The 72,089-nt window shown below is 38.4% G+C and overlaps 1 protein-coding gene across 1 annotated transcript; it reads left to right on the forward strand.

Moving 5' to 3' along the window:
* The first annotated feature begins 21,105 nt into the window (after positions 1-21,105).
* LOC145813896 (uncharacterized) lies at positions 21,106-42,245 on the forward strand. Its single transcript, XM_082910187.1, has 4 exons — positions 21,106-21,303; positions 39,137-39,433; positions 39,521-40,103; positions 40,213-42,245. Exons 1-4 carry the CDS (start codon positions 21,106-21,108, stop codon positions 41,133-41,135), a joined length of 2,001 nt encoding a protein of 666 aa, XP_082766313.1. The 3' UTR covers positions 41,136-42,245.
* The last annotated feature ends 29,844 nt before the right edge of the window (positions 42,246-72,089 follow it).

Here is a 72,089-nt window from a genome sequence, read left to right on the forward strand (position 1 = left end):
CTTCACTAAGACGATCTGGAATAATCCAAAGGTCTAATGGTCAGGTTCAGTGAAACGCCGATGTAGCCCTTGGGGGCAGTAAGTTTAGAGGTGCAGGCTGGCACCAAGAAGGTAAAAACTGAGTTCACAGTAATTGACGCTCTCTCCCCTTACAATGCTATTTTGGAAAGGCCATGGCTACATGCAATAGGGGCTGTTCCCTCAACATTGCACCAGCTATTGCGATTCTTAACAAAGCATGGAATTGAAGAGGTCAGAGGGGATCAAGTGCAGGCGAAGAATTACTTCATGGCAGCAATGAAATCTACCTGCAACATACGAGAAGCAGAAGCAGCAGAGATCGAGGATGAAGGCATGGAAGTCATGGATGACGTCAGCAAAGAGCCAGCCAAGAAAAGTAAGGAAGCCCTGAAGAAAATCCTTGTCCAGCAATGGAATGAAGAGCGCTTATTCCTTCTCGACTAGGGCTTGGCCGAGGTAGAAGAAAAAGAGCTAGAGGCGTTCTTGAGAGCAAACATTGAGGTGTTTGTCTGGACGGCATACGAGATGTCTGGCATTGACCCCGAGGTCACTTGCCATAGACTGAATGTGGACAGGTCGGCCAAACCTGTCATCCAATGAGCAAGAAGGCCGACGTTGATACATGTTAAGGCAGTAGAAGAGGAAGTGGATAAATTTCTGGAGGCCAAAACCATACGAGAGATAAACTACCCAACATGGCTGTCAAACACGGTCGTCGTGAAGAAAAAAAATGGGAAGTGGAGGGTCTGTGTGGACTTCACCAGCTTAAACAAGGCTTGTCCTAAAGATAGTTTTCCACTCCCCAAAATTGACCAATTGGTGGATGCCACTTCAAGGCGTGGAAGGATGAGCTTCCTGGATGCTTACAAAGGGTACCATCAAATTGCTATGTACCCTCCAGATGAGGAAAAGACTGCATTCATCACCCCAAAAGGGCTGTATTGCTACAAAATAATGCCTTTCGGGCTGAAAAATACATGAGCAACTTACCAGAGACTGGTAACCAAGATGTTCAGGCATCTAATAGGCAGAACAGTGGAGGTATACATAGATGACATGGTCGTGAAGACTAAGGAACCTGAGGATCATCTGGAAGACTTAAAGGCAGTTTTTGACATCTTTAGAATATATCGACTCCGACTCAATGCCTCGAAATGCGCATTTGGAGTAGAGTCTGGTAAGTTCTTAGGATACTTGGTTACCAGAAGGGGCATTGAGGCTAGCCCCAATCAGATCAAGGCCATTCTGGAGTTAGAAAGCCCAACGTCGGCAAAACAAGTATAGATGCTGACTGAAAAGGCTGCAGCCCTAAACAGATTCATAAGCAAAAGTTCTGACAAATGTAAACCTTTCTTCAGCTTAGTGAAGAAAGCCACAGACTTTTTATGGGCCGAAGAGTGCAAAGTCGCCTTAGACGACTTGAAGAAGTATTTAACCACAGCTCCAGTTCTCTCAAATTCAGTACCAGGAGAGGAGTTGTTCTTATACTTGACAGTTTCAAAGCATACAGTGAGTGCAGTAGTAATCAGAGAAGAAAATGGGGAGTAAAGGGCAGTTTACTACGTGAGTAAAACCCTAGCTGATTTAGAAACCAGATACCTGCCCTTAGAGAAACTAACACTAGCTCTAGTAATGGCTTCCAAGAAGCTGAATCATTACTTTCAAGCCCACAAAATTGTGGTGTTAACTGAGCATCCCTTAAAGTCCCTGTTACAACAGGGAGATTTAATAGGCAGAATAGCCAGATAGGCAGTAGTGTTGGGCCAATATGACCTAGAATTCAGACCCATAACAGCAATCAAAGGCCAAGTTTTGGCCAACTTCGTGGTCGAGTTCGCACCAGGCGCCATCACACATCGGGCTCTATTGAGCCGAGATATGCAATGTCCAAGTGAATAAAGAGACACCCAACTGGGGATAGTAGAACAAAGGAAGGAAAAGAAACTTAGGCCATGTAGTATTTACATCGGTGACTCCTTCCAGCTATTTGTTGATGGGAGTTCAAACTGATAAGGAGGGGGGCAAGAGTAGTGCTATTATCGTCAAATGGGCAGATACTGGAACAATTCATTCGTTTGAGGTTTAAAGCCTCAAACAATGAAGCAAAATATGAAGCACTGATCGCAGGATTAAAGTTGGCAGTAGCAATGGAAGCTGACGAGGTAATAGTCTTCTGTGACTCCCAGCTTATGGTCAACCAGGCAACAGGCGAATACGCAGCCCGAGATGAAAGGATGTCGGTCTATGTAAAGAAGGTGCGCAGACTGGTAGCCTTATTCCAGAATTGCCGACTACAGCAGATTAGCCGAGATGACAACAGCCATGCTGATGCTTTGGCCAACCTGGCTAGTACAATGAAACATGGCGAGGCAAGGACGATAATGGTGGACTACTTGTCAGGTCCAAGCATAGAACCATTGAATACAGAGCATAAGGCAATGTGTGTAGAGATGGGACCAAGTTGGATTGATGTGATAATAGTATTCCTTAGAGAGAAAAAAACTGCCAGATGATCATAAAGAAGCACACAAGATCAGACTAAAGTCGGCAAGATTCAGTCTGACAGCAGAAAAGCATCTCTACAGAAGATCTTTTACTGGACTCCTTTTGAGGTGTGTGCATCCCTCTCAAGTTAAAGATTTCTTGTATGAGATACATGAAGGAGTATGTGACAGCCACACTAGGGGCAGGTCACTTGCTCATAGGGCCATTACTCAGGAGTACTAGTGGCCCTATATGCAAAAAGATGCTGAAGCTTATGTCAAAAAATGTGAGAAGTGTTAGAGGTTTGCACTTTTGATACACCAACCAGCAGTAGATCTGAACCCAGTGTTTAGCCCTTGGCCATTTGCCCAATGGGGCATGGACCTTGTTGGACAGCTGCCTTAGGCAATTGGACAAAGGAAGTACCTGCTAGTGACAACAGATTACTTCACCAAGTGGATTGAAACTGAACCCCTTACAAAGATTCGAGACATTGATGTAAAGAACTTCATATGAAAGAACATCATCACCAGGTTTGGGATCCCAAAAGCAATAATAGCAGACAATGGTACACAGTTTGACAGTAAGCTAATCAAGAGCTTCTGTGTAAAGTACAAGATCAAAAATTACTATTCCACTCCAAGTTTCCCTCAAAGCAATGGACAAACAGAAGCATCCAACAAAGTTATCTTGGATGGGATCAAAAAGAGACTAGACACAGCAAAGGGAAAATGGGTAGATGAGTTGCCCAGTGTACTCTGCGCATATCGGACTACGTCGAGAAAATCAGCTGGAGAATCCCCATTTGCCATGGCTTATGGCATAGAGGCTGTAAACCCATTGGAGGTCGACATCCCAGGGGTCAGAACCTAGGGAGTGGAAAATGGGACTAATGAGGCATTCTTGGCCCGAAAATTGGATCTGTTGGAAGAAAGAAGGGAGAAAGCAGCAATCCAGCTAGGGGCATACCAGCAGCAACTTGCCAAGGCTTACAATAAAAATGTCAACCCATGAGAGTTTCAAGTTAGGGACCTCGTCCTGAGAAAGGTCGTCGGCACAAGAAGGATCCCAGAGAGGGCGAGCTTGGCCCAAACTGGAAGAGACCTTATAGAATCATCTCGGTCTTGGGCAATGGGACATATTGGCTTGAAGACAGTGAAGGCAAAGAGTTGCCAAAACCCTGGAATACTTGCAATATGAAGTTTTTCTATCATTAGATTTTTTATTTTTTAAGTTTCTTGTTATTAGCCGAAATAATAATAAAGTCTTAGCTTGATTTTTAAAACTTGTTTGGCGATGTTTCTGATTGAAACATAACGAATAACTTAGACTTATTATATGGCAGAATTGAATTATACTTGCATATAATAGAGTTGAACTAAGTTGGCGATGTTTCTAATTGAAACATGATGAATAACTTAGACTTATTATATGGCAGAATTGAATTGTACTTGCATATAATAGAGTTGAACTAAGTTGGCAACGTTTCTGATTGAAACATGATGAATAACTTAGACTTATTATATGGCAGAGTTGAATTATACTTGCATATAATATAGTTGAACTAAGTTGAATTAACCTAGACTTGCCATATCGGCAGAGTCAGACACAGATTGAAACTACGTTAGATTAACAAAGAGACTAAGGTTGGTAACCTCGGCCAATCTTTGTTTGAATCTGACCTCGGCGACGAGGTCAAAGCCACATGCTTAATGAGAACCCAAGTGGAACTTAAGTTCACATTAGGGGCCCGAGGACTGGAGAATAATGCTTGAGAGTTGGAATTTACAAGCTAAGGTTGGTTTAACACTTGTTGAAATTTAAAAAAATTTACAAGTTGAAGTTAAGCCAAGATTATGTTGAAGGAAGTATCTATGTACATACTGAGATTACCATGTTGCCAAGACTTGGAAGATATTTGAAGATAGAAGTCTTGCTAAGTAAAAGTAAAGTGGCAGGTTTAATACAGCACTTGTGAAAATATTTTTTACAATGTTTTCAAGTGTTAGGCCAAGGTCGAGATAAGCAAAATTGGAAGTTTTTCCCAAGGTATATTAATCCGAGAAAACCATACAATAAAGGGATAAACTAAAGACATGGAAAATGTTCTAAGTATAGAAGCAGTAAAACATACAAACATGCAAACACTTGAAAGAAGAAGTTGTCTTGCATTCAAAGATGAAAAAGGGCACTTCGGCCTACAAAGGGATTACTTGTTCGGATTACAAAAGTGGCACGTCGGCCAAATTAAAGCTAACATTGTTTCAAAAGTGAGAAAAAAGTACAAGGTACAAGAAACAAAGAAAAAGACTATAACAAGACTACTCGACAGGCTGGGTCTCGGTCCCAAAAGACAACTGGGGAATCTCCTCGGCAGCCTTCTCAGCCTCAAGCTCGACGTCGATCTCTCGTAGAGTCTAATCAATGCTCTTCTTGGTGATTGGCGTCTCAGATGTTGTCTTCTTGGGGGAGGCGTCTTTTGAGACTTCGTCTTCCTCATCCTGAGTCAAAAGACGAAGTCTCAAAAGACTTGATCTCAGCCTCTTTTGTGGCCAAGGTAGCAATGAGCTCGACTTGGGCTTGGGCTTGGGATTCAACGGTCTTTGCTTCAGCCTCTTTTTTCTCGGCCTCAAGGACCTTAACAATGGCCTCAGTCGCGCCTGCCCTTTCTTCGGCCTTATATTGGGCTTGTTTTGCTACCTTGGCCTGATCCATCAGTGTCTTCATCTTGGCCTCGGCTTTGTTGATTGCCTTAAGCAAACTAGCAGCCTTCTTGGTCTTGTTGACCAACTCCTTCTTTATGTCAAAAGCTTGCATCGCGAAGGAGTGGGCGTGCTGGATCGCCTAGAAGAAATGGGCAAAACAAAAGTTAGTGAAATTCTTTAAGTATGAGAAAACAGAGAATGAAAAAGTACCAAGTGTTGGGGGCTTACTTGAATGGAGTGCTGCAACATTAGAGCGAAGTTTTCATATTCACTGACCTCGACGTTGCGTTCGAGGTCTTTTGGAATGAGCAAGGCAGTGGAAAGGGCTCCACCGACTTCAAGGTCAGTCGCACTATCGCCGACCCTGACTAGCTTGTCCTTAATAGTGATTAGAGGGGCCCAGGGGGCATCAGATTTCATGGACCCCTAGGTCGTGGCTGACTCTGACCTCAGCTTCTTTGACTGGGTAGATTCAGAGGGAGCAGCCTCGGCGGGCCTCTTTTTGGCGGCAGAGGCATTTTTTTCCGCCTCAACTATCTTGGATATCGACAAAGTATCCTCAGAATCAATCTGAGTTACCGTTGCCTTAGCTTGGGCTTTCTTCAATCTTTTTGGTTTTGGCTTTGGCTGAGACTGGATGGTGAAGGTTGTACGGTGACAGTGTTGGAGATGTCAGCTAGAAGGTCGTCTGCTACAGCCTTCTTACAACCCATGTTGACTGTGGCTACAGCTCGACATCATCGTTTGCGTTAAGAATGTGGGATTAGCTGTGGAGCCGAGGTTGATGGTTGTTCTGCTGGATCGGAGGTTGATCCCTGATCTGGCCGAGGTGATGAAGTTGTAGCAGGAGTTGTTGCTAAAAGAGGAGACTTGCTTTTTCTCGAGACGTCAGGTAGTACCGACTTATAAGTTGGGATGTAGTTAAGGAGCATTCCGCTGCTCAACTGGTAGACCCAACAACTTCTTAAAATCCTTGCTGAGATAGAAGTTTTTGCGAAAGTCCTTTGGAGGCTGAGGAATGACTGCGAAAATAAAACATACAGACGTTAGAACATATAAAAATATCAAAGTAAGAAAGACTTGAGAAGCAAGTAAAAGTAAACACTTGGCTCTTCCCATCTCCCTCTCTGAACAATGTACAGCTTAGAGGGAAGAGATGAAGGTCATCATCTGGAAGGAACTCCCAGTTGCCCGAGACGATGAAGTAATCGTCCCCAGTGCCCTTGTTGGAATTAAGGAGGTCGGCGATGAGTTTATATTGTGTGGACCTCGGCTTAAGGTAATAGACGTAGCCTTTTTTCTGACTTAAGGCCACACATGGTGTAGCAATACTGGATGTCGGCTAGAGTTACCCTAGCATTTTCTCGGCTAGCTAAGGCAATGATACCGTTGGTGACTCTATAAGAGTTAATAACTAGTTGCGTTGGGTTGAGTTTATAATAATGAAGGACTTCTCGGAAAATGATATCGAGAGGGAGCCTAAGTCCACATTCTACGAAGGCTACGACTGGAAAAGGCATAAAGTCGTCCTTGGGCATAATAGAGTCTTCCTCCCCAGCCAACCTGAGGTAGACATCGGCAGGGATAGCGAACTCCTGCCTGAAGTATTCTAGCTTAATTGGGATGTCTACCTTCCACCTCCACATACCCATGATGTCAGCTTAAAGGGAAAGTGTTGGATTGCAAAAGGAAGTGGTTTGTTAGGGTTTAAAAGACCTCGACAAAACCTAAACGAATGCTGAGGCAAGGGTTTTTTAGGATCTAAAGGGGATTTGTTTCAATTTTTCCTAAAGTTTTCAAGTTCTAGAAAAAGTCCTAAACCTAAGGCTACGGAAATAAGAATTAAGGGCAAGAATTTAGAAAAAGACACAGAAAACAGAAACAAGAACAATGATTCAGAATCAAGAATAGTGATGAACTATCAAGAACACTGTGACAAAGTGTGTACAAGGGTGCGAGGCCAAAAACAGTGGCAAAATGAACAAGTGTGTGAGTACGTGTGGATACCCAGAAACAAATGAAACAGAACATGTTTAAGCATACAAAGGGTGAAATTTGAAACATAGACAAAAACAGGAGCATATGGATGTATTCATCATGGCAAAGAAGCAGAGGCAACAGAGTATGAAACTAAAAAGGGGAAAAACAGTGACTTACCACAGAAAATGACGCTGATATGAGATTCGCCGGAGTTTGACGGTGGAAATAGGTAGAGCAGAACGGAAAGAGCTTCACCGGAAGAGGTGAACGGAGTAGTTGCAGAGCTTCAGAGCTTGAAACAATGGAGGATTTGGGAGTAGAATGAGAGAGAACTTGCACGAAGATGGTGGTGAAGAAATGAAAAGACGGAGAGAGAGGGATGATTTTGATCAAACACGCAAAATGGCGGCAAAATGGCAATTAGTGTGCCTAGGACGACGTGCTTGTTAGACGACGTACGCAAATGCGATGCGACTTAATGGCGCGTGTTAGGTACGGCTCAGTAGGCGAAAGACGTGTGGCAAAAACGGTTGAAATACTGTGCGTGACAGCTCATACGCGTGTTGAAACTCTTAGAGTTCTTGATTTAAATAGAGCAGGACCTCGGCTAGGGGGACGATCTCGGCTGAGAAACTTAAACAAACTTGGTTATTGGTTCTAAAGCATTGATGAAAACAGACCAAGTCTTGGTCGTATTGAGTCGACAAATGAAGACCTCAGTAATAAAGGACAAAGCGAGCTTAGCCGATGTGCTAAATGGGAGAAACGATATAGGTTCTATCACCTCAGGATGCCGAGGTAATAGAACCTAGGGGGCAGTTGTGGAGACATAATTTTTGAATGACAACACGTGACCAAGGTGGCACCGAAGTACCAGCCGAGGTGTCACGTGTTCTGGTCATGACGCCGAGATAATCTCGGCTAGGTCAAGGTTATCTGGGAAGATACTAGAATCCGGGATAAGCGGATAAGGGACAAGAGTCCTAGAATGAGAGAGGACTTCAGTTTGGATAAAGATAATACTTTTAGAGAGTTTATCCCCATCTAACTCGGAGTCCAGGATTAGCATTAAGCCAGAGTCCATTGAAGCTAGGCGTCTATTGGGATTAAGTCAGTATTAGCTATAAAAGAGAGGCACTCTCGTGAGTCTAAGGTACGCTTTTTGTATTCTGAATAGTGAGTTAAGCACTTTTGCTATCTTTGAGAGATAACTGACTTGATCGTCAGAGTGCCCTCGAGTGGACGAACCACCGCCGGAATCTCTTCTTTCTGAGACAGGTCGTTTGGGCTTAATCTATTCTGCCGGTGTTCTCCAGCTGAGTACCTGTTTGGTAGTGTGGTCGGAAATCAACACCCACAATTTCAATCAAAGTGTTTTACTTCTTTCTAGATGAATTTAAAAATAAATATCCACTACTATTATAAAAGTATGAAAAGTTTGTCATATTTTTTATTTTTTAAAATTTTAATTTTATCTTTTCAAATCTACTACTATATTTTATAAAAGTTATGAAAAATCTTATATAATCCAACTATCTCTTTTTTTTAGAGTTGAATATTTAAAAATGATATATTTGCTTCCAAGAGTCTTATATAAATATAGACAAATTGTCTCCTTTCTTATAAAAATAAAAATAAAAATTTTAAAAAAGAAGTTGTCTCTCTATTTATTGATAATGATTGAAGAACAAAAAAATTACTCTTTTTTTTTTTATTTCTTGTATCGGCTTTTATACTGATATACATAATCATTATAAGAAAAAACACTTTCTGTGACCAACAATTTGGTCGCGAAAAGTACCATATTTGGTCGCTAAAATCTTTTCGCGACCAAAATATATTGGTCGCGAGTTGGTCGCTAAAGCCTCGTCACATATAGTTTTCTGCGACCAAAAAAGCCTTTGGTCGCAAACAGTGACCATTCGCGACCAACTTTTTTGGTTGCGGAAAGTCCAATTCATGTTAGCCAAAAGTAAACTTTTAGCGACCAAAGATAAGTTGGTCACCAAAAGTCAGCGCCTTGACCAAAAAAAAAATAATTCTTTTGGACTTAAACTCCTGACCAAAGAGTCACCATGCACCCAATCCACTCTGCCAATAACATGCTTCTTGTTCATATTTGGCAAAAAATATATATAACCCATAAAAATTGGGTTATATATTATTTTATAAAACTTTTAATGCCTAAAAAGAAAAATAGCATGTAATTACAGTAGTATCATTTTTTTAAAAATTTATCCCGCCATAACTTTCCGCGACCAACTTTTTTTTTTGGTCGCCAAAGGATAATCTTCCTCGACCAAAAAAGCCTTTGGTCGCCAATAGTATACTTTCCGTGACCAACTTTTTTTTTTGCCGCGAAAAGGTGATCTTCTGCGACCAAAAAAGCCTTTGGTCGCCAATAGTATACTTTTCGCGACCAACTTTTTTTTTTGGTCGCCAAAGGGTAATCTTCCGCAACCAAAAAAGCCTTTGGTAGCCAATAGTATACTTTTTGCGACCAATTTTTTTTTTTTTTGGTCGCCAAAGAATATACTTTCTGTGACCAACTTTTTTTTTGGTCGCCAAAAGATGTTTTTTCGCGATCAAAAAATTGTGGTCACCAAAAGTTAAATTTTAGTTGCAGAAAGTGGACTATTTGCGACAAAAAAAAAAAAAATAGGTGGTCACCAAAAGTATTTTTTCTTGTAGTGAATATTTACAATTATCCATCGTAAATTAAATCACTGTAAATAATTTTGGTTGAATATTAAATTTGTATATATTCGTTCGAATCTAAACAGAAGAAAACACATATGTTTTTAAAGTGTGAAAAGTCTACCATGTTTTTTACTTTTTTAAAATCTCAATTTTACCCTTTCAATATACAAGCCATGAATAGTCCTATATAAACCAACTATCTCTTTATTTTTGGAGTTGAACACTCAAAAATAATATATTTACTTCTAATAGTCCTATATAAATATAAACAAACTGTCTCCCTTCTTATAAAAATAAAAAAGACGAAAAAGAAGCCATCTCTGTATTTTTTACATTGATGATGATTAAAGAACAAAAAAAAAATTACTATTTTTTATTTCCTATGTCGGCTTCTATACTGAAAACATAATATTTATAATTTTCCATCATGGATTAAATCATTGTGAATAATTTTGATTGAATCTTAAAATTATATGCATTCGTTCAAATCTAAATAGAGGAAAGCACGAGCATTTTTAAAATAGGAATTTGTGTTGCATCTCAAAAATTCGCAGGTTATCTTCGTACACATTCTTTTTATTTAAATTGTATTTTATGAATTGTAATATTTATATAGTACTTTAATAACCAAGGTATGATATCAAAATTCTAAACAATAACCACTTTCGTTGGTTTTATTTTTTAAATCTATTTTTTAGTTTTTGACTTTTCACATTTTCTCAACTTTGGTGATTAAAAATAATGAAATGTCATCTTATTTTATATTTAAATTATACTTTTACATGGAAATCTAATATCTAATAATATAAATATAATTAAAAAGTAAAATATTAGTAAAAAAAATTTATGAATTCAAACATTTACTGATTTTTATTATTATATTTTTTTGTTATTATTATTATTATTATTATTATTTATTAATAATTTTTTTTCAAAAATAATACGCAACAAATTATTTCTTAAGCCTATTTAGATTAAATGAATCTAAATGTAACAGTAAAATTAAAAAATAAAAGTAAAATTATTTCTTAAGCCTATTTAGATTAAATGAATCTAAATGTAACAGTAAAATTAAAAAATAAAAGTATTAAATTAAGTGAAATTAAAAAGAAAATAAAATGATTATTAAAAAAAAGAGTCAAAGACAAAAAAAAAAAAAAGAAAATTCAAAAATTCAAAACAAAAGTTTGAAAAAGTAAACCAAACCAAATACTATAAACTTCTCTTTTTTAAAAATCTTTCTTTACTAATCTCTAATTTTACACAAATTCATTTCAATTTTATGTGAATTTAATAATCTAATTAAAAATGGTGCATACACACAAAAATGTAACACTAAAATGCTTGGTAGGGCTTATTTTTATTGCAAGATTTAACTTAATTTAAGCTATTTTGATTTGTTTGGTTTAGCTTAACAATACAACTTATAGCTTTTTATAAGTCAAAAATCAACTTATTGTTTGAGTAGGGGAGGAGAAGCTTAATTTATAAGTCAAAAATCAGCTTATGTTCACAGCTATAAGGTATAAACTGTTAAGGTATAAGCTATAATCACTTTCTCACAGCTCTACCAAACGGGGCCTATGAATAATTAACTTCTTATTATTATCTGTATTATATTATTGTAAAAGATTTCACAAATTATTTTTGTGATATTTTATATATGTCAATGTCTACTTATATAAATAAATAAATAAATATATATATATATATATATATGTTACTGTATTCATATATTGTCAATTTGTAATGTTATATTACCATCATATACTTTAATTTTTTAACATATGTTGTTGTAGTAATATAATTATATTTGTTAGGAAAAAATTGTGAAATTGTGTACTGTTCTCCTATCAACTTATGTTCAATACATATATGCATACATGTTATACAAACAAGTATCTACAACAAACAGTTTCAATAACAAGTTAAGACTTTGCAAAACATCTGCATCACGATAATAATTGTAATTTTTATATTTTTTTTTCACGACAATTGTATAACAATTATATACTAATGACTAATGTCATATTTTTCATCATGCAAGATATTCGTGGCACAGGAAACGAGACTCAACAACTCTTGATGTATAAAAATATATTGCATATTGATATTAGGGTAAACTACCAATAGGTCCTACTTTTGAGACTTATTACCCATTAAGTCCTATTGATAAATTTATTAAGTGATAAAGATAAATTTATCAGTCTTTTATTTTTATGAATAAATTTATAGTGATAATTTTATCAGCCTCTTTTTTTTTATGAATAAATTTATAGTGATAAATTTATCAGTCTCTTATTTTTATAGTGTTAAATTTATTAGTTAGGACTTGTAGGTAAATAAGTCTAGTTAATAGGATTGATTGGTAAGTACCCCTTGATATTAATGCATTTTTACACCAATAGTATGCAAATAACATGTAACTGTAGATTCAATGGATTTGTATTATGTGATGAACTAAAATTGTGCAATTGTGCAATTATACAATTATACAATTACTTTCATACATTCAATTGAATTACAGATACGAATTATGAAAAATTAAAGTAAAAAGTTGATATAAAAAGATTTGTGTAATACTATATATTTAAAGGACTTATTTATTGTTTATTATTTAAGATAAAATTGTGATCTCAACAATCTAATTATATATTATGGGGATATATTTTCTGAGTACCAACACGTGGCTAAGGTGATGCCGGCATGTCAGTCGAAGTGCCACGTGTCCTGGTCATGACGCCGAGGTTATCTTGGCGAGGCCGAGGTTACCTCCGATGATATCGGAATCCGAGATAAGCGGATAAGGCACAAGAGTCCTAGAAAGGAGGAAGACTACGGTTAAGAAAAGATAAGACTCTTAGGTCATGTTTGATTCACAAGATTAATAGTGAAGTATTAATAATCCTATTAAATTAGTGTGGTATTCACTATCCAATTGGATTAATATCCATTGGATTAATAATCTCACCCCTATCCCATTACTAATTATCCTACAAATTTGTTGGATTAATTATCCATTGGATTAATAATCCTAAACCAAAATGTTAAAACAAACATAGGATAATTGGGCCCACGGATTAATAATCCCAATCCCATGCTCTAATCCACCCAATCAAACATGACGTTAGGGAGTTTATCTCAATCCTACTGGGAGTCCAAGATTAATAGTAATCCTAAAGTCCATTAAAGCTAGGCTCCTGTTGGGACAAGGATTGAGTTAGCTATAAAAGAGAGGCACCCCCATGGGTCTAAGGTACGCAATTTAGATTCTAAATAGTAAGATTAACACTATTGATTATCTTTGAGAGATATACTGACTTGATCGTCGAAGTACCCATGGGTGGACGAACCACTGCCGGAATCTTCTCTTTCTATTACAGGTCAGCTAGGTGTCATCTATTCTGCCAGTTCTTTCCAGCTGATTACTGAGTTGGGCAGTGTGATCGGAAAATCACTCACACAATTTGGCGCCGTCTGTGGGAAAGAAAGGAGAATAAATGGCTAGTAACAGACAGAAGGAAAAGATTGGGGACGACACTCCTGCTGGGAGTGGGAGACCTATTGACCTTGATGTCGAAGGAGACGAATGCAACGCAGAAACTCGTGACCAGAATCACAGCAAGAAAGACGTCGGCCAGGATGGCGGCGTACCAAAAAAGCCAAATCGAAGGGGATACTACAATGAGGATGACCGCCAGGTATGGAAGGATAGATGCCTACGAAGGGAAAAAGAGGTAAAGGAGATGGCAAACAAATTGGCAAACCTGCAGTCGGTCGTCAATTTCATGATGCAAAACAACGTCATGCAGCCACCGTTCCTACTGCAGGACACACCGATTCCAGCGGCCAATGCCTAGAAGGGAGGGCAGAAAACAATCCCCGTAGCCCCTCAGCACAACGGAAGCGAAAAATACTCTCACCGACCCTCTAGGGAGGTCGGACGAAGAGAGTCAAGAAGAGAAAAATCACGGAGGACGCATTGCACAAATGAGGTAGACCCTAAAGGACATCGGAATGTTCAAGGGCAAGCGCTGTGCTTCGACACAACTCACGGAGAAGGGTCGAAGAAGACTCACCACGAAGCTGAAAGTAGTGCACCAAAAAGACTGAAAGCAAGAGATAGCCGAGCTCCTGGGCGGACAAATGAGGACTTAAGAGATTACCTCAAGAGGAAGCAACAGAATGCCTACGCCGAGGTAACCTCCCCAAATAAGCCGAGGACACCATTCTCGGTGGAATTGGACAAGTTTGAGTCGCCGAAGAGATTCAGTATGCCGAGGTTCCAAATATACGATGGTAAGTCAGACCCCAACTTCCATGTTGGATTATATTTGAACTTAATGGCATTGTATAGTGGGAACGAGCCATTGCTCTGCAAAGTGTTCCCCTCATCCTTCGGGGAGATTGCATCAGATTGGTTCCACAAACTACCAAAGGGAAGCGTGAAGACTTGGGAAGGCATGGTCGAGATGTTTGTGGCCAGGTTCGTGACAAACAAGCTGCAGCCATTAAGGGTGGACGCATTGATGGCTCTGAAGATCAGCAAGGATGAAGGCCTTAGGGCCTATTCAAAAAGATACTATGAGGTATTCAACCGAATACCAGAATGTAATCAAAAGGTGGCGGTCGTATCTTTCAAGAACGACCTGAAAGACAACTGTTCACTTCGAAAGTCTTTGGCAAAAATATTGCCAAAAAGCATGGAAGAGCTCATGGCAAAAATCGAGAAGTATGCTAGAGCTGAAGAAGACACGTCGGGGACTAAGGAGATAAAACAAGAGAAAGGAAACGGCTCGCCGAAGCGAGGCCGAGGTAACAATGGATCAAGCAAACAAGAAACAGAACTAAGGGCTGCACAGGCAGTGACAACTGTGTTCCGAATCCTAATTCACAAAGTCCTGGAACAAATTCGGAATCAACCCTATTTCAGAGCACCAGCAAGGGCTCTAGGAGAATTTATGGGAAGAAACCTTGGTAGACGTTGTGCTTACCACAATGAAGATGGGCATATGACTCAGGGCTGCAGAACCCTGAAAACACACTTGGAAGACCTGGTGAGACAAGGCCATCTGAGAGACCTTGTTGATGGGGCCAAGACGAGGGAAGAACAAGCAAGATTGCCTCAGGCACTAGCAGCTCCGCCTCCCCCAGCACCACAACCTCAAGTAGGAGGACCTCGGGTAGTTAATGTGATTCACTCAAAGGTCAACGAGAACGAAATTAGGGGGGGGAGACCCAGAAGGTGAAGCACCTGCAACATGTCTACCAAGTCGGGGAGAAGAGACATCGGGCAGAGGAGTGTCAGGGACCAGTAGTGTCCTTTTCAGAAGCCGACCTTGAGATGGTACAGCATCCATATAATGATGCCTTGGTAGTATCCCTCCAGGTTGGGGAATGTTAAGTAAAGCGCATCTTGATTGACCAAGGCAACTCTTGTGACATCATGTACGTCCGATGTTACAAGGAGCTCGACCTTCACCCAGACGACATGGAGCAATCCAATAGCCCAATGATCGGGTTCAATGGAACGCCGACATGGCCACTGGGAACAACCAGCTTAGAGGTTCAGGCAGGCACCAGAAAGATAACAACAGAGTTCACCATAATCGACACACCCTCCCCTTACAACATTATCTTGAGAAGGCCATGGTTGCATGCAATGGGGGCTATTCCCTCAACACTGCATCAACTATTGCGGTTCCCAACAGAGCATGGGATTGAAGAGGTCAGAGGAGATCAGCTACAGGCAAAAAATTGCTCCATGGCAGCAATAAAATCCACCTACAACATTCGAGAACCAGAAAAGGCAGAGATCGAAGACGAGAACGTGGAGGTCCTAGAAGATGTCGGCAAAGAGCCAGCCGAGAAGAGTGAAGAAGCACTGAAGAAAATCCTCGTCCAGGAAGGGGATGAAGAACGCTTCTTTCTTCTCAACTCGGGCTTAGCCGAAGAAGAGAAAAAAGAATTGGAAGCTTTTTTTAGAGCAAACATTGAGGTGTTCGCGTGGACGCCTTACGAAATGCCAGGCATTGACCCTGAGGTCACTTGCCATAAGCTGAACGTTAACAGGTTTGCCAAACCTATAATTCAACGAGCAAGAAGACCGACGTTGGTACACGTCGAAGCAATGGAAGGAGAAGTAGACAGACTTCTCGAGACTAGGGCCATTCGAGAGGTAAATTACCCGACATGGCTATCGAACACAGTAGTGGTGAAGAAGAAGAATGGTAAATGGAGAGTCTGTGTAGACTTTACCAGTTTAAACAAAGCATGTCCCAAAGACAGCTTTCCTCTACCCAAGATTGACTAGCTGGTAGACGTCACTTCGGGGCATGGGAGGATGAGCTTCCTGGATGCATACAGGAGGTACCATCAGATAGCAATGTACCCTCCAGATGAAGAGAAGATTGCGTTTATCACCCCCAAAGGACTGTACTGCTACAGAATGATGCCTTTCAGGCTGAAAAACGCAGGAGCAACTTACCAAAGATTGGTAACCAAGATGTTCAAACACCTGATTGGCAGAACGGTAGAAGTATACATTGATGACATGGTCGTGAAGACCAAGGAACCTAAAGGTTATCTGGCCGACCTGAAAGTCGTCTTTGACATCCTTAAGACATATCGGCTCCGACTCAATGCAACAAAGTGTGCATTTGGAGTAGGATCTGGTAAGTTTTAGGGATACCTGATGACTAGAAGGGGCATAGAGGCCAGCCCAGATCAGATCAAGGCCATCCTGGATTTGAAGAGCCCGACGTCGGCAAAACAGGTGCAAATGCTAACTGGAAGGGTCGCAGCCCTGAATAGGTTCATCAACAGAAGTTCAGACAAATGCAAACCTTTCTTCAACTTAGTGAAGAAAACCACGGACTTCCTATGGACCGAGGAGTGCGAAGCCGCTTTGGCCGACCTGAAGAAGTACTTGACCACAGCTCCAGTTCTTTCAAATCCAGAACCTGGGGAGGAGCTGTTCCTGTACTTAGCGGTTTCAGAACACGCAGTAAGCGCAGTGGTAATCTGAGAAGAAAAAGGGGAGCAAATGGCTGTTTACTATGTAAGCAAAACCTTGGCCGATGCAGAAACAAGGTATCTACCCTTAGAAAAATTGGCACTGGCTTTGGTAATGGCTTCAAAGAAGCTAAACCATTACTTCCAGGCCCATAAAATTGTGGTGCTAACTAAACACCCCTTGAAGTCCTTGCTGCAACAAGGAGACTTAATAGGAAGAATAGCCAGATGGGCAGTTGCCCTGGGCCAGTATGACTTGGAGTATAGATCCAGAACAGCAACCAAAGGCCAAGTTCTGGCCGACTTCGTGGCCGAGTTCACGCCAGAATCCATCGTACATCGGGCTCCGTTGAGCCAAGATGAACGATGTCCAAACAAACAAGGAGAAGCCCAGGTAAAGGCAAAAGAACAAAAGAAAGAAGAAAAAATCAGACCCTGCAGCATTTAGATCGGCGACTCCTTTCGACTGTTCATTGATGGGAGTTCCAACCAATAGGGAGCAGGGGCAGGAGTAGTTTTGATATCTCCAGATGGGCAGTTAATAGAACAATCGATTCGTTTAGGGTTCAAGGCCTCAAACAATGAAGTAGAATACGAAGTACTCATTGCAGGGCTGAAGCTGGCAGCAGTAGTGCAAGCAAATGAGGTAATAGTTTTTTGTGATTCACAACTGATAGTTAACTAGACAACAGGCGAGTTTGCAGCCCTAGATGAACAAATTTCGGCCTACGCAAAGGAGGTCATCATGTTGTCAGTCTTGTTTAAAAACTGCCGACTACTTCAGGTAAGCCGAGATGATAACAGCCACGCCGATGCGTTGGCCAACCTAGCTAGTGCGGTACAACCTGGAAAAACAACGACCATAATGGTTGATTACTTGTCGAGCCCGAGCATCGAACCACTGACCATAGAGCGCGAAGCGATGTGTGTAGACATGGGACCAAGCTGGATGGATGCAATTGTTACATTCCTGAAAGAAGGAAAGCTGCCAAACGACCACAAGGAGGCACACAAGATCAGATTGAAGTCGGCAAGATTCTGTCTGACAACAAAGGGACACCTCTATAGAAGATCATTCACTGGACCCCTTTTGAGGTGTGTACATCCTTCACAAGTTGAAGATTTTTTACATGAAATTCATGAAGGAATTTGTGGAAGCCACTCTGGAGGCAGATCACTTGCCCGTAAGGCCATTACCCAGGGGTATTGATGGCCCTACATGCAGAAAGACGCAGAAGCCTATGTGAAGAAGTGTGAAAAATGTCAAAGATTTGCACCTCTAATACACCAGCCAGCAGCAGACCTGAATCCAGTATCCAGTCCCTGGCCGTTTGTCCAATGAGGCATGGATCTCGTTGGGAAATTGCCCCAAGCAACTGGTCAAAGAAAATACCTGCTGGTGGCAATAGACTACTTCACCAAGTGGATAGAAGCTAAACCCCTTGCCAAAATCTGAGATGTTGATGTAAAGAACTTCATATGGAAGAACATCATCACCAGATTTGGAATTCCAAGAGCAATAGTTGCCGACAACGGAACGCAATTCGACAGCAAACTGATTAAGAACTTCTGTGCAAAGTTCAGGATCAAGAACTACTTTTCAACCCCAAGCCTTCCCCAAAGCAATAGACAAGCAGAAGCATCCAACAAAGTTATCTTGGATGGGATAAAGAAAAGGCTGCAGGCAGCGAAGGGAAAGTGGGTGGATGAACTACCAAATGTGCTCTGGGCATATCGAACTACGCCGAGAAGATCAACGGGGGAATCCCCCTTTACCATGGCCTATGGCACAGAAGCTGTCATTCCGCTGGAGGTCGGCAACCCTGGGATCAGAACCCAGGGAGTAGAGAACGGGACTAATGATGTACTCTTAACCCGAGATCTGGACCTACTAGAAGAAAGAAGAGAGAGAGCTACAATTCAGCTGGCAACATACCAGCAGTAACTTGCCAGAGCTTACAATAAAAAAGTTAACCCAAGGGAGTTCCAAGTTGGCGACCTAGTCTTGAGAAAAGTTGTCGGCAACAAGAAATATCCTAGGGAGGGCAAGCTTGGCCCAAACTAGGAAGGACCTTACAGAATCACTTCGGTATTGGGCAATAGGGCATATCGGCTTAAAGATAATGAGGACAAAGAATTGCCAAGGCCTTGGAACACTTGTAATCTGAAATTCTTTTATCATTAGATTTTCCTTGTTTCTTGCCGACATAATGAATAAAATTTCAGTAGAATTCTTCTACATTTCTTAGATACTTGCCGATATTTCTTGAATACATGGATAATGAGAACCCAAGTGGAACTGAGATTCACATTGAGGGGCAGAGAGACGATATGATGTTTAACACTTGTTGAAACTCGACATTATGTTTAACACTTGTTGAAACTTGAAAAAAGTTTACAAGTTGAAGTTAAACCGATATGATATTTAACACTTGTTGAAACTTAAGAAAAGTTTACAAGTTGAAGTTAAACCGATATGATGTTTAACACTTGTTGAAACTTGAGAAAAGTTTACAAGTTAAAGTTAAACCGATATGATGTTTAAACACTTGTTGAAACTTGAGAAAAGTTTACAAGTTAGAGTTAAACCGAGATGATGATACTTATTGAAACTTGAGAAAAGTTTACCAGATTAAAATTAAACCAAGTTTGTATGACCGAGGTGTGTCGCCCCAAGAAGGTTACACAAAGATTGAAGTGTATACTAAAGATATATTATAAGTATAGAATCATGCAATAGCAGTAAACAGACGACAAAGAAACAAGCATTCAGGGAAGGAAAGTTGTATTAATATTCAAAGAAGGCACGTCGGCCAAAAGTTTACAATTGTTCCCAAAAGAAGAAAAGCAAAAATACAAAAGACGGAAGAAAATGACATCAAAATTAAGAGTCTTCAGCAGCAGGTTGGGTTTGGACCTCGAAAGACTGCTGAGAAGACATCTCGGCAACCTTCTCGGTCACAAGTTCAGCATCAATTTCTTTAAGGGTTTCGTCTAGGCTCTTGTCGGCAGGAGGAACGTCTGATGACGCTTTCTCTGGAGTAGCATCCTTGGGGACTTCCTCATCCTCCTCATCCTGATTCAAATCTAGGACTTGCTCATTTTGAGGAGAATACTTGGTCCTAACAACATCTTTTGACTTCCTCACCAGAACCTCCTCCTCGGACTCAGAGTCGTCGTCAGCGGTTTGGCTTGGAGTTGGGGGGAACGGCAGAGGAAGGACATCGGCATTCCTGAGGGAGGAGTCCTTGGGGACATCAAGCCTTTTTAGCAAGGTCATCCAACCAAGGGTGAAACCCTTGTTGCATGCCTTCTTCACTTGCTTTTCATAATCCGCCGTGACATCGACCACCCCTTCGTTGTAGCCCTTCTCGGCGGCCTTGACCTCGGCCTCTTTGGTGGCCAGGGCGTCTTGAAGTTCCCTTTGGGCCTCAACCATCTTGTCATCGGCCTCTTTCAGCTGGGCTTGGAGAACTTTGTTTATCGCCTCAGTAGCACCTACCTTCTCTTCGGCGTCATGTTGAGCCTTGATAGCATCCTCAGCCTGATCTTCCAAGGTCTTTATCTTTGACTACAAGTTCTTATTTGTCTTTTGAAGAGAGGAGACCTCCCTTTTCTTCTCGGCCAACTTCTCCCGATTCTCAAAGGATTGTATTGAAAAGAAATGGGCATGCTGGATGGCCTGAAAGTAAACAGAACAGAAGTTGTTAAAAAAAAATTACAAGTATGGAAAAAACAAAACGAAAGTAGAAGTTGCCAGATAAAGATACTTGAACGGAACGTTGAAGCATCAGAGCGTAATTTTCATACTCGCTCAACTCGACGTTTCGGTCAAGATCACCGGGGAGAAGCAGAGCAGTACTGAGGGCTACGCCGACGTTGATGTCCTCAGCGCTATCGTTGGCCATGACTGGCTTATCTTCCAAGGTAATTTTGGAGGCCCACGGGGAATCATGTTTTTTAGACCCCGAGGTCGTTACAGAAGATGACCTCGGCTTCTTTGATTTTGGGGATTCGGATGACTGGGCCTCAGAACGCCTCTTCCCAGCAGCGGATTGGGACTTGTCACTCTCATGCAAATTGGAAATCGGCAAGGTGTCCTCAGTGTCGACCTGAGTCACATTTGCCTTTGGTTGAGCCTTTTTTATTCTTTTTTGTTTTGGTAGAGGCTAGGTTTGCGTTGGCTGAGCATCAACAGATGATGGGATGCTGGCCAGAAGATCTTTTGCAACAGCTCTTTGGCGGCCCATCTCAGCGGGAAAAGTGGTTCGTCGCCGGCGTTGTCGTTGGGATATCGGGATCAAGTATGGAGCCGAGGTTGATGGCTGCTCAGCTAGATCAGAGGTTGATCCTTGGTCTGCGCGAGATGTGGACGCCACTTCTGGAGTTGTGGCAGAAGGTGGAGAAAGGCTTTTCTTCTTCTTTTTTGGGACGTCGAGGAGAGCTGACTTATAAGTGGAGATAAAGTTGAGAAGCAGAGGGGCCTTCCGCTTGTAAACTAGTAAATTCAGTAGTTTCTTTAAGTCTTTGCTAGGAAAAAAAGACTGATGAAAGCCCTTTGGTGGCTGAGGAAGAACCGCAAAGAAGGAAAAAGCATAGTCATTAGAACAAAATGTTAAAAACTTTATACAAGAAAGCAAGAAAATTTGTGAAGGGTGACCCTTACCAGCTCCTTCCCCGAAAATTATTCGACTAAGGGGATAAAGATGGAGGTCATCGTTTGGCTGAAACTCCCAGTTTCGCGAGACGATGAAGTAATCATCCCCTGCTGCCTTGTTGGAGTCAGGGAGGTCGGCAATGATTTTGTATTCAGTGGACCTTGGCTTGAGGTAATAGATGTGGCCTTTTTCCGATTTCAGGTGATACATGGTTTAACAGTACTGAAAATCGGCAAGATTAATCTTAGCACTCTCTTGTTTGGTAAAGCTATGGTACCGTTAATAACTCGGTAAAAGTTGATGGCAAGTTGCATTGGGTTCAACTTATAGAAATGAAGGATTTGACCGAAAAAAAGGTCAAGTGGAAACCTAAGTCCACACTCAATAAACGCAACCACTGGGAAAGGCATAAGGTTTTCATCGGGCATGATAGAGTCATCCTCCCCAGCCAACCTCAGATGAACGTCGGTCGGGATTTCGAACTCCTGCCTAAAGTACCCTAATTTTTCTGGGGTGTTTACCCTATGTTTCCACATACCCATGATATCGGCTTAAATGAAGGTATCAGATCTCAGGAAGAAGTATTTTGAGAAGGTTTAAAGGATCTCGGCTAAAAACCTAAAAGTGTACTATGGTAAGGGTTTGTATGGATCTACAAGGAGTTCGTCTCAGTTTTTTCTAGCAATTTGTGGGTTTTACAAACAAGTCCCAAACCTAAAGCTATGGAGATGAAGATTGAAGGAACGAATTTGGAAAATAGAAAAACAGGGATCCGTTTCCGAAACAAGAATGGTGATGAAGACATCAAGAAATCAAGACAAAAAGATTGCACAAGTGTATTAGGCCAAAAACAATGGCAGAAAGCAACAGGCATGTGAACAGTGCGAGTGTTCAAGACATGGACAAAGAAAAAAATTATGAAATAAACATGTTTAGATACATGATTCGCAAATCAAATATTCGAGTAAAACAGCAATGGCGACTAAATGATGAAACAGAATTTCATGGAACACAACAAGAACTAAAAACCAGGAAGAGTGGTGACTTACCAGAGAAAAGAAGCCGATGCTTGAGATCGCCGAAGTTAGAAGAACGGCGGTAGCAAAATAGATTGGCAAGAACTTCGACGGAAGAAATTGATGGAGCAAGTTGCAGAGCTTCAGAGCTTGGAAAAATGGAAGATTAGAGGAAGTTAGAGAGAGAAAGAGTTTTGAATAAAGACAATGTAAAGTGAAAAAAACGAAAGGGGGAAACAAGTTTTGTCAAAAACTTGAAACGGCGGCAAAAGAGGGCAATTAATGCGCCTGGAACAGCGAATGTGTCGGACGGTGCATATAGGCGCGAAACGACTTATAAGCGCGTACGGAGTACGATCTAGTAATGAGAAAACACGTGGCTAAACGGTTGAGTTGTTATGTACGACAGCTCATACGCGTAAAGGAGCTCTTGGAATTCTTGATCTTTAAGAAGACATATCGGCCTACGATGATGATCTCGGATTAAGCCAATGTACTAGCATGAGGTACTGATATAGGTTACATCACCTCAGAATGCCAAGGTAATAGAACCTAGGGGGCAGTTGTGAGGATATATTTTCTAAGTACCAACACGTGGCTAAGGTGACGTCGACGTGTCAGCCGAGGTGCCACGTGTCCTGGTCATGACACCGAGGTTATCTTGGCGAGGCCAAGGTTGTAACGCCCTCATAATAATAACATTTAAACCCAACAATTTAGACGTGCATTAGTATAAGAGATAAATATTCTTCTATTCATCAGAGTAGTTCTTTACAAAAGTATTACATGTTAACAACAAAAGCAAATGCCCTACGGGCTTACAGCTTTCCAAGTTAACACTTGGTTACAAAAAGAAGAGTGCTAACTCAATACATATTAAGCCCTTGGCTTGAATTTACATGTAATACATCAAAAGCAAATAAAGAGCAGTCAGTCTGCCTCTAGCCTCTCAAGCTATGTCCTTGGAGGTGGCATGCTACCTGTACTTGAAAATGATGTCCCATAAAGGGTGAGCCACAGCCCAGTAGAAATACACGAAACCAGCCATGAACAATGACTAAAATGCTAGCAGTTGATAGATGGTCAACACAGATACATCCACATATATCACATTTCGATTTCGTGACATTAAGTTCGTGTTACATTTCATTTCTCATATCTTTTCCAACTTTGAATTTGAAAACAAGGCTCAACACCTAGCCAAATAACTTAATGAGATTTAGACTCATCTTACAAACACTTTCAAAATTTCTGAGGGATACACATTTTAATGTTGTATCAATAACACTTAAACCATTCCTACACTTTGCGAAAGATACACATTTCGGTGCTGTATCAACATAATATAGAATCACTTCTATGCTTTACAATTGATAACGATATACATTTTAGTGCTATATCAAATCAATTCAAACACTCCCATAATCAACACTTGATACACATTGTAGTGTTGTATCAATGTCACACAAAACCCGGTTTAGAGGTCCATCCCCTATCTTCCCCTAAACCGTGGAGTACATCCCCTATCTCCTCCCACACAACACATGTATATAAACATGGGTTATATACATTCAATCAGTACATAGAATTAATGTATTATTCCAGTTGCTATATTCAATAGCATACTCAATCGATTAATTTTAGTTTGCCTAATCATCATGTAGTGTCTATAACAATCAAGACTATTCTCCACCGATAGCCCAAAGCAGTTATTTCTATACTGAAAATAAATGCACCAAATGGATATATAATCAATATTTCAACGAGGTGGGCTATGAACGAATCAAACTACACCCTTTAATCCCATACACATCCAATTCCAACATTCTCGATTAAATTCTTCTCTCCTTCAAATTAATTATCCCAATTAATTTATCAATGTAATTAGAGTATTTCTCATAATTAACATCACAAACCCAAGGTTCCATTTTTACTAATAAACCAATATTGATCTCATTTCTCAATGCCAAACATGCATACAAGTTCATATAAACAAAACCCTAACTTTTGTAAAATTACACAAAGGCCCAAACTTTCTCAAAATTACCCACTAACCCCCAACTCATCAAAATGCTAGAATTCAAAGACAAAACTCATGAGAAGGAGTAGGATATCCCTACCTCGAAATTAGAGCTCAAATGGGAAAGGAGAAAAAAGTGAAAATGCTCCAAACACCACGATTCTCAAATCAAAACGAAGCCCCTGACGATCAACACACTTTTTACAAAGACCGGAGGATAGAGAGACACACTAACTAGATCAAACCCTAGAGAGAAGGGAGTTTCTAGAGAGAGGAGCTCTCAAAATAGCTTTTTAGAAAGTAAGAGAGAGAGAGAGAGAGAAAATGTAAAAAGTGATTTTAAAATGCTCAGCTGTCAACTGATATATGACATTCCCGCTCGAGCGGAGAACACAACGCTCGAGTGTCAAGAACAAAAACTAGGTACGCTTGAGCGCAAGAAGTCCCGCTCGAGCGCCAAGACACAAGAATAAAGTACATCCGCTCGAGCGCGAAAACCAGTCCGCTCGAGCGTAGATTTCCCCTTCCCAGAACTTACACCAAAAAGTAATACCCGCTCGAGCGCCAAAGCACCCGCTCGAGCGTAAAGAAACCCGCTCGAGCGTAAAAATCACACCTGCAGAAGTTTTGCAGGGACACGAAAAACTAGGAGCGTGCAATCTCAGCTCGAGCGCAACAAGGCCCGCTCGAGCGGAACGACCAAAAACCTGGCAACAAGATTTCAAACCAAGGTTCAACCCACCTGTTCGAAACATGCCCAACACATCCTAAAACTCAAACAAATGGAATTAAAGGACGACAACAAGATAGATACAACTACTAACTCCACGGAACTGAGCCTGGAGTACAACAGAACAGTAAAGGGACAACCGGGATCGCTATAAAGGTTACCTCCGAAGATATCGGAATCCGAGATAAGCGGATAAGGGACAAGAGTCCTAGAAAGGGGGAAGACTACGGTTAGGAAAGGATAAGACTCTTAGGGAGTTTATCCCAATCCTACTGAGAGTCCAAGATTAATAGTAATCCTAAAGTCCATTAGAGCTAGGCTCCTGTTGGGACAAGGATTGAGTTAGCTATAAAAGAGAAGCACCCCCATGGGTCTAAAGTACGCAATTTAGATTCTGAATAGTGAAATTAACACTATTGTTTATCTTTGAGAGATATACTAACTTGATCGTCGGAGTACCCCCGGGTGGACGAACCACCGCCGGAATCTTCTCTTTCTGTTGCAGGTCAACTAGGTGTCATCTATTCTGCCAGTTCTCTCCAGCTGATTACTGAGTTGGGCAGTGTGATCGGAAAATCGCTTACACATATATTAATGTTTTTGTTTATAAAAGTTTTCATTTATTATTTAAATTCTTCAGCCGGGTATGTATTCATTTATTGTTTAGTTGTATTTTGGATACAGATTAATTTACTCATATAAGTCTCCATACTTTGTATACATATCACATATAAATTTAAGAGACACGCATATTTACAATACTAACAGCTGATGAAAAATTGCATACTAAGTGCAATACATGTGCTCAACCACTAGTATAAAATAAAATAAAAAAATTACTAAAGACAAAAAAAAAAATGCATAAAAGAAATTAAAAAATAGAGAACTTTATTCAAATTTTTCAGAAGTATTTTTTTTATTTTGTACATTTTTTTTTAAATGAATTTTTTTGAAGATTTCTTCACAAATATATACTTTTTAAGTAAATCTACACTAGCTATATCTAAAAAGTTGATTAAAAATGTAGTTCATATTTTATTTTATTTTATTTTTTAAATTACTTAGACAGCAAAAAAAAAAAACATAAAACAATTTTACAGACTAAACCAAAATTGGATTTGCATTAAATGGGGAAAAATTTTTGGGTACCAGAGGTGCAACTGAAGGAGACCCACAAGCCAAACGAACAATCTGAATTTAGATTCAAAAGTATTTAGGGGGTGTTTGGTGGAGTTTTTTGAGTCAATTTATGACTTTTGACTTTTAAAAAGTTATTTTAGATTGTTTGGTTAAACTTATTTCAAATAGCTTCTGATTTTAATAACTTATTTTAAGTCAAAAAAACTTATTCTAAGAAGCTGTTCACCCCTTGTTTCTGATTATCAGTTTCTGTTGTGGACATGTTAATTTACAGTTATATTCTTAGATTTTTTTATTTTTTATTTTTTTAAAACTAGAAAAAGACTCATATGGACTATAAAATATTATTATTATTTTTTATGAGAAATATAGACAAATAGTGAATAAATAAAGAAAAAAAAAAGTTAATTGAAAAAGAACAAACACTACTCAGCAATTTAAATCTATAATCCAACTGGTATACCAAACAGATTAACAGCTTCTGATTAAAGTCATAATCTATAATCTGTTAAGTTATAATCTATAATTTACTTTAACAGTTATACCAAACAGGACCTTAGTACTTAGATGCTATAATTTAAATTTGATTAAGGTACGTAGATCTAAAATTTATCAATTGGAATTAAATTTTGTGAGAAATTTAGTCAAAACCTTTCTATTGGACCTTTATTTAGTGAAAATGACAGTTTAATTTTTTTTTTTTCATAAACCTCCTAAGGAGAAAATACATCATTAAGTAAAGACAAAATAAAATATCATATATTTTTTTCCTTTCTTGGACAATATTATCAGAATAGCATGTTACTGTGAGACAGTGTAATATGTTACTGTCAAATAGAGTAACATGTTACTGCTACTATTTACATCAATTTCAACAGTAATGATTTTTTTTTTAAAGAATTTTATAGTCAACATAACTTTTATTTGATAGACTTTCATAAGAGAATTCTAAAAATATTAAATTTATTAAAACTAATATCTATATCAAAAGTTATATTATTTTAAAATTTAATATTTTGATAATAGTGATATTAGTTAGAACTTTTAAGAAAAAATTTTATACTTACTCTTAATGTATTAAAATTTTATTAGGATGAGATTTTAACTAAATCTCGCAAACTTTGTTAAGTTTCGGACAGGAGTACCCTATTATCAACTTGAACTTTATTATTAATATATATAATAAGGCCTAGTTTGGGAAGACTAAATAAGTGTACTTTCTGACTTTTTATGAAATATGGGTTGAGCTTGAGTTGATTTTTTTTTTATTGTTCATTTAAATCATACTCCAATATAATTAGTTCTATTACTTGATAGATATCAAATAATTTTGGATAAAATATAAATACATTTTTTGAGATTTATTTAAAATATAAATTATCTCTTGTGATTTTAAAAATTACATCCTGCCTTTTGAAATTTCTAATTTTATAACAATTGACCTCTTTTATAATAAATCACTAAGTCAATTAACAATTTTTAATTATATCAGAAATATATTTTAATTAATAATTCAATTAATTTTATTTTTGTATAATAGATCAATTAGAAATTTTAATTTTTTAATTAATTTTGTTATATAAAAATTCTTACAATAATGAGATATTTATAATTTTTTAACTACAAAATTGTATTTTAAATAAATCTTAAAAAATATATTTATAATTTACCCAATAATTTTTTAGAAAATTCTACTTACCCTACCAAATAAACTCCTTACATCTATTTTCTTTTTATACCATTCATAAACATTTGAAATTTTATTTTCTCATTACATTTATTATAATGCCAAATTTACCTTTTATCTTCTCAGATACAAACCCTACCCTTATCTCAATCATCATCTTAGGCACCACTAGCGAATCCCGCCTCACCGCCCTTTTCTCTCACGTCGACCCAACCATGCCCTTCATCTCCTCTCCAATTGCGCTTCTCAATCACACAACAATCGCAAACTAATGCCGCTTATCTTTCCCACGAATGCGAGTGAGACAGAGAGAGAGAGAGATCTGGTCTAGATCTCTGCAAATCTGGAAGAAGAAGAAGAAGAAGAGGAAAGAAAAAGCAAAAGCGAGAGAGAGAGAGAGTGGGCAGCAACAAATCTGGTGCAGATATGTATATATAAAAAGAAGAAGAAAAATAATAAGAGAATAAGAAGATAGCGATGTAAGAGGGTGGATGAGCTAAGTTGTGATGGCGAGAGTGGGCAGCGACAAGGCTATTTGCAACGAAGCGATGGTGCTATTTGCAATCGGACGGCAAAGGGCAGAGCTAAGTTGCGATGGCGAGTTGGGAAAGAAACTGGTTCATGATGGAGGTAGGGTTGGGTTGCGATGGTGGAGTGAGTTGTGGGTGGGTAGAGTAGGAAACGTTGTCGTTGGTGGAGAAGTCCCCGAAGATGGAAGTTGAGGTTGCCAGAGACGAAAGCTGGGATCACCGGCAGCAGTAAAGTGGTGGTTGCCGGGAGAGATGATAGTAAAAAAGTGGGTGGGTTAAAAATTAGGATTAGGATAAGGCTTTTGAGGGATTGTTTGTTAATTTTAAACAAGGACAAAACTGTAATAAAAAATTTAACAGTGATTAGGACCGTCTCATATTCTCGGGAGCATCTATTTACACACACCAAATACCCTTTTTGCACATCTTTTTCACTATACACACCAAAAAAATTAATTCTTAATTAATCTACTCACTACACACACAGTTTATTCCACATCTGCCCTCACACACACACACCCCCCAACCCCAAACCCAGCTCTCTCCCAACGGTGCAAATACACACACCCATTGAAGCTTAAGCTACATCTTCAACCTTGAGGATACATACACCCATTGAAGCTTAAGCTACATCTTCAACCTTGAGGATACACACACCCATTGAAGCTTACCGTGTGCAAATACACACACACAGCTTTCATCCCCAAATACACATACAGAGCTTTCATCTTCAACCTCTGTCAGTAACAATAAATCACAAACCTACTGTTGAAATAAATCACAAATGAATTAATCAAAACGTAGAGTTTTGTTTTTATCATTTTGAAAACGGACGAAGGCCCACGGAGTGTAAACAAATCGTTCGGAACTGGTTTGCCGAAATTAATTCATTTGTTCGGAAGTAGGATTCCGAAATTGGTGATTTATTTCAACAGTAAGTTTCCGAAACTTTTTGATTATTTCGGCAGTCAACTTCCGAATATATTAAATTCAAACAACAATCAAGTTCCGAAATTAATTTTTTGTTTCGGATTTCAACTTTCGAACAGTATATATACTTTTGGTTTTAAACTTCCGAACAGTGTTTTTCTTTTTTTTCTTTTTTTTTTCTCCCTTCTTATGTATATTCTTTTTACATTTGTGGTAATCTCTTATTGAGTGATAAATAATTTGAGAAAATGTATTAAAATTTTAATTATTGTAACATAATTTATACCTATATGAATCAATCACTACGTATTGTATTTGATATTATTTTCAAATGTAATGACATTGCATGTTTTGTATAACATCACAAATTTTTAATGGCATTATAAAGATTAATTTGCAATTCGAAACTGTAAATTTGGTATACAGTTTGCAAAAAAAAATTTTTACTTCATTCGGAAGTAGTTGTCCGAATTTATTTTCAACTTTCGGAAGTTGAATGTTGTAAAAGTTAACTTTGTTCGGACAACAACTTCCGAAATTAAATAATTGGTTCGGACAACAACTTCCGAAATTTATTTGTTTGTTCGGACAACAACTTCCGAAAATAAATAATTATTTCGGTAGTAGATTTCCGAACCAAATAACACAATTCGGCTCTAGTTATCCAAACGACGCTGAAAAAAAAAAAAAAAAAAAAAAAAAAAAAAAAAAAAGAAACTCACATTTCCTTCGCTATGTTTCTCATAAACACTTATTTGCTGATTTTTATAAGATAAATCCTCCATATCAATGATGAATGAGGAAGAAGCTATGAATAAGGAAGGTTGAAGCTTCAGTTTCAACGTGAAGTTTGGATGTATGCATTGAGATGAACGTGAAGTCAGGATGTGTGCATTGAGATGAATTTGGTTGATGTCTAAAATAGTAATTTCATTTAGGGATAAAATTGTAATAAAATTAAATATCATTAAGTGTGTGTATAGAGGGGATTAGGTGTGTGTATATAGAAGCTCCCCATATTCTCACTCCCATCACCTCCACACACGTGGAGGTTCGTGAGTGAGAGAGAAGGAAAAAAAAATTAATAATTTTTTTGCTTAGGATGAGTTATAATAATTTTTCTTCCGTTATGTTTGTTTGGGGGATTTTAAAAAGAATTTGAAAAAAAAAAGAACAATATATGTGAAATATGATTTAAATATATTTATATTTTATTTAATTTTGTATTTTTTTTTTCTTTTTAAATCCCTTTAAAAAAATTTCAACCAAACATAGCGTTAAGATGTGAAAAAAAAAAAATACATTAGCCCCTATAAATTTAATATAAATTATATAATTATATTGAGTTAATTTAATATTTTAATTTATATAAATTTTATTTTCATCTGTAATTTATGAGTGTCATAAATTTATTTCTCCGTTTGCATAGTAGTTGCATTAAATAAAATTTTAAGTATATTTATAAAATAAAATAAAAAATTAAAAAGTCTAAAAAAATTGAAAAATATTAAACAGGTGTTTGACGAAAAGTAGAAGGGTAGTCCGTTGAAAAAATGAAAAAAATGACCAATCAGTGGCGTCCACGTCGTAGATGCAACCAGCTAGCTGGGTCACGTTCTCGTATCACACTTGTCGTTGTTGGCATCACACGCAGATTCACGTGACTTAGTGGGTCGGTCACGTCCCAATAATTAATGTAACAACAGAGGCTGTCTGGAAATACACTACTTTAATGAATGATGTTACATATATTAATTAATATATTAATATTAATTATAATTTTATTATTAAATCTATTTATTATATAAATTATAAATATTAAAAATATTTATATTTATATCTATATCTATACTATATATTAAGTAAAAGAGGGTTTTTAAACTCAATTTTTGTGGGAGTTTCAATCTCTCAATTTAAATTGTTTGATTTTTTGATTTTAAAAAAAAAAACTTTAACATTTATTAACTTCTCCCAACCCCCAAATCTTACTCTCATAATAACACTTTAATGCATTAAGAACAAGTATAAAAAAAATTCTTTAAAATTCAACACATGAATTACTTGAAAAGTCCCAACACATATGATTATTATTCATTATAATAATACTTTAATGCATTAAAAACAAGTATAAAAAAAATTTCTCAAAAAGTTCAACACATACGATTATTATCAAAATATTAAACTTTAATATAATATAATAAAAAAAAGACATTGAATTTCTTGAAAAGTTCAACACATATGATTATTATCAAAATATTAAACTTTAATATAATATAAAAAAGAAAAAAAAAAGACATTTAAAAAAAAACATTTAAAAATCGCAATTCACATATATTGATAATTATATACTATATATCTATACTATATATTAAGCAAAATGAGATTTTTAACCCCAAATCTTGTGAGAGCTCCAATCTCCCAATCTAAATTTCTTAATTTTTTGATTTAAAAAAAAAAAAAACCTTAGCATTTATTAACTTCTTCCAACCCCCAAGTCTTACTCTCATAATAACACTTTAATGCATTAAGAACAACCATAAAAAAAATTCTTCGAAATCCAACACATGAATTCCTTAAAAAGTCCCGACACATATGATTATTATCCCTCATAATAATACTTTAATGTATTAAGAACAAATATAAAAAAAAATTCTTGAAAAGTTCAACACATATGATTATTATCAAAATATTAAACTTTAATATAATATAATAAAAAAAAAGACATTGAATTCCTTGAAAAGTCCAACACATATAATTATTATCAAAATATTAAACTTTAATATAATATAAAAAAAGAAAAAAAGCAGACATTTAAAAAAAAAAGACATTTAAAAATCACAATTCACATATATTGATAATTATATACTATATATTAAACAAAAGGGGGTTTTTAACCCCAAACCTTGTGGGAGCTCCAAACTCCCAATCTAAATTTCCTGATTTTTTTATTTAAAAAAAAAAATCTTAGCATTTATTAACTTCTTCCAACCCCCAAATCTTATCCTCATAATAACACTATAATGCACTAAGAGCAAGCATAAAAAAAATTCTTCGAAATCCAACGCATATGAATTCCTTGAAAAGTCTTAACACATATGATTATTATCCCTCATAATAACACTTTAACGCATTAAGAATAAGCATAAAAAAAATTTCTTAAAAAGTTCAACACGTATGATTATTATCAAAATATTAAACTTTAATATAATATAATAAAAAAAAAGATATTTAATTCCTTGAAAAATTATTTAAAAATCGCAATTCACATATATAGATAATTGTAAATATATTAAGAAAAATGGAGTTTCTAAACCCCAAGCCTTGTAGGAGTTCTAATCTCTCAATCTTAATTTTTTTAATTTTTGATTTAAAAAAAAAACTCAGCATTTATTGATTTGGTCAAAATCTCCTGATCAACATTTATTAACTTTTTTCAATCCACATGTCTGCATTTATTGATTTGGTCAAAATTCTTGATTAGCATTTAAAATTTCCTTATACAAATAATTATAAATACAGCCTGTGCATAATTACTGCAGTAGCCTTTTTAATTTTTCCTGTACACTGTGGTTAGTGATAAGATTGTTAAATTATTTTTATAAAAAATCTTAAAAAACAAAATTTATATATTAAAATAAAATTAAAACAAATATAAATATCTATAATTATCCTGTGCATAGCACGAGTGATAGGCTAGTCTATACTATATATTAAGCAAAATGGAGTTTTTAACCCCAAGCCTTGTGGGAGCTTCAATCTCCCAATCTAAATTTCCTGATTTTTTGATTTAAAAAAAAAAAAATCTTAGCATTTATTTACTTCTCCCAAGTCCCAAGTCTTACCTTCATAATAACACTTTAATGCATTAAGAACAAGTATAAAAAAAAAATCTTTGAAATCCAACACATATGAATTCCTTGAAAAGTCCCAACACATATGATTATTATTCCTCAGAATAACACTTTAATCCATTAAGAACAAGCATAAAAAAAATTTCTTGAAAAATCCACCACATATAATTATTATCAAAATATTAAATTTTAATACAATATAATAAAAAAAAACGTTTAATTCCTAGAAAAGACCAACACATATGATTATTATCAAAATATTAAACTTTAATATAATATAAAAAAGAAAAAAAAAGACATTTAAAAATCACAATTCACATATATAGATAATTGTAAATACAATCCGTGCTGTAGGAGAGGGTTCAAGAAAGGAGTTGGAAAATTCGAAGATCTTCAAAGATCCTTGAAGAATAACTTCGAATTCTCTAGAATATGATGAGAGGCTTAGATTCTTCAATAATCTCAACTTAGGAACACAACAACAAAGGAGATGATGGAGATAAGAGATTGGGTGAAGAAGAAGGCAAAATGGCTAGAGAATAGAATAATGGCAAGGCTCTCCCATTGATCTCCCACTTTCACTCTCAAGGTTGATAATGGAGAAGGGAAATTAGTTCTTTCCCAAGAGTTAAAAATCTCCAAAATCCATTGCCTTGTAAAGCTATGGGTGGGTGCTATTTATAGGCACCTCATGATATAGGATGGAGCCCATGTGCAAGGCACATGGGGGATATTCTCTCTAACCACCTTGTCCGAGGAGGTGACCTCTCCGAGGAGGTGACTTCTCCGAGGAGGTGACTTCTCCGAGGATGAGAAAACCCCGAAGAGGAGATCACTCCCTCGGCGAACCCTTCTTCTTAGCCACACCTAACCAATGATCCCCAATCATCCCAAAGGGTCAGGGGTAGTCCCAGAGGACGTCCTGCCGCAAAAATATTGCCGAGTCTCATGGACCCCCCGGGGTCGTGCCACCTCGACCCGGGTATAGGCTAGTTTAACCGAAGAGTGAATTTGTCTCCACTCACCGTCCTCGGGATCGGGTCCTTTGTTCGAACTCCATTACGCCCATGGTTCTGGTGCGTAGATCCCGGAAAGCTCCGAGCCCGCAAGTGTTCTGGGACTCATTAACGGAGCGACTTCTAGATTGCGTCTGAATCCGTTCGAAGCCAAGTATTTCGAACCTCTAGGTTCGTGGATCCGAACCCTTTCGAGTCCGAGTGCCTCGGATCTCTAGGCTTGCCTAATACCCTTTCGAGTCCGGGCCTGAGTAAGTCTCTAGGTTCGTGGATCCGAACCCTTTCGAGGCTTAGAGCGATTCAATCCGTTTGATGGCGATAAATCTGGGCCCACCGATTCTTGGACTTGCGATAAATTCGGGCCCACTAATCTTGGGCTATTGGGCCTAAATAATTTAGTGGGCTCAAATTAGCCCCTCTTACATTTGCCCCTTGCGTGTATGAGAAATTTTAAATTTCTCAGACATGCATACGGTCATTTCTTCGACCCTGTTTCGCATCACGTTCCCCAAAAAAAAAACATTTTGTCATGACAGAGCCTACGGATAAAGTTGATGACGCACTTCATTTTTTTTTTTTTTTTTTTTTTTTTTTTTTTTTTTTTTTTTTTTTTTTTTTAAGAACATCTCAATATATATATATATATATATATATTTCATTCCAAGCAAAAAAATAAAGCACACCGACCCTCATTTTTTATTTTAGAAGGATAAGGCCCATTATTTATTTTTATATATATACATATATATCCTTACGAGGACCATAAATTTTTTTGACCTAGTCTCTTTTTATCAAACCCTATACTCAGCCGCCTCTCTCTAACAGAGGCAGATTCATATTCAGACTTCATCTTCTTCAAGAAACTCTGCTTCGCCGTTTGCTCATTGCCGACTGCCTCCTTTTTTCATTAAACCAGGGGCTGCTGCAATTTGTACACTAATTTTCATCATAGCTTCAAGCAACACCGCCGACCTAGCCCCGCTCCGACTGCCGCAGACGTCGCGGCCTAGCCATCGTCGCGACCTAAGCTGCTGCTCACCGTTGGTGTTCTATTTCGGTTCATCGACGCAGCTTGCACACCGAAGCTCGATTTCGACGACCAGCGCCGACACCGACTCGTCTGCGACGCCACTGCTGCTGCTACGGTTGGCCAGATCCGACACCAGCTCCGCCGTGGTATCACGATTGTTGCTTGCTTGCTTGCGGCTCAGTTCCGACTATCGCGAACATCACAGCCCAAGACAGCACCGACGCCGCTGCTACTGCCGGCTTCGACTGCCCAGCTTCATCGCCAATTCACAATCAGCCTTTCTGCAACATCACTGCTCCTCCACTGTCCAACGTTCTTCCTCATCTTTGCTTTTAGTAGGCATTTCAAATATATATATATATATATATATATGGCTCATGATGTATATATATTATATATTTTTATTTCATTATATTTTTTTTTAGACTCCTCTTGAATGGGACCAACACAGTTTTTTTTTTTTTTCTTTGTGAACAAAGCAGAGCTGCTGCCGTTTGCATTGAACTTCCTCGTGGCTTCAAGCGACGCCGCCAATCTGCCCCAACGCCGTGACACAGCCACTGTTTTGTTTCAGCGTCACGACTGCCGCAGTCGTGTAATCCAGGCTGTTGCTCGCCCTTGGTGCTTCACTTCAGCTTAGTGAGCTTAGAGGTTCAAGCACGCCGAACCTTGGTTTCGCTCCCATAATCGCTGAAATCCGCCTCTATTTGCATATCGATTGTTGTCTTCAACCCTCCGAGTGCCGCTGTCAGCCTCTCTCTGCTCCACCTCCGATCACTGTTGACTTCAACGGTTCCAACACAGACCACACACGTTCGCCCTCTCAACGCAACGTGTGTGGTCTAGCTCAGCCTAGCTCAATCTTGTTGATCTTGATCGACGCCGACTCAGCTACATCTTCAACACTGCCTCCGTCCTCAACTCTCCAACGCCGACTACGCACGTTGCCCTTTCAACGCGACGTGTGAGTGGGCCTGCCTAGTACTGCTTGGCGTCGGCCTCAGGTGTGTCTGGCTTACGTTTTGTAGTCTTGTCACTACTTCCAGCCGTGCTCTTCTTCCATTGGCGTGAATCTGTGAGTAACTCTTTCAATTGTTTTATATATATATATATATATATATATATATTTGTGTGGTGGCAGCTCTTGTAATAAATAAATGAATAAATTCACTTTCCTTCTTATTGATGGATCTTTGTGCTCAAGAAATAGATATATAAACCCATGCATTGCTATATTAAATAAAATGAATCCATGCTTGAACTTCCATGTTCTGATACATTAAATAAAAATAATATCGGTGATTTGAAATCCCAATGTGAATCTTGAATTTGTTTGGGCTTTGCAATTTTTGAAATAAGTTGTGGGATTTATTTAAACGATTTTTCTGACTTGAAATTTGCCAAAGAAATTCTGGACTATTGCATAACTTGAACCATTGCTGCTGAATTTTTTTGCCCTCGTAATAGAATATCTGCCACCTGAATTGAGCAAATAATATTGACTTGGGAAGAACATTCTTGTAGCTTGCACGTCAATCCATCAAATCTTGCTACTGATAAGCAATGTAATATACTTCGGATCTCGGGCCTGAAATTTACTATTGAACTTCACTGTGTCCAAATTTTGAGCCCCGTATAAATTGGACCTTTAATATGGAACATAGTGACTTTAAGAAATTGACCCAATTGAACTTCATCATGAAGCGACCTCTGACATTGCACCTCTTATTGATGATAGAAGGCGAAAATCTATATGTTGATGATGCACCCATTGGTATTAAAATTTGTTGAGCTTGAAGAATATCCGAGAAAATGAATTGTTGATGACGTCCGAAGTTGAATTTGTTGATAAACCCATCATGTTGCATGTCACAATATTCTGAATTTTAATACGGTCAACTCTTTAATATTTATACAGGTTATTTCAGCCATATGTCTTCTCGAAAGAAACCCGCTGTCCCGGGGTCATCGGAACCGGCTCTCATGAAAGAGAGGGATGTACCTCCGGCATCTGAGTGGAGGAAATCTCCTTATTTTGGTCGGAAGGACCCCTTCTGGCGGGCGGCTACCTCCACCACTTCTCTTCTATCTCCGAAGGCGGCTCCATTATGTCTCACTGAGGACACTGACTCTGGACATGAGGCCCTCATTTCTCCTTCCTCGGTGCTACGCTTTCGGATTGAGCAGGGGGACTTTCCATACTGTTATCCTCAGTTCAAGGCCTTCTCAAACCCTCCTTTCGGTTGGCAAGAGTGGGTCGATGATGTCCTCTCGGACAAGAGCCTCTGTCAACGACTTCAAGAGGCCCGGCTATTGATCCCGGTGAAAATATCTAGATCTCTATCCATCCGTCGCAACAATGCTAGCCTGGAAGCCATGGCTCTTCGGTGGAGCACCGAGACACACACCTTTATACTTGGCCAGCACGAGATGGGGCCCACCCTTGAGGATGTGTTCATGTTGCTGCGCCTGGAAGTGACCGGCCCTGATGCCTTCGACCCTGAGCAGACACCCCCCGAAGATGATTCTTTGATCCAATCTCTGAAGCTAAATCTTCAAACTTGTGGTCGGTGGAGTTCTGTTTTTGATGGTTCAGCGAGGAGGACTAGTCGAGTAAGGACGGACCGTGCCTCCTATACTGCATGGATCCGTCACTTCTTCAAGGATCTTCAGCCCTTGGCCAGAGATGCTGATCCTGACTCTCGGGAGTATGAAGCCGGTCCGATGTATGGCTCCAGGCTCTATTTCTTGGGATTTCTGGCTTGCTTCCTTTCATTCTTCATTCTTCCGAGCACACCTCCGGATTCCCTCAATCCTTTCGTCTTCCCCTTGGCAGTCAGGCTCTTTAGAGGAGATCGGATCCCTTTGGCTCCCCTATTTCTTGGGAATCTCTATTATCGGCTGGATCTACTACATCGAGATATGGTTCGCTCCGTGGGTCGATATGAGCCTGTCTCCTTCATTCACAGCCAGTTCCTACTTTGTTTCTTCTTCGAGAGGTTCCCAAAATTTGCCCCTGCTCCAACTGTATTCGAGGCGGAGGTTCTTCGGGAGATAGTGGATAAAGATGGCATCCCCGTGCTCGATACTGATGGGTCTCGGACATTTGAGAAAGCGAAGTCTTGCCAGCCATTGATTACACGTTGGTCACGTATCATTTCCACCTTATCCTTGAATACTCTGGTGGATGATCCCCGACGCTTTGTGGCACGGCCGTATGTATGCCCACCTGTAGGTGTGGCCACACCGCTTATCTATCATGGTTCCTCCCGCTCGGTGTCCTTTCCTTTGCCGAAGAACATCCCTGCACCCCTTGTTGATATGCTGATTATGATCCGTCCGAGTTCATTACCGGTGTGGCATGAGGAAGGCGTTGATAGTGCCGTTTATAGGCCTGACCGTGTAGCATGTCAATTCGGGTTTGATCAATGTGCCCCGGGGCCAGCACCTCATTTATTATCATTTTCAGAGAGCTACGGGCGCTTCAGTCGCCGGCTTGTACACACCATGCTTCCCATATCCGGCTCTTTGACGATGCCAGGCTTGAGCCGAGTAGGGGGTTTCACCCCCTCTTTCAGGCGGTATTGGCAGAAGAATATCGATGCGTTTATTGCATTTGTCCAGAGCAGACCGACCGTATGTTTGCCTCCGCCGATTTATAAGAAGGATTCTTCTCTTCGGCTACCCGAGAGCCGAAAATCTGACCACATGTACGAGAGTTTCTTCACCTCATCTGCTCCAACTGACCCTTCTGCTCGGGCATCTGCTTCTAGCTTGGCAATTACTTCTCCGGAGCCAGTCCCTTTGGCAATTACTTCTCCGGAGCCAGTTCCTCGGACGACCCGCCTTAAGAAGATGGCTCACAAGAGGACTTCTGATGCCAGTCCTTCCGCTTCTCGCCTTTCCAAAAGGCTTCATGAGGTACCCGAAATTTTTGATTTGAAGCTACTTTCCTTTTTGCGACTATACCTTCTAAAATGAAAACTTTTATTTGTCCATGTTGTGTAGGATCCTGCGGTTGTTGACGTTCTCAGTACCGGGGCTCCTGGCCATGCTGCCTCCCCCAGGCCGGACTCAGACTTGGACGACACCCTTCCTTTGTCTGCAAGACTTGTGAAGATGCGCACCTCTCGTATAGCAGTTATAGATGATGACGATGATGAGGCTGAGTCCTCCGATCATTTTTGTGACCTTATTCCACGCATGCGTCGTCACTGCCCTACCGTAGTTGAGGAGGAGCGCTATCTTGGTGACGAGGTTATTGGGGCTCACCGTTCTGATGTTGAGATTACTGGAGGGACTGATGCCACAGAAATTGATGCCGTAGGCCATGCTTCTAGAAGCAATGTAGAGACGAGGTGCGCCTCTGGGAATGGTGTGGAGGTGGATGTGCTAGAAATCTCTGAGACTCGCTCTGGCACTTATGGTAATTCTCATCCTCCGGTCCTCCTTCCTTCTTCAGGGATGACTGCTACTGTTCAGGCTTTGTCAGACATTGAGATCGATCAGGTGCTCTCTATACGGCCAAGTGACCTTGCTGATGCTAGGAGTCCTTCAGTTGCTCCGGCTTTGCATATTGATTCTCCCTCTGGTAATCTTTCTTTCTGAAGTTTGTCATTTACTTCTATCTGTGAGAAATCTTTACTCAAATGGCTTTCCTGTTCCCTACCTCTAATAAGGCTTTCTTATCTTTTCTTCAGTGTTAGCTGCTAACGGGGTCTTGCCTTCACCTACCTCAGACTCTGCTCCAGTGTTAGCTGCTACCGGGGTCCTGCCTTCACCTGCCTCGGACTCTGCTCCAGTGTTAGCTGCTACCGGGGTCCTGCCTTCACCTGCCTCGGGCTCTTCTCCGACTCTCTTTGTAACTCCTCACGGTTCTCCTTCTCAAGGGGGGACACCTGCCTTTGAGACGACTGCCAGAGGTTCCTCATCGCCAGTGCCTTCAAATATTTTGGATCTGAATCTTAGTGATTTCCACATTGATAGTGATGCTTTTGGTCTTTCCCCTTATCGTTCGGCATTCTCAGGCTCGGGACCTCTGCCGGGAGTTACCCCTCCGGGTGGTTCATCTAACCCGATAGACATTGGGGAGATTCCTGAGACTAGCAGCTTTCCGGCCCCAATTCATCCTTCAGCTTCTGGCAAAGTATCATTTCTCCATTATTGGGTAGCTCCTGAGTTTGCTTCAGTTCTACAGCTTGTGCATTCAAGTTACCCGGAGACCTTTGCTTCATTTGCTTGCCAGTGTCCACTCATTCAGACTGCTCTTCTCGAGTCTTTTGCCACTATCTTATATAGCTTGGACAGGCAACGGTTGTGTGACCTTAATGGGAAAGTAGTCGAGACTGCGTATCAGGGGATCTCTGACATGGAGCGTCACCAAGTGGACTTATCATGGCTTCGGAAGCGCCTGGATATAGCTTCGAACGCCAGTCATCAGCTGGAACTTATGTCTGTGCTTGCCTCTTATCGCACCTCTATAGATGAGATAAAGGTAACTCTTCGTGAACTTGAGTCGGGTTATGCTCGGGCCTTGGAGACTTTAGAGGCACACTCTACTATTTGTCCTCCAGATGTAGATATGACGGGCAGCTTCTTCGAGGGTGTCTTTAGGAAAGATTGAGTTTTTTTTTTTATCATTACTTTCTTGCCCCTTTCGATAAAAATGTTTTATCTAGGACAATGCAATGAAATGACAAAATTTTTGTTGTTTGGATATTTTCGCATTGTTTTCTCATTCTACTTGATAAAATATTTATTTCGAATGATACAATGGAAAGAACAATCATATGCACATGTTTATAAAAGCTGAAATATTCTCATTAGTTCTTCAACTTTCTTGGCAAAAGTATAATAGATTCACTGCAAGTGATGGGATAAAACATACACCATAGAGAAAACCAGCTTCTTCATAGCGTAAGGGAAATACGACTTTTAGACAAAGTAAGAAAATGAAAATGAATTTCAACATAGATGAGTCCAACTATGGGTAGTAATGCTTGATAAACTTTGCATTGAGCGGTCCAGTTCGGAAGCCATCTTCAACCCTTACAAGCTTGTAGTACCCACTTGAGCTGGCCTGAACCACCTTGTAGGGCCCTTCCCATTTTGGAGAAAACTTGGGCAAAGATTGTCCTCGCATGATTGGGTCTACAATCTTCCATACTAGATCACCTTCTTCAAACTTCCTTGGTATCACAGTCTGGTTATAGGCTCGGGCGATAGACTCATGATACCTTTCCATGACTTTTGCAGCTCTGTCATGCTTTTCCTCTAACGCTTCCAATCTGGTGGTTCGAGGCTCCAATACCATCCCCGAGGCGAGAGCCATTCGAGCAGATGGCGTTTCCAACTCTATAGGTAACACTGCCTCGGACCCATACACAAGGGAGTAAGGAGTTGCTTGAGTTGGCTTTCTCTTTGAAGTGCGATACGCCCATAGGGCTACTATCAACTGTTCGGACCAAGTCCCCCCAAACTCATCCATCATCTTGCTCAGAATCCTTATCAGTGTCTTGTTTGTGGCTTCCGCCTGCCCGTTCCCTTTTGGATAGTAGGGTGTGGATTTGTGATGCTTCACTTGGTAAGTCTCTAGGAGGCTCTTCACATATTTGTTTATGAAGGGAGTGCCGTTATCCGAAAGGATGGTGTTTGGTACCCCAAATCGGCAAATGATATTCTCCTTGATGAAGTTCGCGACTGCAGGCCCCGTAGCGTTCTTCAGAGGAATTGCTTCGACCCACTTTGTACTCAATTCTGTGGCTGCGAGAATCCACTTGTACCCCTTAGAAGATGTGGAGATGGGCCCTATCAGATCAAAAGCCCAAGTATGGAACGGCCATGGCGTTCGGATACTATGCAGGTCTACAGCTGGAGCATGGATCAAATTTCCGTGTTTCTGACAAGTCTGGCACCTCTTCACGTGATGGGATGCATCTGACTCCATGGTCGGCCAGTAATACCCAAGGTGTATAAGTTGTTCGAACAGCCGAGCCCCTCCTTGATGTTCAATCTCGTGGGCTCTTCCGAGGACTAGATCTGACTCCTCCTTGGAGAGACACCTCAGGGGAGTGCCCTCAATACTTCTTCTGTAAAGCTTGTCCTGATCAAGAAAGTACCGCCTCGCTCTCCTCTTGAGGTGTGCAATGTCCCTCGGGCTCTCAGGTAGTGTTCCCTCTTTGAGATAGTCAATGTAGACTTGCCTCCAGTCAAGGGTATCAATTTCAAAGCAACTCTCATCCTCCCGGATGTATGACTGACACTTGGGGCATTCCTTCTGTAATTGATTCGAGTCCTTCTCCATCTCGGGCCAATAATAACCTTGTCTTTGGATTCTTCTGTACAGACTGATATCCCCATCTCCGCAAGACTTTTCGTGGATCTGTTGTAGTCGGAAGCTCGCTTCTTGTTGGCCAACACACCGGGCTAGGAATCCGGTACCTCCTCGGAAGTAAAGTTCACCTTGAATAATTGTGAATTGGGCAAGCTTGGCCATAGTCAGTTTTCCAACTTTGCTTCTGAGTTGCTCAAGGACTTCTCCTCTCCAGTTCTCCGGAAGGCCTTTGTCTTCGGGTATTGTTGAAGGTTCTGTTCTCTTCTTGATAACAATTGTTGCCTCTTCTTCTGGAATGTCAACTCTTGCCCCTAATGTTGCGAGGGCATCTGAAAACTTGTTGTCGGAGCGAGGCACATGCTCTATTTCGACCTTCTGAAATTTGTCAAGAAGCCTTTGGACTGTTGTTCGATATGTGGCCAAGGCAGGCTCCTTTAAGACGAACTGTCCTGAAACTTGCTTCACTATCAGCTTTGAGTCCCCCCGGATCCGAATCTTCTTGATACTGTGCTTCTCAGCTGCTATCAAGCCTAAAATAAGAGCCTCATACTCGGCTTCGTTATTCGAACAATGGAAATCCAGTTTATAAGACAAATATAACTTTTCCCCACTTTTGCTTGTAAGGACTATCCCGGTTCCTCCCTTCCCTCCGGCTGCTGCTCCGTCAAAGCTCAATGTCCAGAAGCTTTCCTCGGAAGCCATAGCTGCGTGCACCTCTCCTCTTAATTCTTCATTCACTGGTTCATAGTCACCACTTGGAAATTGGGCAAGGAGATCAGCTAAGGCTTGGCTTTTGATCGCCTTGGGGGCTACACATGTGATCTCGAATTCACCCAATGCTAACAACCATCTTGCCACCTTCCCGGTTAGAGCAGGCTTGCTGAGGAGGTATCGGATTGGATCACTTCTAGTAACAATCTGAATCTGATGTGCTAGGAAGTAATGTTTGAGCTTTTGGGCAGTGAATACCAAAGCTAAACAATGTCTCTCTACTGGAGTATATCGGACTTCTGCTCCTCGAATCTTCCGACTGATGTAATACACCGGGCGTTCTACTCCATCTACATCTTGGACCAATAATGCCCCTATGGACTTGGGGGTTGAAGTTAGGTACAACATTAGAGGCACCCCAGGCTGCGGGGCTATCATGGTCTGAGGCGAGGTCAAGGCCGCCTTGATTCTCTCAAAGGCCTTTTGGTGCTCTTGGTTCCACTCGAACTTGGCATCTCCTTTTAACAAAGAGCCGAAAGGCGCAGAGATCTCTGCCAGTGCTGGGATAAACCTCCGAATATAAGACACCTTCCCGAGGAACTTCTTTAACTCCTTCTGAGAATGCGGGGGAGGCATTGCTCTGATAGATTTGACCTTGTCTTCATCTGCCTCGATACCATGCCTATGTACAAGAAACCCGAGGAACTTCCCGGCCGTCACCCCGAAAGCACATTTGAGAGGATTCATCCTCATTTTGAATTTCTGGCACCTCTTGAATACCTTCTCAAGGTCTCGGAGATGGTCTTCTTCTTTCTTGGATTTCACCACTAGATCATCAACATAATCTTCCATCTCATGATGGATCATGTCATGAAAGATTGCAGTCATAGCCCTTTGGTAAGTTGCACCGGCATTCTTGAGTCCGAAAGGCATGACTGTATAGAAGAAGTTTCCGAGAGGTGTTCTAAAAGCAGTCTTTTCTGCGTCCTCTTCAGCCATCTTAATCTGATTGTATCCACTGAATCCATCCATGAATGAGAACATCTGGTGTCCTGAGGTAGTATCCACGAGGGTGTCGATGTGAGGAAGAGGGAATTCATCCTTTGGGCAAGATTTGTTCAAATCTCGAAAGTCTACACATACTCTGATTTGGTCATTCTTCTTCTTTACTGGCACGATGTTTGCTAACCACGTGGGGTACTGTATTGGCCGGATGAAACCAGCCTGTTGAAGTTTTTCAATTTCCTCCTTAATCTTCTCTTCGAGATCTGGATGATATTTTCGAGCAGCTTGCTTAATTGGCTTGGAGTTTGGGAACACATCAAGATAGTGGGAGACTAGGTCAGGATCTAGTCCAGGCATTTCCTTATATGACCAAGCAAACACATCTGAGTATCGGCTTATCAACTTTAACAACTGTTCCCGCTTTTCTGGGCTAAGGCTCGAACTTACGAATACCGGCCTCGGTGCATCTTGTCCATCACTCAGATCTATTTCGATAAGTTGTTCAGGCTGAGGCTTCGGCCCATCTTGCATACATTCTGGAGCCACTTCAGGCTTTATTACTATATCATTGTCAGGAGGCTCTTCTTTTGACTCGGAGTTGGTGACTGAAGAAACCGACTCCCCGCACCTTCATAAATAATACACCATCTTGCCTCCTTCTCGAACTTTCATCACCTTCCGAGGAATAGGCGGACTTTCTGGTCTAGACATCGCCCGCTTACTTGATTCTGTCATCGGCTCCTTGTCATCTTTGATATCCTCCCAACGAGGAATTTTGACCCCTCGAGGCTTAGAGGTGGTGGGAACTTCTTCGACAGCCAGTTCGGTGAAGTAGATGGCATCAGAATAATGAGCTTCATGGATCTCGAAAGGCCTTTCTGTAGCCTGAATTGTCACCGTCTTCTTTCCCCATTTAGCCTTAACACACTGATGATAACTCGATGGTACAGCCCCATATCTATGCATCCAGGTCCTCCCTAGAATGATGTGATAATTTGCCTCAGAATCGATAATATGGAACTTGGTGGCCGAGCGAATCTCTCCAACGGCTAAATCAACAGTTACGCATCCGATAGTAACTCTCCTTTCTCCACCGAAGCCAGTGATGACTATCGGCTGCTTCACAATGCGTTCTTCAGAGATTCCGGCTTTTTCTAGAGTAGCGCGAGTCATAATGTTGATAGAGGCTCCACTATCTAGAAAGGCCCTTTTGAACTCAACCCCGTTAATAAAAACAGTCACATAAAGCGGGCGATTGTGAGAAAAAGGATACTTCCGATCAGCCTCGGAGAAAGTAATGGCACTAGATTGCTCTTTTGCCTTCCTCGGGATAGACCCCTCAGTCGACATGCATTCCTCATGGTGTGCCTCGGCTATATTAATGATAGACTTGGTGATTTCCGTTCTTGCCTCCCTGGAAAGTCCAAGCTGGTCAAAGAACTGCTTGAACTTTACACAGTCTTGCAGGGTTTTGGCATAGTGATCCGGATCTTTTTCCACTCTTGGAGGCTCGTAGTTAACCATCTCCTCGGTCTCCTCAAAATAAGATGCCACATAAACATGGTGTCCTCCTCTTCCATAGTATTCTTCTCCTCCTTCTGGATCAAAGGGAGCACTTCCATAGTAAACTTGCTCACCCTCTGGCTCGAGGATGTCGTCCAGATAACAGTCATCGTCATCGAGATTAGCGATAGCCTCGATCATTGGGCCTTCATAAGCTATCATAGCAACATTCTTGCCCTTGTCTCGGTGTTGAGGATATGGTTGTTCTCGGATGTCTTGAGTCCCTCGCTTTTTGAACCTCAATTCGTCTGCCTCGACTTTATCTCTGAAGATTTTCCTGAGAGTCCAACACTTCTCTGTTGGATGTTTCAATGTACGATGGTAGACACAAAATTCAGGGCTCTCACGGTCCTTTTTTGATGGCATTTCTTCAACATAAGGCAATTTTAGCTCTCCGTCAGCCACCCATTCTTTAACTAGAGCTTTCACTTCCTCGATTCCACATGGATAAGAAACATTCCCCTTTTCACCATTATATTGCTTTCTTTTCTGGCCTCTATGACCTCCTCCTTGTGAATTTCGGGTATCCGGGGCAGAGGCAGCAGCAACGATAGGTCCACGAGATGACTTGAAACTAGTCTTGTAACTGGCTTTAAATCCGGACTCCTGAGCCTGAGGAATACTAATGTTCCGAGCTGCTTCTATTAATGCCGAGAAGGTGGGTAGCTTGTTGTCACGACCCAAACCCAGCCCTATGGGTTTAGCACCGTAACCGGCCAGTAATCCGAGATTACCGAAGGCCTGCAGAACAGTAATACAGTGAAACAGAGTACAGGGCCTGGCGGAAGCCAATACAGTAATTAAACAATGTCCAATGAGCTGTGACAGTCAGTATGCCGAAAAGATTTTTCATGCATTCATACATAAACAGTACAGAACAGTATGTACAATATTGACATCCATTCAACTAGGGACTCAACCCTACAGAACAGTACAGAAAACATTCCGTCTGTACAAAACAGTACGGTCTAAACAAAACAGTAAAACAGTACAGAAGGGGGAAAAACAGACAAAACACCCCCAAGCCATAGCATGGCAACTCGGAACCTCACAGTGAGGCACAAAGGCTGGCTTGACAAAACTGGAGTAACCCTGACGCCTCTAGCTGCGGTCTGGTGCCTGAACACCTACATATATATATGAGCAGTGAGCTAAAGCCCAGTGAATAACATAAAGCGTAAAGAGGTTTAGAATGAATGTCCTTACAGTAGTGAAAACAGTTCAATTCAATCAGTATTTCAGTCGTTCAGTACAGTAAACAGTCATATGTGGTACATCCATTAGCATAACAGTAACAGTAGGTCTTGAAAGACCGAACAGTAATGATGGCCATCAGTCAGTAAACAGTAGTGGTTCCACAAGGAAACCGACAGAGATCTCTGTGACAGTAACAGTAACAGTAAACCGTAGATACTAAGGATGCCACAGTACAGTTCAGAAATAAAGGACATACATTCATTCAGTAAATAATACCAGTTCAGTAAACAGTTCAGTTCAGTATTCAGAAGATAATCAGTTGAACATATCTTTACACAATTGTTACTCACAGAGTTCTGGGCTACAGTATGCTAGAGCGTGTCTCCCCAGTCGCCAACCCTACACAGTTCACAGGTTGAACACACTAAGCTACACAGTTGGGAAAACTCATAACTTAATCCCTAATTTGCCTTGGTGTGTTCTACAATGATATCCTCATCAAGGTGCCTTAAACTAGGCCTAAGAATGCCTAGGATGGGATGAGGATGCAAAAATGCACTTAGAAAACATTTCGCAAAGTTTGCTGAAAATAGGAGCCTCGCTCGAGCGAGACCTTCTACGCTCGAGCGTAAGTCCGAAATCAAAGGCTTCGCTCGAGCGAGGAATCCTTCGCTCGAGCGGTCTGCAAAACAGTAAAAGTACTGGATGCTGAAATTCTACGCGCGATGGTCGCTCGATGGTCGCTCGAGCGGAGCCCTGGACAAAGGTGCTCGCTCGAGCGGGGAATCCTTCGCTCGAGCGAGGAAGCCAAATCTGGAATTTCCAGATTTGCCTCCCAAGCTCAAACCAAGCATTCAACCACTCCAAACTCGACCTCTTAGGCCCAAATTCTGGAAAACACCACTAAATTCAATGTATAACAAGTTTCAAAGCTCAATTTATGAATTCAAGCCCCAAAGGTGAGTCAATTAAAGCCTCATCAAACCCATTTTCAAAAATAGGAAGAACATGCAAACATGCAAGGATTTGAACCAAATCAAAGCTTCAAAGCTTGTTCAAATGTGCTCATTCTTTTCAAAACAAGATGAAAACATGGTCTACTCTTGCAACATGGACATGCATGTAACCATTTACCATGAATTCAACTCAAAACTCATTAATTCAACCATGCATGCAAGAAATGAGCTTCAATTCACCATTAATGACCCAAAACATGACTTAGTTCTACAATGAAGCATGAACCATGCAAGAACTAGTTCAATAGCATCAATAAGAAGATAAGATCCTTACCTAGAGCTTGAATTAGAAGACTAGGAGCTCAAGTATGCAATCTATACTTCAATTCCTTCAATTCACCAAGCAAAATCAACAAGAACACTTCCCTCCCTCCCTAACTCTCTCTATGGTCGGCAATAAGGAGGGGAAATGGCTGAGGAAATGTTTTGATTCAATGTGTGCAAGGTTCTAGCATCACTAGGTAGTGTGCCACTAAGGGTGGCAATATGGTAAATAAACCGAACTCTTTAATTAGCTTATTTAATCTAATTTTAATCATACCTAATCAATTTTCAGATAAATATTCCATAAAATCACATTAATTATGAGGGTCACGGAACATCAATCGGTTTCTAATTCGGCCGCCGATAAGGCCTTCAATTAGCAGTTTAAACATATCAACATGAACAGATAATCAGACAATCAAACAGATAGAATGAAATTAACTAACATATACTCAGTCAATTCAGTTCCAGTTTCAGTCAGTCAGTTCAGTACTTTTAATCAGTTCAATTATCGGTCAGTTATCAGTCATTATCAGTTCCGTTTAACAGTAACTGGTGATCAATCGGTCAATAATCAGTAAACAGTATGAGGGTTGTTACAGTCTCCCCTCCTTAAAAAGAGTTTAGTCCTCTAAACTCGAGTTACCTTCATTCTGGAAGAAAACAGGATTCAGTGGAAATAGTTCCGGATATCGTTTGGCCATGTCATCTTCCCTTTCCCAAGTGGCATACACGCCACCATGGTTCTGCCAGTCAACTTTCACTAACGGGATCTCTTTGTTTCTCAGTTTCTTGATCCGTCGGTTTACAATCTGTATAGGCCGTTCCTCGTAAGTGTAGTCATCACTCAACACTACGTGGGTAGGCTCTATTACATGGAAGGGATCCCGAAGGTAATCTCTTAACATAGAAATGTGGAAGACGTTATGCATGTGCTCCATTTCAGGAGGAAGCGCAACTTGATACGCCACCGGATTGATTTTCTCAATAATCTCGTATGGTCCGACGTATCTCGGTGCTAGCTTGCCTTTGACTCCGAAACGAGTCTGGCCTTTCATTGGTGTCACTTTCACAAAAACGTGATCACCCACTTCATACTCTCTGTCCCGTCTTCTGACGTCTGCATAACTTTTCTGTCTACTCTGTGCAGTTTTCAATCTTTGCTGTATCAGTTTCACTTTTTCAGTTGTTTCATATACAATCTCGGGCCCAAGCAAAGGCCCATCTCCAACTTCTGCCCAGCAAATTGGAGATCTACATTTTCTGCCATACAATGCCTCAAAAGGCGCCATACCAATACTCGAATGGTAACTGTTGTTGTAGGCGAATTCAGCTAAGGGCAAGTGACTTTCCCAGTTTCCCTGAAAATCAAGGACACACATTCTCAGTAAATCCTCCAGAGTTTGGATGGTCCTTTCTGTTTGGCCATCTGTCTGAGGATGATAGGCACTACTCAGTCTCAGTTCAGTACCCAGTGCAGTTTGTAGGCTTTGCCAAAACCTCGATGTAAACTTCGAATCCCTGTCAGAAACAATAGACACAGGCACTCCATGCAGTCTAACAATTTCATCAATATAGATAACGGCCAATTTGTCCGCATTATAGATTGTCTTGACAGGTAAGAAGTGAGCAGATTTGGTTAGTCTATCAACGATAACCCAAATTGAATCCATACCTTTTCTGGAGCGAGGTAATCCAACGATAAAATCCATCGTGATATGCTCCCATTTCCACTCTGGTATGGGTAGAGGTTGCAATAGTCCGGCAGGTCGCTGATGTTCAGCTTTGACCTGTTGGCAATAAAGACATTTGGATACAAAATCAGCAATTTCTTTCTTCATTCCCGGCCACCAGAAATTCTGTTTCAGATCTTGGTACATTTTCGTATTCCCCGGGTGGATAGACAATTTCGAATTGTGGCCTTCTTGCAGAACTTTTCTTTTCAGTTCAGTATCATTTGGTACACACAGTCTTTCTTGAAATTTCAGTACGTTGTTCTCAAATTTGAATCCCGGTCTCGGTTTAGATTCTCTTTCCTCGATGATCTTCTTCAAGAAGTCATCCAGTTGCTGTTTCTCTTTAATCTCTTCAATCAGCGCCGGTTGAGCAGAAATAGCAGCTAAGGTTCCACCTTGTTCTCTCAAAACAATTTCAACTTCAGATTTTTCAAGGTCACAAAGCAACTCTTTCTGTCCTGTAAGCAAATAGGCTAAGTTTCCAATCGATTTCCGGCTCAATGCATCGGCAACGGTATTGGCTTTTCCTGGGTGGTACAATATCTGTAGGTCATAGTCTTTAATCAGTTCTAGCCATCTCCGCTGTCTCATATTCAGTTCTTTCTGTGTGAAGAAATACTTTAAACTCTTGTGGTCGGTGTATACTTCACATGTCACCCCGTAGAGATAGTGACGCCAGATTTTCAGGGCAAATACTACTGCAGCAAGTTCCAGATCATGGGTCGGGTAATTCTTTTCATGTGGTCTCAGTTGTCGGGAAGCATAAGCTATAACCTTCCCATTCTGCATTAAAACACATCCCAAACCCTTATGAGAAGCATCACTAAATACAGTATAACCATCCGTACCTGAGGGTAAAGTCAAAACTGGTGCAGTCACAAGTCGAGTTTTCAACTCCTGGAAAGCAGATTCTCTTTGGTCGGTCCAGTCAAATGATGTCCCCTTTTGAGTTAACTGAGTCAATGGTAGGGCAATTTTGGAGAAATCTTTGACAAATCTTCTGTAATATCCAGCCAATCCCAAAAAGCTTCGGACTTCAGTCACATTTGTTGGTCTAGGCCAGTTCACTACAGCTTCAATTTTCTGCGGATCAACAGAAATTCCATCTTTGCTAACAACATGCCCCAAAAACATAACATGGTCAAGCCAAAATTCACATTTAGACAGCTTAGCATACAGTTTCTGTTCTCTTAAGGTTTGTAGGGCAAGTCTCAGATGATGTTCATGCTGTTCTATGCTTTTGGAGTAAATCAATATGTCATCGATAAATACAACAATAAAGTCATCAAGGTACGGTTTAAAAATTCTGTTCATGAGGTCCATAAAAGCAGCTGGTGCGTTCGTGACTCCAAAAGGCATAACTAGAAATTCATAATGTCCATACCTTGTTCTAAAAGCAGTTTTATCAATGTCTTCCGGTTTAACCTTCAGTTGATGATACCCCGATCTGAGATCAATCTTAGAAAACACTTGTGCACCCTGTAACTGATCAAATAAATCATCAATGCGTGGCAAAGGGTATTTGTTCTTTACAGTTACCTTATTCAGTTCACGGTAGTCGATGCACAGTCTCAGTGAGCCATCTTTCTTCTTGACAAACAAAACAGGAGCACCCCATGGCGAAGTGCTAGGTCTGATAAACTTTTTGTCTAACAGTTCTTGCAGTTGCACTTTCAGTTCTTTCAGTTCAGTTGGAGCCATTCGGTAGGGAGCTTTAGAAACTGGTTGTGTTCCGGAAATCACATCAACGGTAAATTCAATCTCCCTATCAGTCAAATCTCCTGGAAGATTATCTGGAAAAACATCTGGAAATTCCCTGACTATAGGAATACAATTCACATCAGTTTTAACACTATCATCAGTAGACACAGTCAGTACAGAACACAGATATCCTTTACACCCCTTTCTAATTAATTTAACAGCTTTTACTGACGAAATCAAATACGGAGGAGGTACTACTCCACTCCCATTAAACACAAATTCAGGCAAACCAGGTGGACGGAAAACAACTTGCTTGGTCACACAGTCAATAGTGGCATGGTATTTTTGTAACCAATCCATCCCCAATATTACGTCAAAATGATCAATGTTCAATGGCAGTAAATCAATAAACAGATGCATATCCCCAACAATAATTTCACATGCGGGGTACATATAAGCACATGTCATGGATCCCCCTACGGGTGATGATACGGCTAGCAGATAGTTCATGGGTTCTAAGGGTCTATCCAATTTCCGTGAAAAAGCATATGATACATAAGAATGCGTAGACCCCGAATCAATCAGTACATATGCATTTTGAGTACAGATAGAGAGAATACCTGACACAACGGTCTCGGTATTCTGCACATCTCCCGGTACTAGTGCGAACACTCGGCCTTGCCTCATAGGCTCTTTCCCGGTAGCTTTAGGGTTAGGCTTTGATGGAGCATTTGATGCTGCTGCGCTTGGTGCAGCTTTACCACTGGCTTGTGGAGCAGAGGGGCAGTCTTTAACCATGTGGCCCACCTTGCCACACCTGTAACAGGCTCCAGATATTCTGTAACAGACCCCCTTGTGCTTCTTGCCACACTCAGGACAGGGTGGTATGTAACCACTCCCTTGGCTGGGGCTAGTTGTCAACCCCGTATTCTGTTTCTTGTTGGCTGGGTTGTGCTTGCCTTTCTTAAATTTGAAACTCTGCCTTTTTCCATGCCATTCAGTTGTTGGTGTTTCAGATTGTTTCACCGCTGCAATGTTTGACTCGGCCATCAATGCCCGGTCAAGAACACCCACAAAAGTCGGTAATTTCAAAACATTTATCCGGTCAAGTATTGCCACATTAAGGCCACCTTCAAATTTTCTGGCCTTCTTATACTCAGTATCCACCATATGCGGTGCATATCTAGCAAGCTCAGTAAATTTCGTCTCATATTCCGCAACAGTCATTGTGCCCTGCTTCAGCTGTTCAAATTCAGTCACTTTTCTATCCCTAACACACTGAGGGAAGTACTTTTCAAAGAAGGACTCCCTGAACTGAGCCCAAGTTATAACAGTGTTTGTTTCACGGATCAACATCCACCACCTTCTAGCCTCTTCTTGTAGGGTGAAGGTAGCTAACAATACTTTGTTTGCTTCCGAGCACGGAAACACTTCAAATAATTTCTCTGTTTCCAGAACCCAAGCTTCAGCTTTTAGCGGTTCAAGGCCTCCCTGAAAGGATGGCGGTTTCATTTTGCTGAACTTCTGGGTCAAAGCAATTATGTCCCCATCATTCGCATTCGCATTAAGTTCCGGCTGTACCGAAGGAGGAGGAGGTTGTTGGTTCTGTTGTTGTTCAAGTCTAGCAGTTATCAGTTCTATCATTCTTTCCATTCTTTCCATTCTTGCCTCGGTAGACGAGGATTCAGGTTCATTTGCATTGTCCATTTCACTATAAGCAGTTATAACAGTTTTAAACATAAGCAGTCATTTGCTTACCAGTTTAACACATTAGCAGATATTCAGTCGTAACGTAATCACACACTTAACATGCTCATGAGATGCCCTAATTACTTTCTAGGACACCCTATAGCTCATTTGGACACGTGTGTGCGGTATAACTCGTGGTTAAGTATCGCTCTGATACCACTCTGTCACGACCCAAACCCGGCCCTATGGGTTTAGCACCGTAACCGGCCAGTAATCCGAGATTACCGAAGGCCTGCAGAATAGTAATACAGTGAAACAGAGTACAGGGCCTGGCGGAAGCCAATACAGTAATTAAACAATGTCCAATGAGCTGTGACAGTCAGTATGCCGAAAAGATTTTTCATGCATTCATACATAAACAGTACAGAACAGTATGTACAATATTGACATCCATTCAACTAGGGACTCAACCCTACAGAACAGTACAGAAAACATTCCGTCTGTACAAAACAGTACGGTCTAAACAAAACAGTAAAACAGTACAGAAGGGGGAAAAACAGACAAAACACCCCCAAGCCATAGCATGGCAACTCGGAACCTCACAGTGAGGCACAAAGGCTGGCTTGACAAAACTGGAGTAACCCTGACGCCTCTAGCTGCGGTCTGGTGCCTGAACACCTACATATATATATGAGCAGTGAGCTAAAGCCCAGTGAATAACATAAAGCGTAAAGAGGTTTAGAATGAATGTCCTTACAGTAGTGAAAACAGTTCAATTCAATCAGTATTTCAGTCGTTCAGTACAGTAAACAGTCATATGTGGTACATCCATTAGCATAACAGTAACAGTAGGTCTTGAAAGACCGAACAGTAATGATGGCCATCAGTCAGTAAACAGTAGTGGTTCCACAAGGAAACCGACAGAGATCTCTGTGACAGTAACAGTAACAGTAAACCGTAGATACTAAGGATGCCACAGTACAGTTCAGAAATAAAGGACATACATTCATTCAGTAAATAATACCAGTTCAGTAAACAGTTCAGTTCAGTATTCAGAAGATAATCAGTTGAACATATCTTTACACAATTGTTACTCACAGAGTTCTGGGCTACAGTATGCTAGAGCGTGTCTCCCCAGTCGCCAACCCTACACAGTTCACAGGTTGAACACACTAAGCTACACAGTTGGGAAAACTCATAACTTAATCCCTAATTTGCCTTGGTGTGTTTTACAATGATATCCTCATCAAGGTGCCTTAAACTAGGCCTAAGAATGCCTAGGATGGGATGAGGATGCAAAAATGCACTTAGAAAACATTTCGCAAAGTTTGCTGAAAATAGGAGCCTCGCTCGAGCGAGACCTTCTACGCTCGAGCGTAAGTCCGAAATCAAAGGCTTCGCTCGAGCGAGGAATCCTTCGCTCGAGCGGTCTGCAAAACAGTAAAAGTACTGGATGCTGAAATTCTACGCGCGATGGTCGCTCGATGGTCGCTCGAGCGGAGCCCTGGACAAAGGTGCTCGCTCGAGCGGGGAATCCTTCGCTCGAGCGAGGAAGCCAAATCTGGAATTTCCAGATTTGCCTCCCAAGCTCAAACCAAGCATTCAACCACTCCAAACTCGACCTCTTAGGCCCAAATTCTGGAAAACACCACTAAATTCAATGTATAACAAGTTTCAAAGCTCAATTTATGAATTCAAGCCCCAAAGGTGAGTCAATTAAAGCCTCATCAAACCCATTTTCAAAAATAGGAAGAACATGCAAACATGCAAGGATTTGAACCAAATCAAAGCTTCAAAGCTTGTTCAAATGTGCTCATTCTTTTCAAAACAAGATGAAAACATGGTCTACTCTTGCAACATGGACATGCATGTAACCATTTACCATGAATTCAACTCAAAACTCATTAATTCAACCATGCATGCAAGAAATGAGCTTCAATTCACCATTAATGACCCAAAACATGACTTAGTTCTACAATGAAGCCTGAACCATGCAAGAACTAGTTCAATAGCATCAATAAGAAGATAAGATCCTTACCTAGAGCTTGAATTAGAAGACTAGGAGCTCAAGTATGCAATCTATACTTCAATTCCTTCAATTCACCAAGCAAAATCAACAAGAACACTTCCCTCCCTCCCTAACTCTCTCTATGGTCGGCAATAAGGAGGGGAAATGGCTGAGGAAATGTTTTGATTCAATGTGTGCAAGGTTCTAGCATCACTAGGTAGTGTGCCACTAAGGGTGGCAATATGGTAAATAAACCGAACTCTTTAATTAGCTTATTTAATCTAATTTTAATCATACCTAATCAATTTTCAGATAAATATTCCATAAAATCACATTAATTATGAGGGTCACGGAACATCAATCGGTTTCTAATTCGGCCGCCGATAAGGCCTTCAATTAGCAGTTTAAACATATCAACATGAACAGATAATCAGACAATCAAACAGATAGAATGAAATTAACTAACATATACTCAGTCAATTCAGTTCCAGTTTCAGTCAGTCAGTTCAGTACTTTTAATCAGTTCAATTATCGGTCAGTTATCAGTCATTATCAGTTCCGTTTAACAGTAACTGGTGATCAATCGGTCAATAATCAGTAAACAGTATGAGGGTTGTTACACTTGTGGTTAACTAGAAACATTTTGTACCTGCTCAATGCCCCTTCTAGACAAATTTGAACCAGATAACTCTCCTCAACTGCTTCATGACAATCCACGGCCTTGTCCTGAAACCTTTTGACGTAGTCAAGGATGTCTTCACTTTCTTGTTGCTTCTCTTTACACAATGTAAGTGTGGTCACCTTCTCCGCCACTTGAAAGAACTTGGAGTGGAATTTGTTAACCATTTCCTCCCAACTTCGGACAGAGTTTGGGGCCAAATTAACATACCAACTATATGCTCGGTCGGTGAGGGACTTAGAGAATTCTCTCAGTCGGAGGACGTGGTTTGAACCATGAATACCTAGAGTCTCGATGAATCGCACAACATGTTCTCGGGCATTTCCTTGTTTGCCGTCGAACTTGATGAACTTCGGCACTGTATATCCCTCAGGGTATGGATAGCTCAGCATCTCAATGGGGTAAGGCGGCTTGACGTCTGGATCAGGCAAAGAGGGTAAGGTCCTCTTGCCCCGTTCGAGATCGAACATGGCCTGCACATCGGCGAGAGTGAGAAACTGTTGAGGGAGAGAGTTTGATGGTGGTATTCCCGGGACTTGGCTTATGTACCCGAAGACTGAGCTAGGGGCGTCTTGGCCATTCTGGTGCTGCGAATTCATCATTGGTGAGGACATTTGACGATACTGGCCATCAGCGCCTATAGACAAGCCAGTTGGTGATGGGATATTGAATTGAGGCCCGTAAAGTCCACCGTACGGCGCCGCTATACCGGGTTGTGCTTGCAGATTTGTTGTCGGCACCAAAGGAGGCCCGCTTGGTGCTTGGGTAACATTTACTGGTGGCGTGACAAGATTAGGTACGGGCAGAGCTCCCTTTTGCGCCATCACGCTCCTTATGTTTTCCTGGACACCAACAGTCGCCGGAGCACCATTCATTACACTAGAAACTCCCCTAGTCACCATTGGATCTTGGCTTGGCACGCCATGGAGCCCGGGCATGGGCAAACTGCCGCCGCCTACTGTGGTTTGAGCATGTGTTACTGTGGCCGTGTTGCCATGAGCCATAGGCTGATTGGGGCCTACTTCTCCTTGGATTTGATTTTGCGCTCCGGCGAGAATAACTCCACTACCAGTTTGATTCCCGTTTGGCGCCGGTGCAAAGTTAGAACTCATCACCAACATGGTGTGAGTGAGATTCTGAAGAGTGGTAAGAATCTCTTGCTGAGTATTCTGAAGTCCTTGAATGGCTTCAAGCAAAAGTGGTTGATCTGGAGTCATGGTTCTGTCATCACCACCATTAGAGGATCCTTGTTGGTGAACTTCATCTTCTCCCGCCATTCTTGTTGGAGTTGTGTGGATTCCAGATCTCGTTGAGACCATTAACCAATCCGCCTCCCCAGTGGAGTCGCCAAAATGTAGGAGAGGGTTCAAGAAAGGAGTTGGAAAATTCGAAGATCTTCAAAGATCCTTGAAGAATAACTTCGAATTCTCTAGAATATGATGAGAGGCTTAGATTCTTCAATAATCTCAACTTAGGAACACAACAACAAAGGAGATGATGGAGATAAGAGATTGGGTGAAGAAGAAGGCAAAATGGCTAGAGAATAGAATAATGGCAAGGCTCTCCCATTGATCTCCCACTTTCACTCTCAAGGTTGATAATGGAGAAGGGAAATTAGTTCTTTCCCAAGAGTTAAAAATCTCCAAAATCCATTGCCTTGTAAAGCTATGGGTGGGTGCTATTTATAGGCACCTCATGATATAGGATGGAGCCCATGTGCAAGGCACATGGGGGATATTCTCTCTAACCACCTTGTCCGAGGAGGTGACCTCTCCGAGGAGGTGACTTCTCCGAGGAGGTGACTTCTCCGAGGATGAGAAAACCCCGAAGAGGAGATCACTCCCTCGGCGAACCCTTCTTCTTAGCCACACCTAACCAATGATCCCCAATCATCCCAAAGGGTCAGGGGTAGTCCCAGAGGACGTCCTGCCGCAAAAATATTGCCGAGTCTCATGGACCCCCCGGGGTCGTGCCACCTCGACCCGGGTATAGGCTAGTTTAACCGAAGAGTGAATTTGTCTCCACTCACCGTCCTCGGGATCGGGTCCTTTGTTCGAACTCCATTACGCCCATGGTTCTGGTGCGTAGATCCCGGAAAGCTCCGAGCCCGCAAGTGTTCTGGGACTCATTAACGGAGCGACTTCTAGATTGCGTCTGAATCCGTTCGAAGCCAAGTATTTCGGACCTCTAGGTTCGTGGATCCGAACCCTTTCGAGTCCGAGTGCCTCGGATCTCTAGGCTTGCCTAATACCCTTTCGAGTCCGGGCCTGAGTAAGTCTCTAGGTTCGTGGATCCGAACCCTTTCGAGGCTTAGAGCGATTCAATCCGTTTGATGGCGATAAATCTGGGCCCACCGATTCTTGGACTTGCGATAAATTCGGGCCCACTAATCTTGGGCTATTGGGCCTAAATAATTTAGTGGGCTCAAATTAGCCCCTCTTACACGTGCATAGCACGGGTGATATGCTAATATCTATCTATACTATTTATTAAGCAAAAGGGTGTTTTTAACCCCAAGTCTTGTGGGAGCTCTAATCTCCCAATCTAAATTTTCTGATTTTTTGATTTAAAAAAAAAAAAACTTAGCATTTATTAACTTCTTCCAACTCCCAAGTCTTACCCTCATAATAACACTTTAATGCATTAAGAACAAGTACAAAAAAAATTATTTGAAATCCAACACATATGAATTTCTTGAAAAGTCCCAACACATATGATTATTATCTCTCATGATAACACCTTAATGCATTAAGAACAAGTATAAAAAAAAATTCTTGAAAAGTCCAACACATATGATTATTATCAAAATATTAAATTTTAATATAATATAATATAAAAAAAAAGACATTTAATTCCTTGAAAAGTCCAACACATATGATTATTATCAAAATATTAAACTTTAATATAATATAAAAAAGAAAAAAAAGACATTTTAAAATTAAAAAAAAAATTTAAAAATCACAATTCACATAGAGTTCCAATCTCCCAACCTTAATTTTCTAAATTTTTTATTTAAAAAATAACTCAGCATTTATTGATTTGGTCAAAATCTCATGATTAACATTTATTAACTTTTTTTCAATCTACATGTCTTTCCACATACCTGCATTTATTGATTTAGTCAAAATCTCTATTCTGCATTTAAAAGCTCCTCACACAAATAATTATAGATGCAACTCGTGCATAGTGACTGCAGGAGCCTTTTTAATTTCTCATATACACCATAGTTAGTGATAAGACTTTTAAATTATTTTTATAAAAAATCTTAAAAAATATAATCTATATATTAAAAAATATATAAATATCTATAATTAGCTCGTGCATAACACGGGTGATAGGCTAGTACTTATATTAAGCAAAAGGGGGTTTTTAACCCGAACCCTTGTGGGAGCTCCAATCTCCCAAACTAAATTTTTTGATTTTTTCTTGAAAAGTCCAACACATATGATTATTATCAAAATAGTAAATTTTAATATAATATAATAAAAAAAAGACATTTAATTCCTTAAAAAGTCCAACACATATGATTATTATCAAAATATTAAACTTTAATATAATATAAAAAATGAAAAAAAAAAAGACATTTAAAAATCACAATTCACATATATAGATAATTGTAAACACAATCCGTGCATAGCACGGGTGATATGCTAATATCTATCTATCTATACTATATATTAAGCAAAAGTGGATTTTTAACCCGAGGCCTGTGGGAGCTTCAATCTCCTAATCCTAATTTTCTAATTTTTTGATTTAAAAAAAAAATCTCAGCATTTATTGATTTCTCCCAACCCAACTCAGCATTTATTAACTTCTCCCAACCCACAATCCCTTTTGACTTCTCTCATAATTATTGCAACACCCTTTTCAATTTCTCCCATACACTATGGTTACACACAAAAAAAAAATAAAAAAAAAAGATAAGAATTTAGCTATAGATCTCAAAAAGATATAACATCTAAATTTGAATTATGATTTAATAATATAATTATGTATTTTTTTTTATGTATATCTATCAAAATTTTAAATCACTTAATAAGACAAATTAATCAATTTTTCAAAATTATTGATTTTTAATTTACAAAATAGATTAAAAAAAAACTATTGACTGATTTATTTATTTAATAACAAAAGTATTTCATAATCTCTCTCTCCTAATTACTCTCACAAATTTTTTAAAAAAAAATATTAAAACTTGCATTTCTTTTCTTTTCCCCAAAAAATCATAAAATATTTTTTTATTAAAGTTGTAGATATCTACCTATATTGTATATATTATATTATAACATAACAAAAAAAACTAAAAAACTAAAAAAAAAAATCTTTAAAGTTTAAATCAATAAAACTCACATGTCTATCACATATCTAACTCACATCATAACTTACCTAAATAATAATTATTAAAAACAAATGGAAACCACATATAAATTAAATTTAAAAAAAAAAAGATGCCCACAACTCCATCTTAAATAAATTGAAAAAAAAATACCCGAGTACAAACCACACAAAAATAAAAATAAAAATAAAAAGATACATCTATCTATCTATATCTGTACTATATATTAAGTAAAAGGGGGGGTTTTAACCCCAAGTCTTGTGGTAGTTTCAATCTCCCAATCTAAATTTCCTGATTTTTTGATTTATAAAAAAAAAAAAAAACTTAGCATTTATTAACTTCTCTCAACCTCAAAATCTTACCCTCATAATAACACTTTAATGCATTAAGAACAAGCATAAAAAAAAATTATTTGAAATCCAACACATATGAATTCCTTGAAAAGTCTCAACTGATATGATTATTATCCCTCATAATAATACTTTAATGCATTAAAAACAAGCATAAAAAAATTTCTCGAAAAGTCAAACATATATGATTATTATCAAAATATTAAACTTTAATATAATATAATAAAAGAAAGAAGACATTTAATTTGTTGAAAAGTCAAACACATATGATTATTATCAAAATATTAACCTTTAATATAATATAAAAAAAAGAAAAAAAAAAGACATTTAAAAAAAATATATTTAAAAATCGCAATTCACATATATAGATAATTGTAAATATATTAAGAAAAAGGGGGTTTCTAAAACCCAAGCCTTGTGGGAGCTCCAATATTTCAATCTTAATTTTCTAAATTTTTGATTTAAAAAAAAACCTTAGCATTTATTGATTTGGTCAAAATTCTCTGATCATCATTTATTAACTTTTTCCAATCCACATGCTTACATTTATTGATTTGGTCAAAATCTCTAATTGACATTTAAAATCCTCTCATACAAATAATTATAGATAGAGCCCGTGCATAGTTACTGCAGTAGTTTTTTTAATTTCTCCTGTACACTATGGTTAGTAATAAGATTGTTAAATTTTTTTTATAAAAAATCTTTAAAAACATAATTTATATATTAAAAAAAATGAAAACAAATATAAATATCTATAATTATCCCGTGCATAGCACGGGTGATAGGCTAGTACTATATATTAAGCAAAATGGGGTTTTTAACCGAAACCTTGTGGGAGCTCTAATCTCCCAATCTAATTTTTATGATTTTTTGATTTAAAAAAAAAATCTTAGCATTTATTAACCTCTCCCAACTTTCAAGTCTTATCCCCATAATAACACTTTAATGCATTAAAAACAAGCACAAAAAAAATTCTTTGAAATCCAATAGATTAATTCATTGAAAAATCTCAACACATATGATTATTATCTCTCATAATAACACTTTAATCAATTAAGAACAAGCATAAAAAAAAATTCTTAAAAAGTCCAACACATATGATTATTATCAAAATATTACACTTTAATATAATACAAAAAAAGAAAAAAAAGAAGACATTTAAAATATATATATATATTTATATATATTTAAAAATCACAATTCACATATATAGATAATTGTAAACACAATCCGTTCATAGCACGGGTGATATACTAGCATGATTATTATCAAAATATTAAACTTTAATATAATATAAAAAGGAAAAAAAATAAGACATTTAAAAAAAATATTTAAAAATCACAATTCACAGCTCCAATCTCCCAATCTAAATTTTCTGATTTTTTTATTAAAAAAAAAATCTTAGCATTTATTAACTTCTCTAAACTCCCAAGTCTTACCCCTATAATAACACTTTAATGCATTAAGAACAAGCGTAAAAAAAAAATTCTTTAAAAATTCCAAACAACACTTTAATGCATTAAGAACAAGTATAAAAAAATTTCTTGAAAAGTTTAACACATATGATTATTATCAGATATTAAACTTTAATATAATATAATAAAAAAAAAGACATTTAATTCCTTGAAAATTCCAACACATATGATTATTATCAAAATATTAAACTTTAATATAATATAAAAAAAGAAAAAAAGAAGACATTTAAAAAAAACATTTAAAAATCACAATTTACATATATAGATAATTGTAAATACAATCCGTGCATAGCATGGATGATATGCTAGCCTATACTATATATTAAGCAAAAGGAGGTTTTTAATCCCAAGCCTTGTGAGAGCTCTAATCTCTCAATCTAAATTTCCTGATTTTTTGATTTAAAAAAAAAAAAACCTTAGCATTTATTAACTTCTCCTAACTCCCAAATCTTACCCTCGTAATAACACTTTAAATGCATTAAGAACAAGTATAAAAAAAAATTCTTTGAAATCCAACACATATGAATTTTTTGAAAAGTCTCAACATATATGATTATTATCCCTCATAATAATACTTTAATACATTAAAAAATAGCATTAAAAAAATTATTGAAAAATCCAACACATATGATTTTTATCAAAATATTAAACTTTAATATAATATAATATTAAAAAAAGACATTTAATTATTTGAAAATTCCAACACATATGATTATTATCAAAATATTAAACTTTAATATAATATAAAAGAAGAAAAAAAGAAGACATTTAAAAAAAAATTAAAAATCACAATTTACATATATAGATAATTGTAAACACAATCCGTGCATAGCACGGGTGATATGCTATCTATACTATATATTAAGCAAAAGGGGTTTTTAACCCCAAGCCTTGTGGGAGTTTCAATCTTAAAATCTAAATTTCTTGATTTTTTGATTTTTAAAAAAAAAATCTTAACATTTATTAACTTCTCCCAACTCTCAAGTCTTACCCTCATAATAACACTTTAATGAATTAAGAACACGAATAAAAAAATTTCTTTAAAATCCAACACATATGAATTCCTTGAAAAATCCCAACACATATGATTATTATCCCTCATAATAACACTTTAATACATTAAGAATAAACATAAAAAAAAATTCTTGAAAAGTCCAACACATATGAATATTATCAAAATATTAAACTTTAATATAATATAATAATAAAAAGACATTTAATTACTTGAAAAGTCAAACACATATGATTATTATCAAAATATTAAATTTTAATATAATATAAAAAGGAAGAAAAAGACATTTAAAAAAATATTTAAAAATCACAATTCACATATATAGATAATTGTAAACACAATTCGTACATAGCACAAGTGATATGCTAATATCTATACTATATATTAAGCAAAATGGGCTTTTTAATCCTAAGCTTTGTGGGAGTTCCAATCTCCCAATCTAAATTTTTTGATTTTTTGATTTAAAAAAATAAAAAATCTTAGCATTTATTAACTTCTCCCAACTTCCAAGTCTTACCCTCATAATAACACTTTAATCCATAAAGAACAAGTTTAAAAAAAAAAAAATTGAAAAGTCCAACACATATGATTATTATCAAAATATTAAACTTTAATATATTACAAAAAAAAAGAAAAAAAAAAGACATTTAAAAATCACAATTCACATATTTAGATAATTGTAAACACAATCCGTGCATAGCACGGGTGATATGCTAATCATATATTAAGCAAAAGAGGATTTTTAACCCAAGCCTTGTGGGAGTTTCAATCTCTCAATCTAAATTTTTTGATTTTTTGATTTAAAAAAAAAAATCTTAGCATTTATTAATTTCTCCCAATCCCCAAGTCTTACCCTCATAATAACATTTTAATGTATTAAGAACAAACATAAAAAAAATTCTTTGAAATCCAACACATATGAATTTCTTAAAAAGTCCCAACACATATGATTATTATCTCTTATAATAACACTTTAATGGATTAAGAACAAGCATAAAAAAATTTCTTGAAAAGTCAAACATATATGACTATTATCAAAATATTAAACTTTAATATAATATAATAAAAAAAAGAAGACATTTAATTCCTTGAAAAGTCCAACACATATGAATAATATCAAAATATTAAACTTTAATATAATATAAAAAAAGAAAAATAATAAGATTTTTTTTAAAAAAAAAAACATTTAAAAATCGCAATTCACATATATAGATAATTGTAAATATATTAAGAAAAAGGGGGTTTGTAAATCACAAGCCTTGTAGGAGCTCCAATCTCTCGATCTTAATTTTCTAAATTTTTTATTTAAAAAAAAGTCTGAGCATTTATTGATTTAGCCAAAATCTCCTGAGCAGCATTTATTAACTTTTTTCAATCCACATGCCTGCATTTATTGATTTGGTCAAAATCTCTGATTAGCATTTAAAATCCTCTCATACAAATAATTATAAATACAACTCGTGCATAGTTACTGCAATAGCCTTTTTAATTTCTCCTGTACACTATGGTTAGTGATAAGATTGTTAAATTATTTTTATAAAAAATCTTAAAAAACATAATTTATATATTAAAAAAAAATTAAAACAAATATAAATATATATAATTATCTCGTGCATAACACGGTTGATAGGCTAGTCTATACTATATATTAAGCAAAAGGGGATTTTTAACCCCCAAGACTTAATATATAGTATCAAAATTGAACTCGTGGTGAGTTCAACAGGCTCAGACAGTGCTCTTTAGCCCAAATTGTGCACCGGAAGGAATCCGACTATTTTTTAAAATAGTTCGGCCTTGTTTGGAAACTTATTATCGTAGACGGAACTTACATATATGTCTTCATATGTGAACTTATTATTCAATAGGTTCCATAGTAATTAATGACATTTTTCATCAAACACTATTAAAAAAGTCAATAATTGTTTAATTTCAACAACAATTTGAAAATCTTGTCATAAAATGTCACTAATGATAAGTTTTAGCAACAATTTAAAAAAAATCGTAACAAAAAAAGTCAATAATTTTCAATTTACAACGATAATTTGAAAAATTCACCACAGAAAAATGACTCTAATTGTAAATTTTAGTGACAATTTATAAAATCGTGAAAAAAAATCATTAATTGTCAATTTTTAGTAATATATGTGAAAAATCGTCACAAAAATTATTTTTAGGAACGATTTTATTAAGACTTATTTTTAATAGTCCAACTATTATGATCCATTGATAATTTACCCTTATTTTTTTAGCTTACAAGTCAAAAAAGTTATTAAAAAATAAAAAATAAAAAAGCAACAATTTATACCACAAAAGTCAAAGGTTTGTTTTCTCACTATTTTTTTAAAGTAAAATGTCAAAAAGTAAATATATTAGTTTTTTTTCGCATATTTTAACCAAAAATTCAAAAAATTATTAAAATAATATATTCTAAAAAAAAGGAAAAATTGCATTTAAGTGAATCGGTGGTAAAAAAATTACATTTTCATTATGGCACCACAAACCTCTTTTGTGTACGGTACAAATTCATTATTGTGCTTACGTGTCCAAGTTGCACCCAAAAAAATTCTCATTTATAAGGCAATTATTTTGTGATTACCCATACATTTACAATTTCACCTTTGAAAAAAAAATAAAAACTAAAAAGTCAGTTTTGACTTTTTTAAAAATGTTTTGCATAAAATTAGAAACTTTGGGTTTTTCAGAAAATTTCATTTTGTTTTTGTTTCAAAGTGCAACTTGGTATTTGAAAAAGTTGAAAATTGAAAATTAAATATTAAATATTAAAAATTAAATGTTAAATTTTTTAAGTTGAAAAGTTGTTTGATAAATTTTAAGTGTTGAATTAAAAATAATTTTTGATATGTGTAAAAAAAAAATTGAAATTTATTATTTTAATTTTTATATTTTGATGATGGTGGTAATGTGGCATGGTGGTGTTGGTGTTGGTGGTAGTGGTAGTGGCGGCGGTGGCGGGGTAGTGATAGTGAGAGCAATAATAGTAATAGTAAAACGATGGTGATTTTCATGACAATAATGACAATGGTGATGTAGGTGGCGGTAGTGTTTGCGATGACAAAATGGTAATGGTGGTGCTGGCAGTAGTGGAAGTGATAGTGATAGCGGTGGTAGTAGTGGTGACATGATGGTGATGGTTGTGATAGTGGTAGTAATAGCGATGGCCATGGTGGTGACATGGTGATGGTGGTGACATGGTGATAGTAGTGGCAGTGGCATGATAGTTGGGGTGGTGGTGGTGGTAGTAGTGGTGGTAGCGATGGTGGTAGTGAGTTTACAATAATATATATTGATATTGATATTTAATATTTATAAATTTAGTCAGAATTAAGTTTTATATGACTTTAGAAAATTTTGAATTTTAACTTATATTTTAAGAGGCACTTAAATTTTTAAGTAATATCAATTATAATTATCAAATAAATGTAATTAATTATTATTTAATTAATTTAATTTTAAATGTTGAATTATGTTATCAAAAACCGTCTCACCATTAATGATTTTGTTGGACAATCTTCATTGTATTTAAATAGATTAAATTCTGTTGTGTACTAAACAATAACAAGAATATAAAGAAATAAAGGAAAGCAGAGAATTTGTTTGATTACAAAAATCAAACTAAAAATATAAATAATAAATAAACAAAATTAAAATCTGATTTAAATAAATAATAATAACACTGAAAATAAATTAAATAACTTACTTGATTAATTCTTGAATAATAATCTGATCAAGTTCAGTGTTCGACACTGTGTCCTTAAGACAGATTCGTCCTCTCTACGGTACTTTCAGAATGTGGACGTCTATCTCCCAGAATGAAATGATCAACTACAAACAATAGCAGTACAACAAATTGTTTGCCTTACGAACACACTAAGTGTTTACGCTCTTTCTTACAAAAATTAAATGCAGCAAAATGAAGAATAAATTTGCAAAGGTGAAGTACGAATTTTCTAAATGTGTTAAACTTTAAATGAGGGCTGTCCTATTTATAGATATAGTGGTGGCTGCAGGTTTTGAATTAAACAGGTGCAAACCTGTTTGAACAGGTATGAAACCTGTTTGGTTTTGAATTTAAACATATTTGAATCTGTTGGGTTTATAATTCAAACAGGAAAAAAAAAAAGGAAGGGCCCTGTTTGGGTGTACAGTAAAACCGGACCAGTTTATTTCTGGAATTAATTTGAATTCTGCATTTTATTTTACCAAAAAATAAATTTAAATTCAAATATTTTTGACAAAAAAAGATAGGTATTGGGTCGGACAAACCCAACCCAACCTCACACCATGCACCCAAGCCCAAGCCCAGCACACCAGGACGGACGGACGGCGGCGGCGGCGCGCGTGTGGTGATTTTTGGGTCCAATGGGTCTAGCCCATTTTGCCCATAACCTCCCTCTCTAAAACACTTAGGTACCCCTTGGGAAACACCTCAAGTTCCAATCCCATACCTTATAAACCCATTCAAAACATCCCACCAAATCAATGTGGAACAAGCTTTATTCAAACCTTTAATGATTTTCCACCAAAACTCCATTTCCATGGAGTATATTTTGGCTTCAATTTCCCATTCACTCGGTAATGGTTTTGAGCAACCAAATATACCATGTGAATCACAACGCGACATAGAACACATTACCACTTTGACCCGCAAACATCGACACACGGGGCCCACCAAAAAAATAGACCAAACTTAAGAAAAAAATTATGGTTTTACCCAGAATTTTTCAACCATTTCTAACAATCCCCCACATGAATGGAATTTGATGACAACGGAAATGCAACAATATGCAGACTTTATCAAAAGAGTATAAGTCGAAAATATCTTGCATCAGGATAGGTAGCATTCGGCCTTGAACCTTCCCTAGTGATAACTACTGGCTAACCAATGGACGCGATGCTTTGAATTGTTTAGCCATTTGTGTAAGCCAAGACAATAGATTTCACACAAAATATCTTCTAACGCATCATGGTTCTCACTGTTGTGTTCATTTTGGCCTTGAACGCTCCTGGTTTTCATGAATGTTTCTAGAGAATTTAGCCTCTTCATTCTCATAGAACCGGCCCCAGTTCGACACTCATATAAGTGATTCTTATTGTGAGTATCTCCTTATACTCGTCTTGATTTTATGCCTCAATCAAAATATAAGTAATCATTAAAAGCAAAGCTTATCCTTATACCCCTGTAGAACACATATGTTGCAGGTATCACTCTCACCATAGGAATGGGTAAGGAATTTTAATCCCTTGGTGATTTCTGGCGAGCCATACATAACTTAGTTGTCCCTTTGAACTTAGTTCTTGGGATCTAGAGTCATATAAGTAGGGTTACCATTATGACGACTCTTATGTAATAGGCTTTAATCCCATCCCCTTCGATGAACTATACACTAGCTCTTTTGTCAAACCTTTTGTTAACGGATCCGCAATATTCTCTTTAGATTTTATATAATCTATTGAGATTATTCCATTTGACAACAATTGCCTCACGATATTATGTCGACTGCGAATATGTCGTGACTTACCGTTATACATCTGATTCTGTGCCCTGCCTATTGCAGATTGACTATCACAGTAAATGCAAATAGCTGGCACTGGTTTTGGCCACATTGGAATGTCTTCTAAGAAGTGACGAAGCCATTCTGCTTCTTCTCCTGCTTTGTCTAAAGCAATAAACTCGGATTCCATTGTGAGTCGTGCGATGCATGTTTGTTTCGTAAACTTCCAAGAAACAGCAGCGCCTCCTAGAGTAAAGATATATCCACTAGTGAATTTTGAATCTTTAGTATTCAATATCCAATTGGCATCACAATAACCTTCAAGTACTGCTGGATATCGAGTAAAGTTCAAACTATGATCACGGGTGAATCTTAGATATCTAAAAATCCGAATGATCGCCTTCCAATGGTCTTCTCCGGAGTTACTAGTTTACCTATACAATTTGCTGCTGCATAAGCTATGTCAGGACGAGTACAATTCATTAGGTACATTAGGCTTCCAATGATTTGGGAATATTTTAACTGAGACACCGCATCACCTTTATTTTTTGATAAATAAAGATTGACGTCTACAGGTTTTCTTGCTAAATTCATATCATCCTTGATAAATTTACCAAGAATTTTCTCAATATAATGAGATTGAGATAATGCATATCTGTCAGATGTTTTAGTAATTTTCATTCCTAAAATAACATCTGCGACCCCCATATCTATCATATCAAATATTTTATTAAGCATTTGCTTAGTTGATTTGATCATGTTTTGATTGCTTCCAATAATAAGTATGTCATCCATATAAAGGCAAACTATGACATGTCCTTGGTCAGTGTTTTTAACATAGACGCATTTGTCATATTCGTTTATCTTAAACCCATTAGTAAGCATTGCATGATCAAATTTTTCATGCTATTGCTTAGGTGCTTGTTTTAATCCATAAAGAGACTTTACAAGCCGACAAACTTTTTTTTCTTGCCCCGACACTACAAACCCTTCGGGTTGCTCCATATAGATCTCTTTATTTAAATCACTGTTTAAGAAAAGTTGTCTTAACAACCATTTGATGTATTTCTAAATTAAACAACGCTGCTATAGAAATAAGCATGCGAATGGATGTTATTCTTGTCACAGGGGAATATGTGTCAAAATAGTCCAGACCTTCCTTTTGTCTGTAACCTTTTACTACAAGTCTTGCTTTATACTTGTCAATTGAACCATCTGCTTTCATTTTTTTCTTGAATATCTACTGATATCCAAAAGGTTTAGAACCTGGTGGAAGATCCACCAATTCCTAAGTATGATTTTGCATAATGGATTCAATTTCATTATTAACAGTCTCTTTCCACAAAGGTGCTTCAGGACCTGTCATTGCCGCTTTAAAGCTGTGAGGTTCATTTTCTAACAAGTTTGTCAGAAAATCTGGACCAAAGGATTTTGATGTTCTCGCTCTCTTACTTCGTCTTGGTTCATCATCAGTTAAATCCTGTTGGTTGAGACCATTACTAGTTTCTTGTGTTTGATTGTTATTAGTCTCTTGACTTTGTGTACAAACATAAGTTCTTTTCTGTGAACTTAATTCCTGTCCTTTCTTGTAAGGAAAGACATGTTCAAAAAATACAGCATTCCTTGACTCTATAATAGTGTTCACATTTATATCAGGTATTTCTGATTTATAAGTCAGAAACCGATATGCACTACTATTTTGAGCATAACCAATAAACACACAATCTACTATTTTTGGTCCAACCAAGTTAGCCTCAGACACCACAGTAGAGAGGGTGATGTCATTCACTCTGTCAGAGATGTAATCTAATTCAGTTACATTGGCTTGATTGGTGGTCTTCTTACTTGGACTTCCATGATCCTTCTTAGGGCGGTGGCAGTCAGAAGCTCGATGTCCAGTCTTGCCACAGTTATAGCATTTTCCTTTGAACTTCTTGTTGCTATCGCCTTGTTTAGGGCCATCTCCAGTAAACTTCCTCTTTTTGTTATGTGGTTTATAAACTTGTTCAACCACATTAGCCTTGGACTCAATGGGATTTTTCTCATTCCTCTTTTCAGTCTTACGGTTATCTTTTTCAATTCTCAGTCTTACAATAAGTTCATCCATGGTCATCTCTTTGCGTTTATGTTTTAAATAATTTTTGAAATCTTTCCAAACCGGTGGTAACTTTTCCACTAAAGCAACGACTTAGAAAGACTCGCTTAGAGACATACCCTCAGAATGAATATCATGTAAAATTAATTGAAAACTTTGAACTTGAGAAATTACCGTTTGGGGGTCTACCATAACAAAATTCAGAAATTTACCGACGACAAATTTCTTTGTGCCGGCATCCTGTCTTGTATTTCTTCTCCAAAGAATCTCACAATTCTTTTGCTGTTTTCAAAGGACTGTAAACATTATATAGCATGTTGTTAAGGCCATTGAGGATGTAGTTTCTGCACAGGAAATCTGAATGTTTCCAAGCATCTACAGCGACAACAACTTGCCGATTAGTTTCACCCTCTTTAAGTACTGGAACCTCTTCATAGAGAAACCGGGCCAAATTAAGAGTAGTAAGATAGAATAACATCTTCTGCTTCCATCTCTTAAACTCAGTACCGTTAAATTTTTTCGATTTTTCTCCATGATTTATTGGTACATGAACATGGTTCTAGATAGGGACCGGTGTTGGTGTAACAATCGGAGTACCACTTCCAGTTGCAGTTTCAGTAGCAGTAGCCATAATCTCTGATTACAAAAATTAGAAAAAATTAAAACACAAATTAATTTTCTAGTTACTAAAACCAGAAAATAAATTATAATACAAAATAAATTTATTTTCCTTATTACTAAAACTAGAAAAATAAAATAGCACAATAATTTTTTGTAACACAAATTAATATTCTGCAATTGTTAATGACACCAGTATATTACTACTAGTTGTCAAAGAAAATAGACAGTATATTACTACTATTTGTCAAATAGCATAAGTCACTATTTGTTTTT

Source organism: Camellia sinensis, chromosome 2 (genome assembly GCF_055761805.1).
Source record: "Camellia sinensis isolate YWXY chromosome 2, ASM5576180v1, whole genome shotgun sequence".
Classification (NCBI taxonomy): Eukaryota; Viridiplantae; Streptophyta; class Magnoliopsida; order Ericales; family Theaceae; genus Camellia; species Camellia sinensis.

What these genes read in the sequence shown, in the direction of transcription:
- LOC145813896 (XM_082910187.1), top strand. Translation starts at nt 21,106, where the DNA reads ATGGGATGCTGGCCAGAAGATCTTTTGCAACAGCTCTTTGGCGGCCCA. An exon ending in TTTCCAAAAGGCTTCATGAG is followed by an intron (nt 39,434 to 39,520) that starts GTACCCGAAATT and finishes CATGTTGTGTAG; the next exon opens with GATCCTGCGGTTGTTGACGT. An exon ending in GCATATTGATTCTCCCTCTG is followed by an intron (nt 40,104 to 40,212) that starts GTAATCTTTCTT and finishes TCTTTTCTTCAG; the next exon opens with TGTTAGCTGCTAACGGGGTC.